Here is a 72,089-nt window from a genome sequence, read left to right as displayed (position 1 = left end):
ATTATTATAACTTTCCGTATTAATTTTTGGAAACATGGTCAACTTAATACTTTTAATGGTGAAAATGTTACTTTTAATGGTCAAATTAATATTTTCTTAATCTACTTTAATTGTTGCCCTATCAAAATATTTCTTAAACGTTAATGGATTGTTGGCAAATCAAAATGGTTCCAATTTTTTTTTAAAACGGTACAGGGACATGGTAGAGATTAATAAATTATGGTTATGATTATTTTATTAAATTGCCCTGTGAAACAGACTATAAATTAGATCTATGGATTAACATAATTTTACATCACAACTCAATTACTATTCTTTCTTTTTTGTTTAGTTTTTTATTGTTTGTTCTTCGATCAAAAATACGATTTTTTTTATAGTTTTTTATAATAAAAAACATTTGTATATTGTTTGTTACATGTCTATGGTTATAGCTTTTTTATGATTTTTTTATTCAATTATGTTTGTCTTCCTCTCTATGATTGTTATTTAATGGAAAATATTTTTTAATTCAAAACTCCTCTCCATTTCATCAGATTTTAGTGGCCCTTCAACTATTTATCTTAAGTGATATAGAGATTTTTTTTTCAGAGTTATGGTTGACATATGAGATGAAGATACACACGATGAATAGTTCTGGAACAAGTTTGATATCAACAATGAGGATGTGACGAAGCCTCAAACTTTGATTTTTTTTTCTTTCTATATTGGATTCATTAGTTTATTCTTAGTTGTTACTTTTGCATTAGATGGTGGTCGAGAAATGAGTGTCTAAATAAATAAATAAAAAAACTTCCTAAATTCAAAAGGAAAAAAAATAATCTGATTTTCGAGGGGAGTTTTTTTTTTTTTTTTTTGTACATGCTCAATTGATTGAATTACAATATTCGAACGCTATCAGACATTAATATTTTTTTTATTTAAGTAAAATGGACTGCATATATGCAAATTATTAATAAGTCGAAATCGCAATTGAATTAAAGGGACTGCACATATGCACACCATAATAAAATCATTAAATAGTGAATCAAAATCATTCAAGACTCAAATATTCATATTAGACAAAAATGGATATTTAATCAATGAATTTAATTCTTATAGCCATTAAGGTTATCAATGCTTCTGATTCTTCCTAATTAACGTGATCAATACTTTTAATTTGATTTTTAATTTATCAACATTTATCGTTTCTCTTGGAAATGGTCATTTTTTTCACCTACGGATTCAACTCCTGATGCACATAAGGACCTATTTAGTAGATGATTTGTAAGTACATTGCTCATTAAGCCTTGAGACATCCTCTCGTCGGAAGCTCAATTAACATAAAGTTTTACTAAAAAAAAGATAAGAAACTAAAAAATAATCAAATAATTTTAGTTTAAGGTATAAATAATATCAACACAGCATATAAAATATTCATATTTGGAAACATTAAAATGTTGTTAACAAAACATTTTACACATCCTCTTAAAAAATCATTATAGGCACATTAGTTTCTATTAATTTTTTTGTTGTTATAATTATGTGTGCATTTAAAAAGGTAGTTAATATTGTAACAAAAAAAATCAGGTCGTTATATTTTTCATTTTAATTTATATGTATTTTTTCCATTTTCCTTTTAGTGACATACATCTTATATATTGACATTGTCAGTTGAGCTGAAAAATTATTGACAAATAATATTTTCATCACACTAAAAGCATATTCCATTGTTTAAAAAAAAATTAAAACACAGTTGTTATAGTACACATGACATCTTTCTTTATCAAACCTACATAAGCAATATTGATATGCCTCTATCTGATCATGAGACATCACCGGAACACATGACATCTTAATATAACATTTAAATCATATGGTATGCAATTTCGATTAACATTTTATTTTGCAATAACCATAAATAGAATTCATATAAAAATGTCTATGTAGGTATTTATTTTTCGAATCATGTCTTTACACATGGATAACTTTATGTTATTGTCTCTCACCTTACATCTAAAAATGAATGAAATTTCTAAATTCGATGAAGAAAATAATATTTGCAATGAGACTACGAATGTTTTGTATCACAATGTTTTGCAAAATTTGTAAACATTAATAATGAAATCAAGTTATTTCTTTATATTATATTATGCTATTGTTATTCTTAAAATTTATTTGTGGTTTATAGCAGTAGCAATTAACCTCTCATTATTGTATTTATGACACTAGAAATGACAATAAATTGGTTTCAATGCAAAGATATATATGACAACAACATGTATTGCATTTAAATAAGGATGTAACTTTCTTTCCTTTCAATTCTTCCCTTTCGAATTTAAAATCTTAACCATTATTTTCTTTATTTTCATTCCCGCATATTTCATCTATTATAGGCCAAAATTTGTGCAATGTTTTACTTTTTTTTTTTGCATATATATATAACACTCATTTATCACCCATTAAATTATTCTCCTAACTTTTTTTGGGTACAAATTATTTCTCAAATTTATCAATCATAAAAATGTCTTATAAAAATATACATTGTCAAAGATGACGCATTAACATCTCTCCCTTGAGTGCGAGACTCTAAGTTTCTATGATTTGATGAGATAGCAAAATAAGGTTAGAGGCACAACATGATAAGAAAGATGATCGGTGGTGGTTTCATGTATGTTTGTTTTTGTTCCTCTCTGTCTTTATGCTATTGTTATTCTTTAAAGGGTTAATTATGTTTTTGGTCCTTATAAATATGTCAATTTTTCGTTTTAGTCCCTCTAAAATCTTCCTTCAACTTTTAGTCCCTATAAAATTTTCAATCACTACTTTTGGTCCCTATTTTTAACTAAATTTTTATATTTTTTAATAAAATTGTGCAGAAATGTATAGAATATTGTAAAAATCACTCCAAAAAAAATTAGAATTTTTTAATAAAACATGAATTAAATATGAATTTTTTACCGTAAAAAATATATAAATTCATATTTAATTCATGTTATGGTAAAAAATTCGATTTTTTTTTGGGAGAGATCTTTATAATATTATACATTTTTGTGAAAAATGTTATTTAAAAATATGAATTCTACATATGAGTTTACTTTAAAAGAGGGACCAAAAGTAGTAATTGAAAATTTTATAGGGACTAAAAGTTGAAGGTAAATTTTAGAGGGACTAAAACGAAAAGTTTGTATATTTATAGGGACCAAAAAAATATTTAACCCTTCTTTAAATAAGAAAATGAAAGAAAATGAAAAAAGTAATTTTAATACGAGAAAAACGATAAGAGAAAAGAGTGAGTTGGTTGTAATTTTATGGGTATGTTCAAAGAGTTGGAGATTGTTGCATAATAATGCTACCAACTTATTAAAAAAAATGCCAGGTCAATTTAAAATGTCTAATAAGCGTGTATTTTGTCAACTCAACACAATATATCTATATTTTTTCTTTGTGAGATCCCACTAAAGACCTAAGGTGATTGAATTTTAAACAATATAGGTTGAATAAAAAAATTGCATGAAAGTTAATGACCTCCAAAATCTGAAATTTAATTTTAAAAAATAAAACAGACGGCATCATAAAACTAACAAAACAAATCATCATCATATTGAGACTTTCAGTGGAGCCTACATATGGAGTAGTTCCATCAGATTAGTTTAAGAGAAACCACAAAAATGAGTTTGACACCACGTCTTCAACCAAAATCTTTAGGCACGGTTATATGAGCCATGTCACTAATTCAACATCTCTTCTTCCATCAACTATAGAATTTTAATTCATATTTGATAAATTAACATCTCTCTCTCTCAAGTGTGTGACTGTCGACATCCGTAATTATGTGACATAGCTAAATAAGGTCAAACAGAGGCATATTATGTGACATAGCTAAATAAGGTCAAACATAGGCATAATATGGTCACAAAAAAGGGTTGGTGATTATATTTCTTTCTTTGATGAGAAGTGAGAAGTCAATTAGAAAAGGAAAGAATATTAAAAAAAAATGAGATTAAGGGAAATGATACTGGTAAAAACAAAAGTTTGTTTTGTCCATGAGGAATCATGCGAGTTGCTGGTAATTTTATGCATTTGTTGAACGAGCTAGATATATTTGGGTAATTGATTTACCAAAATATACTCTCCAAAACATTTAAAAACGTACAATAAACACGTATTTTGTAAACTCAGTATATAAGACATCAGAGTTTTTCTAAGGTTAAATCCCGCTGAATACCGAAGGTGAAGGAAATTGAAATATTAGAGATTGAATAAAAAAATATTGCAAAAAAGCAAACAGTATCCAAAACTTAAATTTAATATAAAAATTGAACAAATGACTTCTAAAAACAAACAAAACAGTTCATCATAATGTCCATTAATATGACCAATGCCTTTAGGATTTGAATGAAGATGTGATGTTAACAAGTATTTTATGCAATGATTTTAACACTTTGTTTTCATTATTTTCATGTGTCTCTTCCCCCCATAATTTTTTTCGTAAAAACAAATATTTTATGTGTTTTAAAAGCATATAAGATTAATCACTTGGTTGTAGATTATGGGGTTGATTTTCTTTTTTATTTGTATCTAATTGTTTATTGTTAATGCTACTTTCTCAGGGTTCCATTGGAGAGCATGTGTCTACGTTCTACGACTTCACGATGTTCAACATCAATAATATAATTTTTAGTCAAGGCAATGTTTTGTATTTGATATAGGATCAATATGTTAGAGTTTAGATACCTTAGGTTAATTTTTAATGAATAGATATGTCGAAAAGATAATCTCAATAAATTGATTTAGCCTTTATCTATATTTATTTTATGAATATTTGTCTTGCACAATGGGTATATTACACATGAAATCTTATTTGATGAATCTGAATTGATGCTTTTAAACACATCTTTGGACATGTTAAACATATAAAGGTTGCATACAATTGGTTCACATCATCTAAGTTGGACAAACCTATTCTAATAAGAAGACATATTAACATCGTCCTGTTTTACTATGACTGTTTTTCGCTTTTCATAGTTTCTTCAATAGAATGAATGTATCAAAAGCTTCAATCAATTTCAAAAATAGCTTCCATTTGCAAGCAATTTCATGCACCATTTCAATAAAAAAAAAAAAAAAATTAATCTTTTGTCTCAATGTCATGTCTTTTTTTTTTCTCTTTCTAAATTTCATGTATTTGGTATTTTTAACAAGGCAAAATGAATTATACGAACACGAAAGTTTCAAGTATTTGTATAATTAATAACTTAATAATTAATATAATTCTCAAATATTAGTTTTTTTTTATTAAGGATAATAATAATAAAGTAATTTAAGAGTAATTAATGTCATTTAAATTAAAATGATGTCATAAAGGTCAAAATGTGTCATGTAATTATTTGGAATGAAAATGTCTTGATTGATGGATCAGACGGAAAAAGAAAAAAATGATGGTGTTAATTTTAACCCCTAATTAAAGGAAACAACTAAACCAAAAAAATATGGAAACAAAAAAATAATGAAGTATATTATAACAAATAAATCGACGACATTTAAAATTCCAATAGTTCATGTTTCTATCTGTATAAAAAAAAATTGAATTATTTGAATCTTTTAACCATTACAATTAATGTTTTATATTTAATTCTTTTAAGAGAATATTTAATTTACAAAAAAGTTTTTGGCAAATTTTCAAAAAAATATTTGTCATTAAATTTTGAAATTTAATATTTATATAATTTAAAATAATTAATTTTATGTGTCATTTGAATTGGGTTGATTCTATAAATATTAGACTTTTTCGTTTAATAGGTCAGACAAAAAAAAAAAACGTTCTTTAAATAAGATCCTTAATTGTAGCCTTAAATTAAAAGAAATAAATTTTTTTAAATTATATTGCAAATAAAAAATGATGTACTGTCAAAATTTAAATAATTGAGGTTACTTAGAAAAAACTATTGAATATTTTATTTTTTTAAATAAACTAAAATAAAAAATATTTTAAGTTTTTTTTATAATTGTTTCACATCCAATTTTTAAAAAGGAATATTTCATGTACTTAGACTTAAATGCATTTTTGGTCCCTTAAGTATTTATTTAGTATCGCTTTGGTCCCATAAGTAATAAAAGGTCCGTATTGGTCCTTTAACTTTATTGAAAGTATCAGTTTGGTCCTTTCTGTTAATTTAATTCAAAAAAATGTTAAATTTTGGTCCCTTATCTTATTTAATTAGTATTAGTTTGGTCCCTTAACTTATTCAATTAGTATTAATTTGGTCGCTAAACTTAACATTTTTTTGAATTAAATTAATAGAAAGGATCAAACCGATACTTTAAATAAAGTTAAGGGACCTAAACGGACCTTTTATTACTTAGAGGACCAAAGCGATACCAAATAAATACTTAAGGGACCAAAAGAGCATTTAAGCCAAAAATTATCGCTAAATTTTCAAAAATAAAATATCATTAAATTTCGAATACTTCAATTTGAATAATTTAATATTTCACTATTTGTGATTTTTTTATGTTATTAAGTATAATCATGATAAAATAAATTAAGAGTCATTAATATGACCATTTAAATTAAAACGTTTCTATTAAATGTTTCATTTATTGGGTCAGATGAAAAAAAATGTTATTTAAATGATATCATTATATTATATCATGTTTTGAATCACTATTTTTGCTATTAATACTAATAATAACATTCATAATCAAGGTTGGCTCGGCTAATAACGATTTGACTCAACCTCAAGGGTGTGGATTCAAACCCCACTATTAGTGTGACGATATCTTTAATAGAGAGTCACTTTGTAAGTGCTCATTGAGTAATGAAACATATCTTGATCTTGATGTGTCCTCTAGAGTCTAACTCATCTAAATTTTTTATAATAAAAATGACATTTTTTTTTAAATTGTAAATTGTAGATTATAATAGTAGTCTTTGAAAAACCTCAATTTATTTTATGAAAAATTAATGGTGTGTTTGTTTCAAGGCAAGATATTACATTCCTTGAAACGACATACCTACCCATGTTTGGTAAAAATTTAGGTTTCCTAAAATATTTTAGAAATTAGTTAATTAAAAAAATAAAAATGGAAATAAAGGTTAATGGTGGTGAGAATTTATGGCAAATTGAGTTTTATTACCATGTGAATTTTAGATTCCCATCCTTTAAGCATGAAAATAACAATAGAAGAAAACATGTGTAAATAACATTCCTCATAATATAATATTCATGGGAACAAATTTTCAAAACTTGAAACAAACGTGGGAATGTTGCATATTTCTAATCTCACGTTCCTAGGAATCATATTACAAACCTTGAAATAAACACACCTTAAGGCCTAAAGTCTCTCTGACATATTTTAAAGGAACTTTTTTTAAAGAAATAATAGTATCAAACACAATTTAAAAGGAGATTTGAATGATATCAAAAATTAAATTTTAGCAATAACTCAGTGATTTTGTAAATTTCAATTATTAGCAAAAGAATGATGGTGAAAAAGTAATTATTCCAATAATGAACTTATTTTCAAGTGATCCTAAACATCCTTTCAATTGATTTGTTATAGAGACTAATATGTTACATGGAGTAATATTTTTATCCCCTTTTCACAATATTTTTGGTCTCATGTACCTTCAGGTGCTGGTTTAGTGCTTCAGGTGATATGATATCATTCAGATGTACACAAGCTGACGTTAATGGAATTTCTATGGCATTGAAATATAATTGACCAATTGCAATAGGTGCAATGCCTTCTCTTCGGCTGCGAAATTAACAATGTCTGATAAATTAAGGTGTTTATCTACTGAGACTTCAATTTTTCTATTATCTGATAGAGCAACTCCAATATTCTCATATTCAATTTAATTTTATTTATAATGTTAGTATCATTCTGATATTTCTCATTTTTCCTAATGTAAGTCGTACTCTTTTAGTGACCATATTATCAACTATCATGTTCTGCTTCATTTTGTTTATACAATCAGCTATATATCCGTCTTTTTTTTTCTTTGTTCTTTGGAGCGCCTATGTCTATGTGCATGCACATGACAATTTTGTAGTCCCTTTTCAAGGTTTTTTTTTGTGTGTTTTTGTTGATGGGTTATTTTATAATATGCTTAGTTAAAAAATGTGATAGATAGTTGGTGTATATGTCGTTGTTTGTTATATATACTTATTTGTTACGCGATTGAATAATTACAAATTCGTGTTGGATGTTAAGATGAATCAAGTGTATGCACGATATCAACTTTGTATATATAAGGGTATCCGCTATAGAAATCATGGAATTTGAAAGAAACTAGATATAAGGGCATCTGGTAGAGACAATTTGTTGGGTAGGGACAAGTAATTGTATATGCAGTGGTAGGTCTCGAGACTCTAATACCCCCAGTTATATGCAGAACAACCAAAAAAAAAAAAAAACAAGACTCATGTCTCCGTTATTAATTTTAGTCATCTTAAAATATTCCGGCATTAAATACTAACATTTCGACGTTACATCCGTTAAATCATTCCTGTTTAACGATGCGAAAATCCAAATAACTATATACACGTTGATATTTGTAATAATATGCAATTGAAAATACGATAACGATGCGTTTTATTGATATATTGTGTATAAAATAATGAATTTGTCGTTTAATTAGATTTTATATAAAAATAATAATAATAGTCGGAATTCTAGCCCGTGCTTGGCACGGGTTTCCAAGCTAGTTATATACATTTGCACTATTTTTTTTTAAAAAGTACACGTGGCAACCTATTAGTGAAAGGCTTATTTAATGTTATTCCTCATGTACACATAAGATATGAAAGAGTTTATAATAGATAAAAAATAACGGAATTGGAATTTGATGAGTTAACCGAAAATGTTGTGTGCAAAAGGTCAAAATTTGAGAGGAGTATTTAATGCACCAATGTTTTCTTTTATGTACACAGTAAATATGAAAAAGTTTATAATAGAAACAACAATCATAATTTGATGAATTAACCTAAAATGTTATCTCTATTTGATAGGAGTATTTAATGCACCATTATTTCAATCAAAAGTTTACATATGAAATTATTGTTTTATTATTGCATCATGTTTGTATTGTTACGTCTTATTTTTTATTTTTAATTGAAACTTAAAAAAATTAGAATAATATGTGATTCACGTCATTTGAACAAATTCCTTCAATAATATATTAACATATGTCGATATTATTTTGTTGAACCAATCATATTGCATCAATTTGATCTTTTACTAAAAAGTGTTGAAACGATTTTTCTTTAATTTTAAATGGTCAACAAATCATAGCCATACTATTATTGAAAATATGTATTTTATTATCTTAAATGCATTGTAAATTAACCGTTATAATTTGACACACGAAGATATTTGATGATCACAATAACCATTTGTTTTAAGGAATATTTATTTGCCTTAACTACTAAGAAAATTCTAAGCCTATAGTGGTATTCCCGTAACCGAAAATAAGGGATGCGTTTACAAAAAAAATAAAAAAATAATTGGAATTCATTAATATGTTTAATTTACGTCAGTTGTAAGAATTCTTCCAATATTACCATGTGTCGATGTCATTTTCTTGAACCAATCATATTGCAATAATTTGATCTTATTTGAGAATCTGTACATTAAAATGTAATTTAAATGCATTTTATTTTGTGTCTTCAAAAAAAAAAATAAGTCAGCACATCAATACATTCAAATAGAAAAAACTCATTTTAATATTTGTCCATAAATAAAATAAAAATCATAATGACTAAACTACCACACAAAATAAGTCTATAAATTAGACATCCAGATCAACACCATTGCACATCACACATTTCTTTCCCACTTTTTTTTCCCTTCTTTTTTTCTTTGTTTTTCGTTGTTTGTTGTTTGTTGCTCTGTACAATCAAATGACACCAAATACGATTATGTTCTCATATATATCCATTTTTAAAGAAAATTGGAATATATAGTTCAATTCGTTTGCCTATAATTTGTGAGAGACATGAACAAGACAAACTTTCTTATTCTTTGGTAATAGAATTTTGATGGATAACAAGTTTAATTTCTGATTTTTCAACACCTTAAGTATTTTATTTAACGTTAATCATATTTATTCTATTATTTTAAACAAAATCATTTTTTTTTAATTCACGTTTTCGAAAACAAATGTATTTGGTATAGGTGTATTTGTCATTTTTTTTAGGGATCGTGTCATTTTTTAACTTCCACTGGAATTTTATGGCTATTGTGTGATATAAACTATGACTATGTGGTTTTTTTTATAATTTCAGTTGGTTGGGATAATGCATAAAATATGCAAGGTCCGGGTTTTAAACCCGAACCACTACCAAAAAAAATACGTGCTCAAATATATAAATAGTTAAATGTTTTTTAATTGTATATTTTCAAAATTATAAGCAATAAAAATATGGTTTCTCATGATAACCCCCATTTTTTTTCATGATGATAAGCATCCTTGATGGAAATTTTAATGATACATTTAATATGTAAATTTGTTTTCACTAAAAATTGTACTTTTTTAAATAACCATATTTTGATTTTTTTAATATGGTTATTTAAAAAATTACAATTTTTAGTGAAAACAAATTTTTTCTTTTCTCAACGGTACTAACTATACAAATAACATAACAAATAAATATAATCAACTTAAAAATAAAAAATTTCTTTGCCATTACTAATTTTCTATATTTTTATTTTCAAAAATACGCATTTTTTTTTTCTTATACCACACTCAATGCTATCTGACATTCAAAACTCATTTCTATTTAAACGCATTCATAATCATAGATAGGGTAATGGTATAATGAATTTAATGTTTTAATTCTTATTCATATTAGCGTAATTTGTACACGGTACTCTTTTTAGGCATATTTTATGGTATTTATTTCTCATTAAACACATTAAATATATACCATATCACTCATGAATTCAATTTGAAATTGAATTTCCCATGAAGTGTCATTTACTCCATGTGGTAATGATTGTTTTGCCACAATTTTGTATGCCATAAAATTTTAGGGTGCTTCTATGGTGTAGTCAAGAAAATGACTTTTTTGAAAAAGTCATTTTATTTAGCCAATAGCATAATTCTTAATGCCATGTCAGCTGATGTCTTTGTGATGGACCACTATAAGACTAAATTTTACTTTATTACAAATAAGTCCTTGAACAAAATATTAATTATTTTTGATTTATAAACTTATTTTATTTAAAATCCCTCAAAAAAATTATTTTATTTAAAATAAAATCATGATCATCCCAAAAACTTATTTTATTCATTTTGTTCATCATCATCCCAAAAACGAAAACATGATCATCAAAAATCGTTCCAAACCCAATTCAAAATCTTGAGTTCTTCATCTCAAATTCGAAATCCAATTCTTCTCTCATGTCCGATTCAAACCTCCAAGCGAATATGAAGAGTAACCCTCGAATCGAACCTAATCTCATTCACTGTGCGTGTCCCCTTTATCCTTGCTCAAATCCGTTCCCAATTTCGTTAAACCTAGTCTCAGGTCAGATCTGCTTCTTCACTTCATCTTTCATCCGGAAAAAGAGACAATCCAAACAAAATGAAAAACAGTCTTGTTTCTTGATTTTCTTTCAACATTTTTGTTTTAATTTCTAGAAAATTGGAACCTTATTATTAATAACTATTATTCAAATTGGATATTATGAATTTGTAATTTTTTGTGGGGAAAATTTACAGGTGAAAATGGCAGCTCAATGTTTTTGAAGCTACATGCTCAATCTGATTGGAAGAAAAAGGTCTATCTTTTGATTCTTGTGTTCCTCTTTTGAATATTCAAGGGTAACAAGAAAAGCAAATATGTTGTACAATGGGCACTTAACAAGTTTGTTCCAGAGGTAATGATTATCTTCAAGCTCATACATGTCCATGCTGGTATAGTTGGCGTTCCCACATCAAGTAATATGATTGTTTATTGTGTTTAACAAATTAAAAAAATTTGTTTTTCTTTTACCATTTAAAAGTTGATAAACACTTTTTTGTTAAATTAATAGGCTTTTTAAGTGTTATGATAACTGCAAAAACTTGCATTTTTATCTTGAATTGATTGGTTAACTAAGTTTGATCACCGTCGAAGACATAGCAATAATCGGCAGAACTCTATGATCAATTGTTGTGTTTTTATGCGTTTATTTATACGTTTACTTTAGAACCAGGTTTACTGGTCTAACATATTCCAGGGCTGTTATGACTTATGATTGGCAGTCTTGCATTCTGTATCAAAGTCAGGGAACTTTTATGTTTCCCTTACTTTTGCTAACATGACTCAACCTCACAAAAACCGATTTTTCAGGTGAGGAGAACTGCGCAAGCCTTATAAACACAACTTAGGTCACATATTTAGTCAATGTGTAACACTCCACACGCCGTAAATGTTCAGATCCAAACATTGGAAGTGTGAAATAGTGTGTGGAATAAGAGCTCAACAATGATAAAACTGTAGAATATGTTTTTGGCCATGTATAAATTCATCACTTATCACTTATCACTTATCAGCATGATATGAATAGTAAACATGGTTAACTATAATATTTTCCATATAACAAAATTAACTTATTATACATAAGTGACTATAGCTGCTTGTTATGATACAGCAGTGGAAGATTTTACAAGATTAATTTTTAGTTATGATAATTCAACATTTTTGGCTACTAATAAAGATTTATTATCACCAATAGTGCTAAGATCAAACTGGATTCTTCCTCAAATAATTTGTGTCATTTTCTTGTTTCTTTCGTTTCCCTGTGTTTTGTAAAATTTGAGTTTTTTTTAGATCTCTGCTGGTTAGTTTTCTGTTTACACTCAATTATTTGATTGTTTTCTATAGATTGATTTTATAGTTGGGTAATTGTAATTTATGCAGTTATCGACATATTTGTTGGCATTTGTGTATCTGCCTGCTTTTCTGCAGTCTGATCAGAGTTAGTGAAAGGTGGTTTCACCTGCAACCTTTACTACTATAGGGCCTTGAAGAAGTTAATAGGTGCTGCTGGTGTGGTTTTCGATTTTCTGCTAATTTTCGCAGGCCAATGTTAGTCTTCTGCTGCCTTGCGGTTGGTTTACTCGGTGTTCCAATTATGTTTGGTTTTGGAAGGGTTGGGGGCTGTTTAGTTCGGCATTCTATCTAAGTTTGGGGAAATCTGCTGTTGGCAGCAGTGCTGGGTTTCTGTCCTGGCAGCAGATAGGGAGTTTGCATGTTACAGGGACTCCTTGTGATAGGGATTTTGATGCAGAGGTATGCTTTCGGTTTTCTATTGTCCGTTGGTATACTTCGGCCTCATTATTTAGAATCGTTTTGGGAGCTTGGGTTGTTGGTGTTCCGTATATTTGCGGCGCCATTTGTATCTGTTTCTTTGTTTTTTCCGTGAGTGTTTTGCGTCTTGCAATTCTCGTCGAGAATAAAATTGTCGTTTAAAAAAAATGCGACAAAATGTAAATATTCTATTTTAGTTCGACTGTCATGTGCGTTGTGCGAATTATGTATGTGATATTTTTGTCTTTAGACTGAAATTAGAACTCAAAATTGAAAAACAAATGACTTTTTAGCATCAATAGATAGTGTGGAACCAAAGGAAATGTACAAACAAATCTGTCATTTTATTTTTTATATAGTTGGAGTTGTTTTTGTCCTTGTCTACGTTTTCACTATTGTTACTTGTTGATAAATATGAGGAACCAGCAAATGATGGTAAATGAGTATGTTTCTCACATAATAGTTAGTTCTATGTGGCTTTTTTCCCTTGCAATATTGAATAGAAAAAGGTTTTTGAGTGTAATGGCTTCCAATTTAATGAATCAATCTCGTAAATCTTGTAATGTTCTTAGCGAACACCTGTCTCACCAAATAACGCATTAGGTACTAAAATAAAAATCCTTCCTTCTTTTTAACCATAGATATCTCTTGTTGAAACTAAACTTTTTATGTGCTTATTAATCCTCTGCAGGAACTGGTATAGCTTTTTATGGTGTTCTCCTATTTTCCAGGATGAAGAGAATTAAGCCAAAGACAACCTAATGTTCAGGTATTCATTATTTGTTCACTACAATTACATAGCCACAAGCACAAGCACAAACTACATTAGGATTATATGTTGTCATAATATATGCTTATATGTTGTCATGATATATGTTGTTAAAACTGTACATGATATATGTTGTCATTGTCTTATTTAGTGTTTTAGTGTAAAAACAAGTGATTTTTACGTCGAAATATAGTGCAAACAATTCAAACAAAAAGTGAATCCAGAATTAGGATTATCCAAACATAGTCTAGATTCTCTATCCATCAACCTATCCAAAAGAAATCACAATTATCCACATAGAAACAAAACATGCAGGCATTGTAAAATTGTCTCGAAGTAGATAGAAACAAAACATGCAGAAATTGTAAACAATTCAAACAAAAAGTTAATCCAAAATTAGGATTATCCAAACATAGTCTAGATTCTCTATCCACCAACCTATCCAAAAGAAATCACAATTATCCATGTAGAAACAAAACATGCAGAAATTGTAAATTTGTCTCGAAGTAGATAGAAACAAAACATGCAGAAATTGTAAAATTGTCTCGAAGTAGGTAGTAACAAAACAAATAAACGCAGCTGGTGACATGACATCATAATTCCTCAGACTTTAACCAAAGCCTTCCTTTTCTTCTCCTGAACCTTCCAATAATTTGCAGCCTTTGGCAATACCTCCATGAACAATATATTGTTACTAGAATTGACCAAATGAAGTGCAAGTTTCATCCTAGTGGCTGTGACAACCTGAAAAAACAGTAAGAATTATAAATTCTTTTATGCTAGTTATAAAGGATAACTTGTGAAATAATTAAGATAGTGACATGGAATAAACTTACATTTATATTCTGATAATCACTTTTGAGTGCACATTCAATCATCCATTTAGCAACCCACACTCCACAGTCATTTCTGTGGAAAATTGTAGTACATTAGTGACTCTGACAACAACCATAGATTAAAAATAGAAATAAACAAAGTATAATGAATGAGAATTACGATCCAATGCGCTGTGTTGGAAGGGATCTAGGTTGAATTATACAGAAGTTTGATATTGAAATGGATGAATCCACACCATGAACAACATAATCATTACTCAACATTTCCTCAATAAAAATACCCTGCAATAAATTACAATTCTTAGTAACATAAGCATAATAATAAGTTATAAAGTAACAAACATGTAGGATACATACCAGCTTCAAAACCTCCCGACGTCTTAAGTAATTTCTTTCAGGACAAGGCAAAGAGTCTAACAACACCATCTTTCTTTCCATAACATCGACGACCATGAGATACCAGTGCACCCCTTGATCGTTAACAGGAATGAAAATCTGAATGAAATAAAAAAATAATTCAGTTGATGCTTTAATTTTGATATGGCAATAATCATAGAAACAGAATAAACAACCTTTGTAACAGAATGATCTTCCTTTGGCATGAAATCCTTTTGAAAGTTTTTCCGCACTTCTTGCGGAGTGTGTCGACAGCCGAGTACGTATTGCTGCATAAGTAACATAAACATAATTGATTTTAATAATAGTACAAATAAATAAAAACATCTAGTAAGATCAGTAGTGGTGATTACCGCAAACGACGTGGGGAGATACCATACTCCTTTGGTTTTGGATAACGAATTCATCACCCAGTTTTGTCGCGAAACAACCAAATTAATAACCTGTATAATGTAATATCAAAATTTTAAGCATATACCATCAGAATACAATGTGATGTTTTAAGTAGTTATAATTGTCATACCCTAATTTTGGACCTAAAAATACTCATTCAAATTTCTTTTCTACCACCAATATTGGTCAAATTACTTTTGTTTTACTCTGAATCTTTACTTTGTTTCATCCGCATATTTTACTGTCTCTGCTTCAAAGTATTTTCAATCATGACTTTGTCTTTGATTTTCTTGCATATAAAACTATCCAAAGTGTCTTTCTTGCATTTTATTTCAAACATTGGCAAAAATCATTTTAGTCCCTGGGGGCATTTTGGTCTTTTCCTGTCCAAATTTCGACAGAGAGGTATTTTAAAATACCTCATTTTTGTAATTGGTTCATTTTAGTCCTTTTGTTGATTTTATTTTTGGTTTCACTTTACGTTTTTTCCAAATTACCAATTTTAGTCTAATTTTATTTTTTATTGCATTTTAGTCCCTGAACAGTTTCTAAAATTGCATTTCAGTCCCAAACTTTTTATAAATTACATTTTTAGTCCTTTTTCTTATTTACAGTCCAGTCCTTCAATTTTTCTTTTTTGCAGAGAGGTCCTTAAGTCACAATTGTCCAATGTCGAGCCAACTATGTCCAAATCCAGGTGTCACCATTTCATTGGGTCTCAAGTACAAGTGGCAGCTTATAAATAGTGCACAGTGTCAGAGAGAGCCACATAATTCACGCCACATCACAAACAGAAGAGAAATTTCTCTCTCCTTTCTGTTAGGATCAAAACTCAGAAACTACCAAGAACACCAAGAACAATCTCAAACCCTAATCTTCCAGAACCATTAAATATACAATTCATCAACAAATTCAGTGAATCTTTCGCAATTCTCAGAGATTCATCACTGAATCTTCATCATCGAATCGGTTTCCTTCGCAATTCTAGGCGCGAATTCATCACTGGAAGTGACGAATTCCAGCACCGATCACGAAGGAATCAGTGAGAAGAGGAGAGAAAGAAGACGAAGAAGATTAAACCGGTGAAGAAGAAGAAGAAAGTGAATCAGTGAAGAAACACCGATTTATTTTCGGTTTCACGCAACAAATCATCAAACAGAAGCGGTTCAAGTTTTTCCTCGAAGATCTTCGTTCGAAATCTCCGATTAAAACCACAGGTAACAAATAAACTTCACCTTTTCTTTCTCAAAAACATCAACAAGACCGAATCAATGTAGATCTATGGAGTTTTAAGAAACGTTGTTCAAAAACTGAAAAACTAAAAAATAACTTTGAAAACCGTAAAGTTTTTCTCCGATCTACATCGATTCCAAGCTTGCATGCAAATTCTGGCATCAAATTCGTGTTTAGAATGAGGAGACGAGTGGATTAGGTTTAGTTTGGTGAGTTTCTGGTAGGTTTGTGATCATGTGTTTGTTTGTACTGTTTTTGATGTGATTTGTTAATTTCTTGTGTTGCAAGTAATGTGTACTTTTTACATTTTGGTTATTGTTGTTGTTTTTACCGTTTATCTCGTATTTCTTTGCTTACTTGTTCTATCATTTTATGCCCTATTCTACTAACCATTTTATTTCTTGTTTCATTCACCTCATAAGCATTCTATCATTTCATCTCCATTTCTTATAGTTTAGGTCTTTTACTATTCATTTCTATGTTGGAGTTGGCATGTAAGGTTTAGATAGTTTTAATTTCTCTTTTAAATTCTTGCAAGACCATAGAATGTAAACTAGGGCCTATGTAATGGACAATGGACTCTAATGATGTACACCGACACAAGCACCAACACGCACACACGTTGTATGTTGATTTACCGTCTTAGATGCATGCTTAGGGAACGCGATACTTAGAAAAATATTCATTTCCCAAAAAATTAGCAAGTTCCATCACTTGAAATTTTTTTCCAATAAACCTTGGAGCCAAAACTCCATTGCATTTTCCCTTTATTTTCTTAAGCAAATTCAAATGAACATAATTCCAACTTAGACTCCTTTCTTTAAAAATTGAACCAACCACTCACCATTTTTTCTCATGCCTTTACGGCCTCTTTCCCTTCTTCAAAACCCATTTTCAAAAACTTAAAATCAATTGAAACTCACAAAAACATTTTTGAGAGAGAACTACATGGAGTTTGATCCCTTAAAAGGGTATGTAGGCAAGAGGCCAAAACCTCTCCAAGTCCAATAAAATAAAAATCCAAACACTCCTCCCCCCATTCTTAACATAAACAACTTTTTTCAATAAATAAGCATTAAAAATAAAGCATAGACATAAAATTAGGAAAACGGTTCCTATAGAGTACTATAGTCGTTTCGGGTGCTTAAAACCTTCCCGTAGCGAAAATGACCCCCGAGCCTAGAGTTTCAAAGGGTTTTTTCTCAATTTTGCCCTTCCCACGAAAAATAGAGATTATCAATGATCGAAAGGTTCAAGCCTAATTAATGACTTGACACCCCAAAATCAAGATAACAGAAATGGTGACTTCACGGGGACACTTTAAGCGGGTCACGCCTAGTTTTCCGTATTTTATGTTTACGCTTTACTTTATTGCTTATATATGTGAATACTTGCTTATCTTCATTTAACGTGTGGGGTGAGAATATCAAAAGTCCTACACCCGGGCTGAGTGAACTTAAGAATAGGAAGAGATATAATCGACAATTCAATCCGAGGGTTGCCTCGTGTATTGGGTTATGCGATCAATCTCACATAGCTGAGGCATTTTGAAGGTGATGTTGTCGGCGTGTGTTGTCATGCTTAGGCACTTTGCTCTCAATTGTTTGACGACGCTATGGACCGTAGTTACCAAACCCATCCTTGGCCTTTTTAGGACGTAGTGCGGTGGCTAAACCGAGTGTTGTCTCGAGTTTTAGTTGTCACGCGATACTACACTCAAACTAGACCTTCTTACGAATAATCATGGAACGGACGCAGCAAAGGATGTATCCTCGAAGGTTTTTAGACAAGTTAAAATTTGTAAACATTGCAGGTATGAAGAAGACTAAGTCCTACAAGTTCAAGGAGGTTGATTTGGTTAGCTTAAGAGAGTTAGCACTCAAGGTTAAGAATCCGACCGGGTTCCGACTCTGATATGGTGGTTTGCTTACTATTCTCCGGACCAATGTCGAAGAGAAGCTGGTGCACACTCTTGTGCAATTCTATGACCCGGATTTCCGTTGCTTCACTTTTCCGGATTTCCAGTTAAGTCCTACTCTCGAGGCTTATTCCGACTTGGTGAGTTTACCTATAGCCGAGGGGACGCCTTTCACCGGTCCCGGGCCTTCTCCTACTCCTTTGGTTATTGCTAAGGATCTCTCCGATGTCTCCAAACATCTTACTACCAAGTCTCATATCCAGGGGTTCACTTCAAAGTATCTACTTGAGAGGGCTAATCTCGAAACCACTTGTCAAGACACTCTCGAAGCTATTCTTGCACTACTTATCTATGGACTCATTCTTTTTCCGAATCTCGACAACTTCGTGGATATGAACGCTATTGAGAATTTCCATTCCAGGAATCCGGTTCCTACCTTGCTAGCTGACACATACCACGCTATCCATGATCGGACACTCAAGGGTCGTGGATACATCCTTTGCTGCGTGCCTCTCCTATATAGGTGGTTTATTTCTCACCTTCCGAGCTCTTTCCATACCAACTCGGAAAATTGGTCTTACTCACAGCGGATTAGGGCTCTCACTCCTAATGAGGTGGTCTGGCTCACTCCCGCTGCTCAGGTTAAGGAAATCATTACTGGTTGTGGAAATTTTCTCAATGCACCTCTTCTTGGTACCTGTGGAGGAATCAACTACAATCCTGAACTTGCTATGAGACAGTTTGGTTTCCCAATGAAGGCAAAGCCCATCAATCTTACTACATCTCCAGAATTCTTCTACTATACGAATGCCCCTACCGGACAAAGGGAGGCCTTCATAGATGCTTGGTCCAAAGTTCGTAGGAAGAGTGTGAAACATTTGGGTGTGAGATCCGGCATTGCCCATGAGGCCTATACTCAGTGGGTGATAAATCGGGCCGAGGAAATTGGTATGCCTTACCCTGCTATGAGATATGTGTCTGCATCTGCTCCATCTATACCTTTACCTTTACCTCCCGCAACTCAGGGGATGTATCAGGAGCATCTAGCCATGGAAAGTCGAGAGAAGCGGATGTGGAAGGCACGATAAAATGAAGCTGAGAATCTGATCGTAACTTTGGATGGTAAGGATGAGCAGAAGACTCATGAGAACTTGATGTTGAAAAAGGAATTGGCTAAAGTCCGGAAGGAACTTGAGGAGAAGGATGACTTGCTCATGCGGGACTCTAAGAGAGCCAGAGGACGACGTGATTTCTATGCTAGATACTGCGGTTCGGATTCAGAGTCTGAGTCCGAGGACCACCCCGCCACTTCCTATGCTTGAGAGTTTTATTTGCCTGTATTGTTAAAATTTCAAAGTCTGCCCCTTGGCTCAGCACTTCAAAGGGATTCATCTTGTAAAACTTCGTATTGCTTTGCTTGTCTAAAAATGTTTACAAAGTTTCTAATTTGTCTAAAACCCTTCGATAACAAAAAAGAGTCGTTTTTACATCTGCATTTGTACATATCATGCATCATATGCATCATTCATCGGTCACAAAAAGCTTCCAAGTGCTCATGGCCTCCTGGTTCTTCTGCCACAGTTTGAAAAGTGGCTCGTGCCCGAAAGACTTATCAAGCTACCAGAGTTCATCAGACTAGATCATACAGAAGGAAGAATAAGGTAGCTATGGAAGAGGAAAATGCTCAGCTCCGTACCGAGTTAGCTTCTCTGAGGGAAGAATTGGCTAAGGCTCATGACACTATGATTGCTCTGCTGGCCGCCCAGGAACAAGCAGCCACATCTATCCCAGCAACTACCGATGTGGTCCCGCCTGCACCTCCTGATGCTCGCTTCGTTATGCTGAGTGGATGTCCTTACGGGCTCCCACCCTTTTTCGCTCCTAATACTGCAGCTGGTACTTCTGGTGCCGTCAATAATGGCCAGATTCCCGTGACGAATCATGTCTCTGTTAATGCTACCTTGCCCCAGGCAACAGCCACTGTCACTAAACCTGTTATGCATATTGTACCTCAGGGCGCTAACGTCAATGCACCTCGCGGGAAGGCTCCCATAACTGGAACTGTGGAGGAGAGGATGGAGGAACTTGCTAAAGAACTCCGTCGTGAAATCAAAGCTAACCGAGGAAACGGTGATCCTGTTAAGACTCATGATCTCTGCTTGGTACCAAAGGTGGACGTCCCTAAAAAGTTCAAAGTCCCGGATTTCGACCGATACAACGGGCTGACTTGTCCTCAAAACCACATTATCAAGTATGTCCGGAAGATGGCTAACTACTCAGACAATGATTCACTCATGATTCACTGCTTCCAGGATAGCTTAATGGAAGACGCTGCAGAATGGTATACCAGCTTGAGCAGAGACGACATTCATACTTTTGACGAATTGGCTGCTGCTTTCAAAAGCCATTATGGGTTTAAGACCAGGTTGAAGCCAAATAGGGAATTTCTTAGATCCCTTTTCCAGAAGAAAGATGAAAGCTTCCGCGAATACGCACAGAGATGGAGGGGGGCAGCTGCCCGTATTACCCCTGCTCTTGATGAAGAGGAGATGACTCAGACATTCCTGAAAACTTTGAAGAAGGATTATGTCGAAAGAATGATCATTACTGCTCCGAGTAACTTCTCTGAGATGGTCACCATGGGAACCCGCTTAGAAGAGGCTGTCAGAGAAGACATTATTGTGTTCGAGAAAGGGGAATCCTCTGCAAGCACATCAAAGAAGTACGGTAATGGTCATCATAAGAAGAAAGAGACAGAAGTAGGGATGGTATCTGCCGGAACCAGTCAATCCATGGCCACTGTTACCCCTATTAATGCTGCTCAGTTACCTCTGCCGTACCAGTATATGCAATACTCTCAGCATCCTTTCTTCCCACCATTCTATCATCAGTACCCTCTACCATCGGGTCACCCATAGGTACCCGTTAATGCCATTGCTCAGCAAATGCAACAACAGCCGCCGGCTCAGCAACAACAGCAGCAACAACAAGCTAGACCTACCTTTCCTCTGATACCAATGTTGTATGCCGAGCTGCTCCCGACTCTGCTTCTTAAAGGGCACTGTACAACCAGACAGGGCAAGCCTCCACCTAACCCTTTGCCTCCCAGGTTCCATTTCGACCTCAAATGTGATTTCCATCAAGGTGCTCTGGGCCATGATGTTGAGGGATGTTACGCTTTGAAGTTCATTGTAAAGAAGCTCATAGACCAGGGAAAGTTAACTTTTGAGAACAATGTCCCTCACGTCCTCGACAATCCTCTTCCGAATCACGCTGCTGTGAACATGATTGAGACCTATGAAGAAGCTCCCAGTCTTGACGTTCGTAACGTTGCGACTCCTCTGGTACCACTACACATCAAGCTATGCCAAGCTTCCTTGTTTGACCATGACCATGCCGTTTGTCCGGAATGCCTCCATAATCCTTTAGGCTGCTACGTTGTTCAGAATGACATCCAGAGCCTGATGGACAACAAATATCTGATTGTTAGTGATGTCTGTATGATTATGCCAGTCTTCCATGATCATCATTCAAATTGTTTGAAGTCTATAGTCTATCTGACATGACATGAGAGATAAATTTATTTGTGAAATTGTCTCCACTCTTTTTACATTCTTCAATGAACTCTTTAACAGGTTACTTGCCAATTATGTTTCAATTTGTAGCAGATGTTATTGGAAGTTTATGCGTCGTTCAAAACCACTTATGTAAAATACATGGTGGTGAATCCGTTGGTAGATTTGAAGGGCATATTACTAAGGTGGGTTGCGTGGGGCTGGGAGCTTTTTCCTGCTACTGTTTTGCTGCAGATTGATAAGTATCTCATCGAGGCTTGTGATAGGTCTGCAAGTGCACGGAAATATCGGTTTTAGTATAAAAGATTGTCGAACCCACAGAGACCAATGTCAAGTATCGTAATTAATTGTTACGTTGTTTATCTAAGGCGATGCAGATTAATTTGGTTGCAAATTGGGAAATTAACTTGTTTTTAATTACTTTTGAATGACGAGAGCCCGGAATATAATTCGTATCGTCCGTTGATGCTTGCTAAATTGTATTTTATTATTGTAACATGACAATATTTTCACGTGTAAATATTGCAAATTTAAAGGCACCGTCGACTTTCGTACGTCCGATACCGTATTTTAAACTCACAAGCGTCAGCTTTCGCATGTACGACCGCAAGTTTAAAATAGCCTTTTTGAAAATTTGAAATTTCTAAATTAATTAAAGAAAACGCTTTCGCTGTATTTCAAAATCAATTCCTAAAAATTCTACCGTCAGATACAGGTTTCACTCTTTCGATATGAAACCGGTATCACTGTATTTCAACTTTCATTGTAAATGTTAATTGTTTAAAGTCAGAATTTTTAGACTTTAAAAATAATTCATGTTACAATTTCTAATCATACAAATTAACAGAGCACCATTGGTACGACATTCATCACATTCCGGACTCTATGGAAATCTACTCAGACATAATTAAATTAAACACTAAATATCCTTCTACTGAGTTCATGCTAAAGAGGAAGCTAATAAATATTGAAAGTACCTAACCTGTTATCAGATGGCAACTAAAAACGAGTAAAAGAGCAGCTGCAATATTCACCACTATAACTGAGTGTAAGTTCAAACAGGTTCTATGCAAACTGCTGAATAAGCATTCCGCTGCAAAACACAAATTACTAACAAGCAATACTATGCAGCAGCTTGCATATGCAGTAGTTAAACAGAAAAAGAATTATAAACAAGAAATAAAAGAGAAACAGGAACAATGGTGAAGAAACGTAAACAGAAGAACTCAGGGACTAAATTGCACAAAATTTAGAAGACAAGTCTGGATGTTATTTCTTCACATAATGAACCGAAATCTGTTTACAAATCTGTGGATATAATTCTTGCTCAAATCGGAATTGTAAAACTTGTGAAAAACTAACTTAAGCTAAAATGGAAAATAAGCTGTTTTCTGAAAATCTAAAGCTAAAACTGAAAGCGTCCCCCCTTTCGCAGGACTCCTCTCCGGGTCTATTTATAGGCCAAGCTTCATTGGAAACGTGCTCTGATCGTGCTTCTGCAGGTGGAGCGAGTGGGAGAGAAATCTGGAAACCGTTTCAGATAATGGGGGAGACTGCTTCTTCCGAACCCGTGACGGACGTCACAGGGTGTGACGATCTGCTCGTCACGGGGTGGTGACGGTCTGGGATGCTGATGACAGCCAGGTCGAGTTGGAGGGTGACGATCAGCACGTCACAGGGTATGACGGCCGTCACCCTGAAGCAGAATTCCTTAAGACTTCTTTCCTTCTTTGTTTTCTCACTGAATTCCGTCATTTTTGCGCATGAAGGCCTTTATTGCTGTGTACCTGAAACATAGCCATACAACCCAGCATAACATAGACAAAACCAGAGAATTTAGGCCTAAACTACACACAAAACGAGCTGAAATGATGTTGTATTTTCCATGTTATCAAACTCCCCTATACTTGAACCATTGCTTGTCCTCAAGCAAATTTTAGCTTGCATTATCAAATAAATTGCAGCAATTCATACAGACAGAATTTAAGAAGAAATAGCATCACAAGTGGTTGCAAGTGGTTTAAGAAATCGGAATGATTGAGTGTTAAAACTCTTGGTACTAAAATCAACTCTAAAGACATTGTAACAACACATACCGCATTAAGCGGGCAAAGGTCTCCCTCCTAACATACAAATTCAGATCATGCCATTGTACCTTAGTCTCTAATCTGGGCTTCATTCATCCTCTTTCATTCTAGACAATCACATTAAGACCCTTTATCTTATCACACACATGGTAGGAAAACCGGTTAGCGTCTTTTTAACACATCTTTCTTTGAATTTGCACATTTTGCGCATAGATGCATTTATAAATAGATAATCAAGGTTAGCTAGTTTGCCCCTTTTTTATCTCAAGGTTAACCATTATTGGTCCCTTTATTAAATTTGCGCTTATATTCATCGACCAACCTACTTAATGTGTGATTTATTTAGATGGTGTCTGACTGGCTAAATGAACTACTTGAGGATTATGAAACAACAGTTAGAGACTATGGCACAATAGGTATCTGAATTTGCATACATAATTGGGAGACCAAGGGTGTGGGGACAATATCAATTTAGTCAAAGTTAGTTTTACCAAATTTATTTAACACCCAATCTCTCTAACTTCGCAAACCAATTACTTCCTATGTGAACTAAGCACTTCTTTAAAACTTTGGAAAAAAAAAAAAAATTTCATTGGTTCAAGAGTGGGAGAATCGAATAATTCATAGCAAATACATAAAGATAGTGACTCGACAGTGCATGCAGTTGACAGTAACCCTTCTTATTACCAAAGGAAAATACTAAAACTAGAAAGCAATTAAATTAACTGAAATAACTAAAGAAAAGAAAATAAGTTTCCTCCCCCACACTTAAACCAGACATTGTCCCCAATGGTCTGATAATAGTATGAAAAGGAAAACATAACCTGCTCAATCGTCCTCGGGGCTGTTTGGAGGCATACCCTGTTGTGTCATCCAAGTGTACATCTGGCGTATCATGTGGCTGTTGACACGCATAAGGTGGTCCCGTTCTGCTTCACGGTCATTCCTCTCTTGTTGGGCTGCACGTAGGTCTGCTACCTCATCACGTAGAGCGTTAAGCTCATATTCAATACTGCTATGGGAAGTAGAGGTACCTGCAAAATAATCAGAGTCGAAATGGGGGGGAGGGGGTGGGTCAGAGTGTGTGTGTGTGTGAGGTGCACCGGACATGTGAGAATGAGGTGCATGTGTGCGCGGGGGAGAAAGCCTAGTTTGACGCTCGATCTCCGCATCGGTATCCTCTCCTTCCTCATCCGGGAAAACATAAATCCAATTTTCCTCATCCCTAACATCGGTAATGGTGGGATTTGGAAGCTTAATACGGTTCTCGACCTCATTACGGATCATTAAACAGAACATCTCACCCTCTCTCTTGACGAGATTTTGTGCGAGGCACGAGCTCAAGTCAATCAACGTGTTGCCCTGCACAGGGGATAACGGTACGATACGCTCACTAAAACCTAACGCATAAGCGATCGAGGTGATGAGGCCACCGAAAGCAATGGGTCCATTACCGGAGGTGGCCATCTTGAACATGTGAGCGAGCATAAAAGCCGCTGAATTAACTTGCTTGCGAGCAAAAACACAATGAATAAAGTAGAGTTCTCTTAAATTGACTACCCCTGTGCTATCCCCTCTCCCAAAAATAGTGTGCGCGAGTACTCTATGAAAATAGCGAATGGCGGGGTTATGGATGCAGGACGCTTTATTGCCTTCTGCAGAAGTGGCCAAAGCGCCCGTAAGTCTCTTCCAAAACTGACCGTACTCAGTAGTCCAAGGTCCTTGAGATGGAACCCCATCAAAGGATTGAAGGGAGGTCTGGAATTGAAGCAAATTTCCTATTTCATTATGACTAAGCAAGAAATCCTGGCCAAACAGTCTAAAACTAGTGCCTCCGAAACCTTTACGAACTCTCTGAGCATAAGTGTACTTAAGAGAACTAAGAAATTCTAGAGTTATCCGCTCATACGTCGGGTGCCGCAGAGTCAAAAAGTGACCCCACCCGATTTGGTTAAACATCCAATTTACGCTATCAAATAATCCTAAAGATCTGAGACAAGTTTCATCAGCATACCTTGTCGCCGTGATTGTGCGTTTGGACAGCTTTTCGAACAATTTTTGTTGCGCTTCATCCTTAAACTCAATTCCCATGTAATCAATGCGCGGATTCCAAGCAGCCATGACCGGAGCAACGCGAAATCGAACCCAACAGACAGAGACTCTGATGCAAACGGAACTGAGGAACTCACCGCATCATTCAGACAAACTTTGCGAAAATCAACAAGAAAATGGGTCAAGTTTTATGTGCTGGATTTGGGATTTTTGTGGTAAGAATTTGATGAGAGGTGAAAGAGTTGGATAATGGATGTTGCATGCAATGGGAAGAAGAGAAAATGAAAGGGGAAAAGAAAGAAAAGGGTATGATTGTGAGAAAAGGAGGGAAGAAAAGAAAATGAAAGGGTGTTAAGTGGGGGGAAGGGTGTGGGACCCACGGGCTGTTCAAATTCTTTACAAGATGACGGGCGTCACGAAGGGTGACGGTCTAATCGTCAAACAGAGTAACGGGCGTCACCGAAAGTGACCAGCAGACCGTTGGAATTCATGACGGTCGTCACAAACGATGACGGTCAACCCGTCGTTGACTTTGGAAAAACGCTAAACCTCATTCAAACGATTGAAACTTATTGAACTAAAAACAAGCTGGAAGAAAAAAAAAAAAAACAATGGGTTGCCTCCCATGCAGCGCTTCGTTTTATGTCGGTAGCTCGACAGTTCAGAGTGGCAACATTCAAGGAGGACACATAACAAGAGTAGCGACATGTCCTACTTTCGCTGCTGGGTGGTAGTGTTTTAATCTTTGGCCATTCACTAGGAATTTACCAGTGGATTCGCTCCAGACCTCAATGGCACCTGATTGATTTACTTTAGTGACTTCAAATGGTCCACTCCATCGAGAGCGAAGCTTTCCAGGAAACAGCCTTAGCCTAGAATTAAACAGCAACACTACCTCACCTTCATTAAATTCACGTCTTATAATGCGTCTGTCATGCCATTTCTTTGTTCGTTCTTTATAGATCAAGGCATTTTCATACGCATCGAGCCGCAACTCCTCTAACTCATGAAGATCCAGCATCCTTTTCTCCCCAGCTTCGCTATGATTCATGTTTAGGGCTTTGATGGCCCAATAAGCTTTATGCTCGAGCTCAACCGGGAGATGGCACGATTTTCCATAAACGAGCTTGAAAGGAGTAGTGCCAATGGGTGTTTTAAAGGCGGTCCGATAAGCCCATAATGCATCGTTGAGCTTCAAGGACCAGTCCTTTCTTGAGACAGAGACAGTTTTCTCTAGGATTTGCTTAATTTCTCGATTAGAGATTTCTGCCTGCCCATTCGTTTGGGGGTGATAGGGAGTAACTGCTCTGTGACGTACCCCATACTTTGTTAGGAGATTCTTAAATATTTTAGAAATAAAATGAGATCCTCCGTCACTGATGACTAGTCTGGGGACACCAAATCTTGGGAATATAATGTTTTTAAACATCTTTACCACTACTTTTGTATCACAGGTAGGAGAGGCAATGGCCTCGATCCATTTTGACACGTAATCTACAGCAATGAGTATGTATTTATTTCCCATAGATGAAGGAAAAGGACCCATAAAGTCAATTCCCCAGACATCGAAAACTTCCACCTCTAGGATAAACTTTTGTGGCATTTCATTCCTGCTAGAGATGTTTCCGGATCGCTGGCACCGGTCACATTCTGAAACGAAAACATGAACATCTCGAAAGATGGTGGGCCAATAAAGCCCAACTTGAAGAATTTTTGCTGCAGTTTTTGATCTACTCGTGTGTCCTCCAATGGGAGAGGAGTGACAATGTGTGATGACACTCTCAATTTCCTCTTCAGGGATACATCGACGGAAAATACCGTCCACTCCTCTTTTGAATAAGAGGGGATCATCCCAGTAGTATTGCTTAAGATCGTGGAAGAATTTCTTCTTTTGTTGATAGGTCATGTCGGGAGGTAGAATTCCAGCAACCAAATAGTTTATGATATCAGCGTACCATGGGGTAGTTGTATTGCTTAGAGCACTTGCTTCTTCTGGTATCTTTTTGATGCCTGAACTCCCCTCTTCTAGAAAATCTATGAGGTGACCGTATCTAGGTGACTCCGCTTTCACAAAAGACACCAATCTTTCATAGGGAAAACAATCATTTATGGGTACCTCCTCCAACTGACCATCCTGAATTCTTGACAAGTGGTCTGCGACTACATTCTCAGTCCCTTTTTTATCGCGGATCTCCATGTCAAATTCTTGCAGTAACAATATCCATCGAATCAGCCTCGGCTTTGCATCCTTTTTGCTAAGCAGGTACCTGATAGCCGCATGGTCTGTGTATATGATTATCTTCGATTCCACTAGATAGGAACGAAATTTATCAATTGCAAAGACGATGGCTAGAAGCTCCTTTTCAGTTGTGGCATAGTTTATTTGAGCTTCATCGAGGGTCCTACTCGCATAGTAGATAACATGGAGTTTCTTATCTTTTCGCTGACCTAAAACAGCGCCTACTGCGTAGTCACTAGCATCACACATGATCTCAAAAGGTTGACTCCAGTCTGGAGGTTGCATTATTGGGGCTGAGATCAATGCGTGTTTTAACTGTTGAAAGGACTTAAGGCATTGTTCATTAAAAATGAACTCAGCGTCCTTCATCAGAAGGCCAGTCAATGGTTTGGTAATTTTCGAGAAGTCTTTGATGAATCGTCGATAAAAACCGGCGTGTCCAAGAAAACTCCTAACTTCTCTTACAGACTTGGGAGGGTGTAAATTCTCAATAACTTCTATTTTTGCTTTGTCAACCTCAATTCCTCTATTGGACACCACATGTCCAAGTACTATGCCTTCCCTGACCATAAAGTGACACTTTTCCCAATTAAGTACTAGATTGACCTTCACACACCTCTCCAGAACTTTCTCAAGATTACCAAGACAGTCTTCAAAACTAGACCCACACACAGAAAAATCGTCCATGAAAACTTCTAGAATATCTTCTAGGAAGTCGGCGAAGATTGCCATCACGCATCTTTGGAATGTGGCGGGTGCATTGCAAAGTCCGAATGGCATTCGCCGATAAGCAAATGTTCCGTAGGGACATGTGAATGTGGTCTTTTCTTGGTCATCCGGGTGGATGGGGATTTGAAAGAATCCCGAATAACCGTCAAGGTAACAGAAATATGAGTGCCTTGCAAGACGCTCGAGCATTTGATCAATAAACGGGAGAGGAAAGTGATCCTTTCTAGTAGCTGTGTTCAACTTTCTGTAGTCGATGCACATCCTCCATCCCGTAACTGTCCGCTTGGCGACTGAATCACCTTTCTCATTTTGAACTACAGTCATCCCGCCTTTCTTTGGCACTACGTGCACTGGACTTACCCACTTGCTATCGGATATAGGATATATGATCCCAGCATCAAGGAGTTTCATAACTTCCTTTTTGACCACTTCGCTCATAATGGGGTTTAGCCTCCTCTGATGCTCTCTAGAGGTTTTAGAGTCTTCTTCGAGCAAAATTCTGTGTGTGCACACAGATGGGCTGATCCCGGTGAGATCATTAATCTTATACCCTATAGCATCAGGATATCTTTTCAAAACATCGAGGAGTTTACCCGTCTCTTCCTTCCCTAACTCTGCGCTAACTATCACGGGGCGATTACGTTCTTTATCTAGGAACTCATATCTGAGGTTCTTAGGAAGTTCCTTTAGCTCGATCTTGGGGTGATCTGGCTCAGGAGATGGGTTAGTGGTTTGGTCGAGGCATTCAAGAATGCGAGAAATTTCGGCCTCCTCATCACTTACTTCTTCCATCTCTTTTACTTCCTCGATCGGATCTTCAATTGTTTCCTCAGATGGTTCATCTTCAGTTGAAAACTCCTTGATACATGCATCTATTATGTCAACAAAACAGCATGTATCGTTTATGGAGGGGCTTTTCATGAATTGAGATAAAATGAACTCAATCTTCTCTTCGCCAACCTCAAATGTGAGTTTTCCTTTCTTTACATCAATGATGGCACCCGCGGTAGCCAGAAAAGGTCTTCCTAAGAGGATGGGAGTAAGAGAGTCTTCGCTAATATCCATGACTACAAAGTCAGTGGGGATATATAGTTGACCGATTCTAAGAGGGACATCTTCAATAATCCCGACTGGATGTTTAATTGATCGGTCAGCTAATTGCAGAGACATTCTAGTTGGTTTCAACTCCCCTAGGTTTAGCTTTTTACAAATGGATAGTGGTATCAGGCTCACACTAGCCCCTAAATCACACAAGGCTCTATCAATGATGTGGCTGCCTATAACGCAAGGAATTGAAAAACTCCCTGGATCTTTTAACTTGGGTGGCATCTTATTTTGAATAATAGCGCTGCACTCCTCAGTAAGTGCTACGGTCTCATTATCATCAATCTTCCTTTTGTTAGTTAGAATTTCCTTCAAGAATTTGGCATACGAAGGCATTTGAGTAATCGCCTCCGAAAATGGAATACTGAGATGAAGAGATTTTAGAAGTTCTACAAACTTCTTAAATTGGCCCTCAGTTTTAGACTTCGCGAGTCTTTGAGGGTAAGGGATTGAAGGTTTATAAGGTGGAGGAGGTACATAAGGTTTTTCTTTTTCTTTTTCTGTTACCTCCTGAGACTTAGATGTCTCTCCGATGTCAACTGGCTCACTCACAGGGTCTTTAGCCTTTCCTTCGTCTCGGCTCCTAACTCTCACAGCAGCAGGTCTGTTGTCTAATTCTGTTCCACTACGTAGTGTTACAGCATTAACATGTCCCTTAGGATTTGGTTGCGGTTGGCCCGGAAATGTTCTGGCTGGGGCAGATGTTGCTGCTTGTTGTTGGGCCACTTGGGATATTTGTGTCTCAAGCATTTTATTATGAGTGGCCATGGAGTCAACTTTGTGCGCCAACTGCTTAATCAATTCATTCGTATGAACGTTTTGATTCATAAACTCCTTGTTTTGCTGAGTTTGAGTTAAAACAAAGTTTTCCATCATGAGCTCCAGGTTAGACTTTTTCGGAGCAACAGGGGCTCCTCTTTGTCCTTGGAAACCGGGGGGTGTTGCAGGTGCAGGACTTGGCGCAAAGGTAGGATTGTTATTTTTGTAAGAGAAATTTGGGTGGTTTCTCAATCCTGGATTGTACGTGTTAGCGTACGAGTTTCCTTGCGCGTAATTCACTTGATCAGTTTCTGCTAACAACAGACAATCGACAGCAACATGTCCTGGGGTTCCACATATTTCACAATTGGGAGTTACGGCAGCAACAGTAGCTGGTGGAGCGATTTTTAGGTTATCCAACTTATGGAACAACGCATCCACTTTGGCGTTCATATGGTCAAGGTTACTGACTTCATGCATACCTCCCTTGGATTGAGATTTCTCTACAGGAGTGCGTTCGCTCCCCCATTGATAATGGTTCTGCGCCATATTCTCAATAAGCTCGTATGCCTCCTTGAAAGGCTTGTCCATTAGGGCTCCGCCAGCTGCGGCATCAATGGTCATCCTCGTATTATAGAGAACGCCATTATAAAATGTGTGAATGATCAACCATTGTTCTAATCCATGGTGGGGACAAGCTCTCATTAATTCTTTGTACCTCTCCCACGCATCAAAAAGCGATTCGCCGTCTGTCTGCCTAAAGCAGGTAATTTGGTTCCTAAGCTGGGCAGTTTTACTAGGAGGGAAATATCTTGCTAGGAACGCCTTTTTCAATTCATTCCATGTCGTAATGGAATTTGACGGCAGAGACTGCAGCCAAGCTCTGGCTCTGTCTCTGAGGGAGAAAGGGAATAAACGCAGGCGAATGGCTTCGGGAGCGACGCCATTGCACTTAAGCGTATCAGCGAATTGCACGAACACGGATAGGTGCAAATTCGGGTCTTCCGTAGAATTACCGGAAAACTGGTTTTGTTGCACGATTTGCAACAGAGAAGGTTTCAACTCTAAGTTGTTAGCCTGAATCGTCGGGTTAACAATACTTGAGTGAGGCTCGTCCTGGGATGGGACGGCAAAGTCCTTAAGAGGACGGTTCGCGTTATGAGCTAGTTCCATTTCAGCGTGAATTCGTTCAACTTGGCGTCTGATATGTAAAAAACGTTCGATTTCGTCGATTGGTCGCTCTAGATTGTCCTCAGAGGATCGAGTACTTGGCATATAATCGACGAATAAAGATAAAAAAAGGAAAATAAATGCCTTAGTCTATACGGTGTAACAACGGTGTTACGATATTGCCTATTTGGTCCCCGGCAGCGGCGCCAAAAACTTGATAGGTCCGCAAGTGCACGGAAATATCGGTTTTAGTATAAAAGATTGTCGAACCCACAGAGACCAATGTCAAGTATCGTAATTAATTGTTACGTTGTTTATCTAAGGCGATGCAGATTAATTTGGTTGCAAATTGGGAAATTAACTTGTTTTTAATTACTTTTGAATGACGAGAGCCCGGAATATAATTCGTATCGTCCGTTGATGCTTGCTAAATTGTATTTTATTATTGTAACATGACAATATTTTCACGTGTAAATATTGCAAATTTAAAGGCACCGTCGACTTTCGTACGTCCGATACCGTATTTTAAACTCACAAGCGTCAGCTTTCGCATGTACGACCGCAAGTTTAAAATAGCCTTTTTGAAAATTTGAAATTTCTAAATTAATTAAAGAAAACGCTTTCGCTGTATTTCAAAATCAATTCCTAAAAATTCTACCGTCAGATACAGGTTTCACTCTTTCGATATGAAACCGGTATCACTGTATTTCAACTTTCATTGTAAATGTTAATTGTTTAAAGTCAGAATTTTTAGACTTTAAAAATAATTCCTGTTACAATTTCTAATCATACAAATTAACAGAGCACCATTGGTACGACATTCATCACATTCCGGACTCTATGGAAATCTACTCAGACATAATTAAATTAAACACTAAATATCCTTCTACTGAGTTCATGCTAAAGAGGAAGCTAATAAATATTGAAAGTACCTAACCTGTTATCAGATGGCAACTAAAAACGAGTAAAAGAGCAGCTGCAATATTCACCACTATAACTGAGTGTAAGTTCAAACAGGTTCTATGCAAACTGCTGAATAAGCATTCCGCTGCAAAACACAAATTACTAACAAGCAATACTATGCAGCAGCTTGCATATGCAGTAGTTAAACAGAAAAAGAATTATAAACAAGAAATAAAAGAGAAACAGGAACAATGGTGAAGAAACGTAAACAGAAGAACTCAGGGACTAAATTGCACAAAATTTAGAAGACAAGTCTGGATGTTATTTCTTCACATAATGAACCGAAATCTGTTTACAAATCTGTGGATATAATTCTTGCTCAAATCGGAATTGTAAAACTTGTGAAAAACTAACTTAAGCTAAAATGGAAAATAAGCTGTTTTCTGAAAATCTAAAGCTAAAACTGAAAGCGTCCCCCCTTTCGCAGGACTCCTCTCCGGGTCTATTTATAGGCCAAGCTTCATTGGAAACGTGCTCTGATCGTGCTTCTGCAGGTGGAGCGAGTGGGAGAGAAATCTGGAAACCGTTTCAGATAATGGGGGAGACTGCTTCTTCCGAACCCGTGACGGACGTCACAGGGTGTGACGATCTGCTCGTCACGGGGTGGTGACGGTCTGGGATGCTGATGACAGCCAGGTCGAGTTGGAGGGTGACGATCAGCACGTCACAGGGTATGACGGCCGTCACCCTGAAGCAGAATTCCTTAAGACTTCTATCCTTCTTTGTTTTCTCACTGAATTCCGTCATTTTTGCGCATGAAGGCCTTTATTGCTATGTACCTGAAACATAGCCATACAACCCAGCATAACATAGACAAAACTAGAGAATTTAGGCCTAAACTACACACAAAACGAGCTGAAATGATGTTGTATTTTCCATGTTATCAGCTTGGTGCGGAAGACTTATTCATGCTGTGCATTTTTTTTGTATAGTCTGCCTGTGGTGTGTTTAAGGGATGGTAGTGAGGCTTTTGTATGCTTGGCAATGTTAGGTGGTTAGTTTATGATAGCTAGCTTCAATTTGGTCATTTGCCACTAAAACAGATTTCAATATTCTCCCCTCATGTATCTCAATCCTTTATATCTAATCCTAGCAAACATGCTTACCCTAATTTCCAAACCCTTAACCTACTTTTTTGGCTCCAAACTATCCAGACCATTAGATCATTGTAATTAGGGGAGGTTAGCACATGAGCCATTGATCAAATCTCATTCCTTGAAAATTGATACACGCGCATAGGAAAACAAAACAGCTGCTGATAACAAAACACAACACACGCGTTTTCTCTTTCCCAAAACAAGCACGCCTTTCTTCTTCTTCCTCTTATCATCGTCACCACCGCCAACCCTCTCCGCCCCATCCATAGGAAACCAAGCATCTCACCATCTCCTCTTCACACTCCACCCAAACAGACTCCTTTGATTCTAACCATGAAAGAAGCAAGTATGAGTAATAGTGAGTGTAGCAGTATGTTTCAATCACATTTAAGTAGGTTTACTTTATATTTATAACTCTGTCATGCTTCCTAAACATTTTAAATTTTACTTTTCATCATTCAAATTGTTTGAAGTCTATAGTCTATCTGACATGACATGAGAGATAAATTTATTTGTGAAATTGTCTCCACTCTTTTTACATTCTTCAATGAACTCTTTAACAAGTTACTTGCCAATTATGTTTCAATTTGTAGCAGATGTTATTGGAAGTTTATGCGTCGTTCAAAACCACTTATGTAAGATACATGGTGGTGAATCCGTTGGTAGATTTGAAGGGCATATTACTAAGGTGGGTTGCGTGGGGCTGGGAGCTTTTTCCTGCTACTGTTTTGCTGCAGATTGATAAGTATCTCATCGAGGCTTGGTGCGTAAGACTTATTCATGCTGTGCATTTTTTTTGTATAGTCTGCCTGTGGTGTGTTTAAGGGATGGTAGTGAGGCTTTTGTATGCTTGGCAATGTTAGGTGGTTAGTTTATGACAGCTAGCTTCAATTTGGTCATTTGCCACTAAAACAGATTTCAATATTCTCCCCTCATGTATCTCAATCCTTTATATCTAATCCTAGCAAACATGCTTACCCTAATTTCCAAACCCTTAACCTACTTTTTTGGCTCCAAACTATCCAGACCGTTAGATCATTTTAATTAGGGGAGGTTAGCACATGAGCCATTGATCAAATCTCATTCCTTGAAAATTGATACACGCGCATAGGAAAACAAAACAGCTGCTGATAACAAAACACAACACACGCGTTTTCTCTTTCCCAAAACAAGCACGCCTTTCTTCTTCTTCCTCTTATCATCGTCACCACCGCCAACCCTCTCCGCCCCATCCATAGGAAACCAAGCATCTCACCATCTCCTCTTCACACTCCACCCAAACAGACTCCTTTGATTCTAACCATGAAAGAAGCAAGTATGAGTAATAGTGAGTGTAGCAGTATGTTTCAATCACATTTAAGTAGGTTTACTTTATATTTATAACTCTGTCATGCTTCCTAAACATTTTAAATTTTACTTTTCATCATTCAAATTGTTTGAAGTCTATAGTCTATCTGACATGACATGAGAGATAAATTTATTTGTGAAATTGTCTCCACTCTTTTTACATTCTTCAATGAACTCTTTAACAAGTTACTTGCCAATTATGTTTCAATTTGTAGCAGATGTTATTGGAAGTTTATGCGTCGTTCAAAACCACTTATGTAAGATACATGGTGGTGAATCCGTTGGTAGATTTGAACGGCATATTACTAAGGTGGGTTGTGTGGGGCTGGGAGCTTTTTCCTGCTACTGTTTTGCTGCAGATTGATAAGTATCTCATCGAGGCTTGGTGCGTAAGACTTATTCATGCTGTGCATTTTTTTTGTATAGTCTGCCTGTGGTGTGTTTAAGGGATGGTAGTGAGGCTTTTGTATGCTTGGCAATGTTAGGTGGTTAGTTTATGATAGCTAGCTTCAATTTGGTCATTTGCCACTAAAACAGATTTCAATATTCTCCCCTCATGTATCTCAATCCTTTATATCTAATCCTAGCAAACATGCTTACCCTAATTTCCAAACCCTTAACCTACTTTTTTGGCTCCAAACTATCCAGACCGTTAGATCATTGTAATTAGGGGAGGTTAGCACATGAGCCATTGATCAAATCTCATTCCTTGAAAATTGATACACGCGCATAGGAAAACAAAACAGCTGCTGATAACAAAACACAACACACGCGTTTTCTCTTTCCCAAAACAAGCACGCCTTTCTTCTTCTTCCTCTTATCATCGTCACCACCGCCAACCCTCTCCGCCCCATCCATAGGAAACCAAGCATCTCACCATCTCCTCTTCACACTCCACCCAAACAGACTCCTTTGATTCTAACCATGAAAGAAGCAAGTATGAGTAATAGTGAGTGTAGCAGTATGTTTCAATCACATTTAAGTAGGTTTACTTTATATTTATAACTCTGTCATGCTTCCAAAACATTTTAAATTTTACTTTTCATCATTCAAATTGTTTGAAGTCTATAGTCTATCTGACATGACATGAGAGATAAATTTATTTGTGAAATTGTCTCCACTCTTTTTACATTCTTCAATGAACTCTTTAACAAGTTACTTGCCAATTATGTTTCAATTTGTAGCAGATGTTATTGGAAGTTTATGCGTCGTTCAAAACCACTTATGTAAAATACATGGTGGTGAATCCGTTGGTAGATTTGAAGGGCATATTACTAAGGTGGGTTGCGTGGGGCTGGGAGCTTTTTCCTGCTACTGTTTTGCTGCAGATTGATAAGTATCTCATCGAGGCTTGGTGCGGAAGACTTATTCATGCTGTGCATTTTTTTTGTATAGTCTGCCTGTGGTGTGTTTAAGGGATGGTAGTGAGGCTTTTGTATGCTTGGCAATGTTAGGTGGTTAGTTTATGATAGCTAGCTTCAATTTGGTCATTTGCCACTAAAACAGATTTCAATATTCTCCCCTCATGTATCTCAATCCTTTATATCTAATCCTAGCAAACATGCTTACCCTAATTTCCAAACCCTTAACCTACTTTTTTGGCTCCAAACTATCCAGACCGTTAGATCATTGTAATTAGGGGAGGTTAGCACATGAGCCATTGATCAAATCTCATTCCTTGAAAATTGATACACGCGCATAGGAAAACAAAACAGCTGCTGATAACAAAACACAACACACGCGTTTTCTCTTTCCCAAAACAAGCACGCCTTTCTTCTTCTTCCTCTTATCATCGTCACCACCGCCAACCCTCTCCGCCCCATCCATAGGAAACCAAGCATCTCACCATCTCCTCTTCACACTCCACCCAAACAGACTCCTTTGATTCTAACCATGAAAGAAGCAAGTATGAGTAATAGTGAGTGTAGCAGTATGTTTCAATCACATTTAAGTAGGTTTACTTTATATTTATAACTCTGTCATGCTTCCAAAACATTTTAAATTTTACTTTTCATCATTCAAATTGTTTGAAGTCTATAGTCTATCTGACATGACATGAGAGATAAATTTATTTGTGAAATTGTCTCCACTCTTTTTACATTCTTCAATGAACTCTTTAACAAGTTACTTGCCAATTATGTTTCAATTTGTAGCAGATGTTATTGGAAGTTTATGCGTCGTTCAAAACCACTTATGTAAAATACATGGTGGTGAATCCGTTGGTAGATTTGAAGGGCATATTACTAAGGTGGGTTGCGTGGGGCTGGGAGCTTTTTCCTGCTACTGTTTTGCTGCAGATTGATAAGTATCTCATCGAGGCTTGGTGCGGAAGACTTATTCATGCTGTGCATTTTTTTTGTATAGTCTGCCTGTGGTGTGTTTAAGGGATGGTAGTGAGGCTTTTGTATGCTTGGCAATGTTAGGTGGTTAGTTTATGATAGCTAGCTTCAATTTGGTCATTTGCCACTAAAACAGATTTCAATATTCTCCCCTCATGTATCTCAATCCTTTATATCTAATCCTAGCAAACATGCTTACCCTAATTTCCAAACCCTTAACCTACTTTTTTGGCTCCAAACTATCCAGACCGTTAGATCATTGTAATTAGGGGAGGTTAGCACATGAGCCATTGATCAAATCTCATTCCTTGAAAATTGATACACGCGCATAGGAAAACAAAACAGCTGCTGATAACAAAACACAACACACGCGTTTTCTCTTTCCCAAAACAAGCACGCCTTTCTTCTTCTTCCTCTTATCATCGTCACCACCGCCAACCCTCTCCGCCCCATCCATAGGAAACCAAGCATCTCACCATCTCCTCTTCACACTCCACCCAAACAGACTCCTTTGATTCTAACCATGAAAGAAGCAAGTATGAGTAATAGTGAGTGTAGCAGTATGTTTCAATCACATTTAAGTAGGTTTACTTTATATTTATAACTCTGTCATGCTTCCAAAACATTTTAAATTTTACTTTTCATCATTCAAATTGTTTGAAGTCTATAGTCTATCTGACATGACATGAGAGATAAATTTATTTGTGAAATTGTCTCCACTCTTTTTACATTCTTCAATGAACTCTTTAACAAGTTACTTGCCAATTATGTTTCAATTTGTAGCAGATGTTATTGGAAGTTTATGCGTCGTTCAAAACCACTTATGTAAAATACATGGTGGTGAATCCGTTGGTAGATTTGAAGGGCATATTACTAAGGTGGGTTGCGTGGGGCTGGGAGCTTTTTCCTGCTACTGTTTTGCTGCAGATTGATAAGTATCTCATCGAGGCTTGGTGCGGAAGACTTATTCATGCTGTGCATTTTTTTTGTATAGTCTGCCTGTGGTGTGTTTAAGGGATGGTAGTGAGGCTTTTGTATGCTTGGCAATGTTAGGTGGTTAGTTTATGATAGCTAGCTTCAATTTGGTCATTTGCCACTAAAACAGATTTCAATATTCTCCCCTCATGTATCTCAATCCTTTATATCTAATCCTAGCAAACATGCTTACCCTAATTTCCAAACCCTTAACCTACTTTTTTGGCTCCAAACTATCCAGACCGTTAGATCATTGTAATTAGGGGAGGTTAGCACATGAGCCATTGATCAAATCTCATTCCTTGAAAATTGATACACGCGCATAGGAAAACAAAACAGCTGCTGATAACAAAACACAACACACGCGTTTTCTCTTTCCCAAAACAAGCACGCCTTTCTTCTTCTTCCTCTTATCATCGTCACCACCGCCAACCCTCTCCGCCCCATCCATAGGAAACCAAGCATCTCACCATCTCCTCTTCACACTCCACCCAAACAGACTCCTTTGATTCTAACCATGAAAGAAGCAAGTATGAGTAATAGTGAGTGTAGCAGTATGTTTCAATCACATTTAAGTAGGTTTACTTTATATTTATAACTCTGTCATGCTTCCAAAACATTTTAAATTTTACTTTTCATCATTCAAATTGTTTGAAGTCTATAGTCTATCTGACATGACATGAGAGATAAATTTATTTGTGAAATTGTCTCCACTCTTTTTACATTCTTCAATGAACTCTTTAACAAGTTACTTGCCAATTATGTTTCAATTTGTAGCAGATGTTATTGGAAGTTTATGCGTCGTTCAAAACCACTTATGTAAAATACATGGTGGTGAATCCGTTGGTAGATTTGAAGGGCATATTACTAAGGTGGGTTGCGTGGGGCTGGGAGCTTTTTCCTGCTACTGTTTTGCTGCAGATTGATAAGTATCTCATCGAGGCTTGGTGCGGAAGACTTATTCATGCTGTGCATTTTTTTTGTATAGTCTGCCTGTGGTGTGTTTAAGGGATGGTAGTGAGGCTTTTGTATGCTTGGCAATGTTAGGTGGTTAGTTTATGATAGCTAGCTTCAATTTGGTCATTTGCCACTAAAACAGATTTCAATATTCTCCCCTCATGTATCTCAATCCTTTATATCTAATCCTAGCAAACATGCTTACCCTAATTTCCAAACCCTTAACCTACTTTTTTGGCTCCAAACTATCCAGACCGTTAGATCATTGTAATTAGGGGAGGTTAGCACATGAGCCATTGATCAAATCTCATTCCTTGAAAATTGATACACGCGCATAGGAAAACAAAACAGCTGCTGATAACAAAACACAACACACGCGTTTTCTCTTTCCCAAAACAAGCACGCCTTTCTTCTTCTTCCTCTTATCATCGTCACCACCGCCAACCCTCTCCGCCCCATCCATAGGAAACCAAGCATCTCACCATCTCCTCTTCACACTCCACCCAAACAGACTCCTTTGATTCTAACCATGAAAGAAGCAAGTATGAGTAATAGTGAGTGTAGCAGTATGTTTCAATCACATTTAAGTAGGTTTACTTTATATTTATAACTCTGTCATGCTTCCAAAACATTTTAAATTTTACTTTTCATCATTCAAATTGTTTGAAGTCTATAGTCTATCTGACATGACATGAGAGATAAATTTATTTGTGAAATTGTCTCCACTCTTTTTACATTCTTCAATGAACTCTTTAACAAGTTACTTGCCAATTATGTTTCAATTTGTAGCAGATGTTATTGGAAGTTTATGCGTCGTTCAAAACCACTTATGTAAAATACATGGTGGTGAATCCGTTGGTAGATTTGAAGGGCATATTACTAAGGTGGGTTGCGTGGGGCTGGGAGCTTTTTCCTGCTACTGTTTTGCTGCAGATTGATAAGTATCTCATCGAGGCTTGGTGCGGAAGACTTATTCATGCTGTGCATTTTTTTTGTATAGTCTGCCTGTGGTGTGTTTAAGGGATGGTAGTGAGGCTTTTGTATGCTTGGCAATGTTAGGTGGTTAGTTTATGATAGATAGCTTCAATTTGGTCATTTGCCACTAAAACAGATTTCAATATTCTCCCCTCATGTATCTCAATCCTTTATATCTAATCCTAGCAAACATGCTTACCCTAATTTCCAAACCCTTAACCTACTTTTTTGGCTCCAAACTATCCAGACCGTTAGATCATTGTAATTAGGGGAGGTTAGCACATGAGCCATTGATCAAATCTCATTCCTTGAAAATTGATACACGCGCATAGGAAAACAAAACAGCTGCTGATAACAAAACACAACACACGCGTTTTCTCTTTCCCAAAACAAGCACGCCTTTCTTCTTCTTCCTCTTATCATCGTCACCACCGCCAACCCTCTCCGCCCCATCCATAGGAAACCAAGCATCTCACCATCTCCTCTTCACACTCCACCCAAACAGACTCCTTTGATTCTAACCATGAAAGAAGCAAGTATGAGTAATAGTGAGTGTAGCAGTATGTTTCAATCACATTTAAGTAGGTTTACTTTATATTTATAACTCTGTCATGCTTCCAAAACATTTTAAATTTTACTTTTCATCATTCAAATTGTTTGAAGTCTATAGTCTATCTGACATGACATGAGAGATAAATTTATTTGTGAAATTGTCTCCACTCTTTTTACATTCTTCAATGAACTCTTTAACAAGTTACTTGCCAATTATGTTTCAATTTGTAGCAGATGTTATTGGAAGTTTATGCGTCGTTCAAAACCACTTATGTAAAATACATGGTGGTGAATCCGTTGGTAGATTTGAAGGGCATATTACTAAGGTGGGTTGCGTGGGGCTGGGAGCTTTTTCCTGCTACTGTTTTGCTGCAGATTGATAAGTATCTCATCGAGGCTTGGTGCGGAAGACTTATTCATGCTGTGCATTTTTTTTGTATAGTCTGCCTGTGGTGTGTTTAAGGGATGGTAGTGAGGCTTTTGTATGCTTGGCAATGTTAGGTGGTTAGTTTATGATAGCTAGCTTCAATTTGGTCATTTGCCACTAAAACAGATTTCAATATTCTCCCCTCATGTATCTCAATCCTTTATATCTAATCCTAGCAAACATGCTTACCCTAATTTCCAAACCCTTAACCTACTTTTTTGGCTCCAAACTATCCAGACCGTTAGATCATTGTAATTAGGGGAGGTTAGCACATGAGCCATTGATCAAATCTCATTCCTTGAAAATTGATACACGCGCATAGGAAAACAAAACAGCTGCTGATAACAAAACACAACACACGCGTTTTCTCTTTCCCAAAACAAGCACGCCTTTCTTCTTCTTCCTCTTATCATCGTCACCACCGCCAACCCTCTCCGCCCCATCCATAGGAAACCAAGCATCTCACCATCTCCTCTTCACACTCCACCCAAACAGACTCCTTTGATTCTAACCATGAAAGAAGCAAGTATGAGTAATAGTGAGTGTAGCAGTATGTTTCAATCACATTTAAGTAGGTTTACTTTATATTTATAACTCTGTCATGCTTCCAAAACATTTTAAATTTTACTTTTCATCATTCAAATTGTTTGAAGTCTATAGTCTATCTGACATGACATGAGAGATAAATTTATTTGTGAAATTGTCTCCACTCTTTTAAATTCTTCAATGAACTCTTTAACAAGTTACTTGCCAATTATGTTTCAATTTGTAGCAGATGTTATTGGAAGTTTATGCGTCGTTCAAAACCACTTATGTAAAATACATGGTGGTGAATCCGTTGGTAGATTTGAAGGGCATATTACTAAGGTGGGTTGGGTGGGGCTGGGAGCTTTTTCCTGCTACTGTTTTGCTGCAGATTGATAAGTATCTCATCGAGGCTTGGTGCGGAAGACTTATTCATGCTGTGCATTTTTTTTGTATAGTCTGCCTGTGGTGTGTTTAAGGGATGGTAGTGAGGCTTTTGTATGCTTGGCAATGTTAGGTGGTTAGTTTATGATAGCTAGCTTCAATTTGGTCATTTGCCACTAAAACAGATTTCAATATTCTCCCCTCATGTATCTCAATCCTTTATATCTAATCCTAGCAAACATGCTTACCCTAATTTCCAAACCCTTAACCTACTTTTTTGGCTCCAAACTATCCAGACCGTTAGATCATTGTAATTAGGGGAGGTTAGCACATGAGCCATTGATCAAATCTCATTCCTTGAAAATTGATACACGCGCATAGGAAAACAAAACAGCTGCTGATAACAAAACACAACACACGCGTTTTCTCTTTCCCAAAACAAGCACGCCTTTCTTCTTCTTCCTCTTATCATCGTCACCACCGCCAACCCTCTCCGCCCCATCCATAGGAAACCAAGCATCTCACCATCTCCTCTTCACACTCCACCCAAACATACTCCTTTGATTCTAACCATGAAAGAAGCAAGTATGAGTAATAGTGAGTGTAGCAGTATGTTTCAATCACATTTAAGTAGGTTTACTTTATATTTATAACTCTGTCATGCTTCCAAAACATTTTAAATTTTACTTTTCATCATTCAAATTGTTTGAAGTCTATAGTCTATCTGACATGACATGAGAGATAAATTTATTTGTGAAATTGTCTCCACTCTTTTTACATTCTTCAATGAACTCTTTAACAAGTTACTTGCCAATTATGTTTCAATTTGTAGCAGATGTTATTGGAAGTTTATGCGTCGTTCAAAACCACTTATGTAAAATACATGGTGGTGAATCCGTTGGTAGATTTGAAGGGCATATTACTAAGGTGGGTTGCGTGGGGCTGGGAGCTTTTTCCTGCTACTGTTTTGCTGCAGATTGATAAGTATCTCATCGAGGCTTGGTGCGGAAGACTTATTCATGCTGTGCATTTTTTTTGTATAGTCTGCCTGTGGTGTGTTTAAGGGATGGTAGTGAGGCTTTTGTATGCTTGGCAATGTTAGGTGGTTAGTTTATGATAGCTAGCTTCAATTTGGTCATTTGCCACTAAAACAGATTTCAATATTCTCCCCTCATGTATCTCAATCCTTTATATCTAATCCTAGCAAACATGCTTACCCTAATTTCCAAACCCTTAACCTACTTTTTTGGCTCCAAACTATCCAGACCGTTAGATCATTGTAATTAGGGGAGGTTAGCACATGAGCCATTGATCAAATCTCATTCCTTGAAAATTGATACACGCGCATAGGAAAACAAAACAGCTGCTGATAACAAAACACAACACACGCGTTTTCTCTTTCCCAAAACAAGCACGCCTTTCTTCTTCTTCCTCTTATCATCGTCACCACCGCCAACCCTCTCCGCCCCATCCATAGGAAACCAAGCATCTCACCATCTCCTCTTCACACTCCACCCAAACAGACTCCTTTGATTCTAACCATGAAAGAAGCAAGTATGAGTAATAGTGAGTGTAGCAGTATGTTTCAATCACATTTAAGTAGGTTTACTTTATATTTATAACTCTGTCATGCTTCCAAAACATTTTAAATTTTACTTTTCATCATTCAAATTGTTTGAAGTCTATAGTCTATCTGACATGACATGAGAGATAAATTTATTTGTGAAATTGTCTCCACTCTTTTTACATTCTTCAATGAACTCTTTAACAAGTTACTTGCCAATTATGTTTCAATTTGTAGCAGATGTTATTGGAAGTTTATGCGTCGTTCAAAACCACTTATGTAAAATACATGGTGGTGAATCCGTTGGTAGATTTGAAGGGCATATTACTAAGGTGGGTTGCGTGGGGCTGGGAGCTTTTTCCTGCTACTGTTTTGCTGCAGATTGATAAGTATCTCATCGAGGCTTGGTGCGGAAGACTTATTCATGCTGTGCATTTTTTTTGTATAGTCTGCCTGTGGTGTGTTTAAGGGATGGTAGTGAGGCTTTTGTATGCTTGGCAATGTTAGGTGGTTAGTTTATGATAGCTAGCTTCAATTTGGTCATTTGCCACTAAAACAGATTTCAATATTCTCCCCTCATGTATCTCAATCCTTTATATCTAATCCTAGCAAACATGCTTACCCTAATTTCCAAACCCTTAACCTACTTTTTTGGCTCCAAACTATCCAGACCGTTAGATCATTGTAATTAGGGGAGGTTAGCACATGAGCCATTGATCAAATCTCATTCCTTGAAAATTGATACACGCGCATAGGAAAACAAAACAGCTGCTGATAACAAAACACAACACACGCGTTTTCTCTTTCCCAAAACAAGCACGCCTTTCTTCTTCTTCCTCTTATCATCGTCACCACCGCCAACCCTCTCCGCGCCATCCATAGGAAACCAAGCATCTCACCATCTCCTCTTCACACTCCACCCAAACAGACTCCTTTGATTCTAACCATGAAAGAAGCAAGTATGAGTAATAGTGAGTGTAGCAGTATGTTTCAATCACATTTAAGTAGGTTTACTTTATATTTATAACTCTGTCATGCTTCCAAAACATTTTAAATTTTACTTTTCATCATTCAAATTGTTTGAAGTCTATAGTCTATCTGACATGACATGAGAGATAAATTTATTTGTGAAATTGTCTCCACTCTTTTTACATTCTTCAATGAACTCTTTAACAAGTTACTTGCCAATTATGTTTCAATTTGTAGCAGATGTTATTGGAAGTTTATGCGTCGTTCAAAACCACTTATGTAAAATACATGGTGGTGAATCCGTTGGTAGATTTGAAGGGCATATTACTAAGGTGGGTTGCGTGGGGCTGGGAGCTTTTTCCTGCTACTGTTTTGCTGCAGATTGATAAGTATCTCATCGAGGCTTGGTGCGGAAGACTTATTCATGCTGTGCATTTTTTTTGTATAGTCTGCCTGTGGTGTGTTTAAGGGATGGTAGTGAGGCTTTTGTATGCTTGGCAATGTTAGGTGGTTAGTTTATGATAGCTAGCTTCAATTTGGTCATTTGCCACTAAAACAGATTTCAATATTCTCCCCTCATGTATCTCAATCCTTTATATCTAATCCTAGCAAACATGCTTACCCTAATTTCCAAACCCTTAACCTACTTTTTTGGCTCCAAACTATCCAGACCGTTAGATCATTGTAATTAGGGGAGGTTAGCACATGAGCCATTGATCAAATCTCATTCCTTGAAAATTGATACACGCGCATAGGAAAACAAAACAGCTGCTGATAACAAAACACAACACACGCGTTTTCTCTTTCCCAAAACAAGCACGCCTTTCTTCTTCTTCCTCTTATCATCGTCACCACCGCCAACCCTCTCCGCCCCATCCATAGGAAACCAAGCATCTCACCATCTCCTCTTCACACTCCACCCAAACAGACTCCTTTGATTCTAACCATGAAAGAAGCAAGTATGAGTAATAGTGAGTGTAGCAGTATGTTTCAATCACATTTAAGTAGGTTTACTTTATATTTATAACTCTGTCATGCTTCCAAAACATTTTAAATTTTACTTTTCATCATTCAAATTGTTTGAAGTCTATAGTCTATCTGACATGACATGAGAGATAAATTTATTTGTGAAATTGTCTCCACTCTTTTTACATTCTTCAATGAACTCTTTAACAAGTTACTTGCCAATTATGTTTCAATTTGTAGCAGATGTTATTGGAAGTTTATGCGTCGTTCAAAACCACTTATGTAAAATACATGGTGGTGAATCCGTTGGTAGATTTGAAGGGCATATTACTAAGGTGGGTTGCGTGGGGCTGGGAGCTTTTTCCTGCTACTGTTTTGCTGCAGATTGATAAGTATCTCATCGAGGCTTGGTGCGGAAGACTTATTCATGCTGTGCATTTTTTTTGTATAGTCTGCCTGTGGTGTGTTTAAGGGATGGTAGTGAGGCTTTTGTATGCTTGGCAATGTTAGGTGGTTAGTTTATGATAGCTAGCTTCAATTTGGTCATTTGCCACTAAAACAGATTTCAATATTCTCCCCTCATGTATCTCAATCCTTTATATCTAATCCTAGCAAACATGCTTACCCTAATTTCCAAACCCTTAACCTACTTTTTTGGCTCCAAACTATCCAGACCGTTAGATCATTGTAATTAGGGGAGGTTAGCACATGAGCCATTGATCAAATCTCATTCCTTGAAAATTGATACACGCGCATAGGAAAACAAAACAGCTGCTGATAACAAAACACAACACACGCGTTTTCTCTTTCCCAAAACAAGCACGCCTTTCTTCTTCTTCCTCTTATCATCGTCACCACCGCCAACCCTCTCCGCCCCATCCATAGGAAACCAAGCATCTCACCATCTCCTCTTCACACTCCACCCAAACAGACTCCTTTGATTCTAACCATGAAAGAAGCAAGTATGAGTAATAGTGAGTGTAGCAGTATGTTTCAATCACATTTAAGTAGGTTTACTTTATATTTATAACTCTGTCATGCTTCCAAAACATTTTAAATTTTACTTTTCATCATTCAAATTGTTTGAAGTCTATAGTCTATCTGACATGACATGAGAGATAAATTTATTTGTGAAATTGTCTCCACTCTTTTTACATTCTTCAATGAACTCTTTAACAAGTTACTTGCCAATTATGTTTCAATTTGTAGCAGATGTTATTGGAAGTTTATGCGTCGTTCAAAACCACTTATGTAAAATACATGGTGGTGAATCCGTTGGTAGATTTGAAGGGCATATTACTAAGGTGGGTTGCGTGGGGCTGGGAGCTTTTTCCTGCTACTGTTTTGCTGCAGATTGATAAGTATCTCATCGAGGCTTGGTGCGGAAGACTTATTCATGCTGTGCATTTTTTTTGTATAGTCTGCCTGTGGTGTGTTTAAGGGATGGTAGTGAGGCTTTTGTATGCTTGGCAATGTTAGGTGGTTAGTTTATGATAGCTAGCTTCAATTTGGTCATTTGCCACTAAAACAGATTTCAATATTCTCCCCTCATGTATCTCAATCCTTTATATCTAATCCTAGCAAACATGCTTACCCTAATTTCCAAACCCTTAACCTACTTTTTTGGCTCCAAACTATCCAGACCGTTAGATCATTGTAATTAGGGAGGTTAGCACATGAGCCATTGATCAAATCTCATTCCTTGAAAATTGATACACGCGCATAGGAAAACAAAACAGCTGCTGATAACAAAACACAACACACGCGTTTTCTCTTTCCCAAAACAAGCACGCCTTTCTTCTTCTTCCTCTTATCATCGTCACCACCGCCAACCCTCTCCGCCCCATCCATAGGAAACCAAGCATCTCACCATCTCCTCTTCACACTCCACCCAAACAGACTCCTTTGATTCTAACCATGAAAGAAGCAAGTATGAGTAATAGTGAGTGTAGCAGTATGTTTCAATCACATTTAAGTAGGTTTACTTTATATTTATAACTCTGTCATGCTTCCAAAACATTTTAAATTTTACTTTTCATCATTCAAATTGTTTGAAGTCTATAGTCTATCTGACATGACATGAGAGATAAATTTATTTGTGAAATTGTCTCCACTCTTTTTACATTCTTCAATGAACTCTTTAACAAGTTACTTGCCAATTATGTTTCAATTTGTAGCAGATGTTATTGGAAGTTTATGCGTCGTTCAAAACCACTTATGTAAAATACATGGTGGTGAATCCGTTGGTAGATTTGAAGGGCATATTACTAAGGTGGGTTGCGTGGGGCTGGGAGCTTTTTCCTGCTACTGTTTTGCTGCAGATTGATAAGTATCTCATCGAGGCTTGGTGCGGAAGACTTATTCATGCTGTGCATTTTTTTTGTATAGTCTGCCTGTGGTGTGTTTAAGGGATGGTAGTGAGGCTTTTGTATGCTTGGCAATGTTAGGTGGTTAGTTTATGATAGCTAGCTTCAATTTGGTCATTTGCCACTAAAACAGATTTCAATATTCTCCCCTCATGTATCTCAATCCTTTATATCTAATCCTAGCAAACATGCTTACCCTAATTTCCAAACCCTTAACCTACTTTTTTGGCTCCAAACTATCCAGACCGTTAGATCATTGTAATTAGGGGAGGTTAGCACATGAGCCATTGATCAAATCTCATTCCTTGAAAATTGATACACGCGCATAGGAAAACAAAACAGCTGCTGATAACAAAACACAACACACGCGTTTTCTCTTTCCCAAAACAAGCACGCCTTTCTTCTTCTTCCTCTTATCATCGTCACCACCGCCAACCCTCTCCGCCCCATCCATAGGAAACCAAGCATCTCACCATCTCCTCTTCACACTCCACCCAAACAGACTCCTTTGATTCTAACCATGAAAGAAGCAAGTATGAGTAATAGTGAGTGTAGCAGTATGTTTCAATCACATTTAAGTAGGTTTACTTTATATTTATAACTTTGTCATGCTTCCAAAACATTTTAAATTTTACTTTTCATCATTCAAATTGTTTGAAGTCTATAGTCTATCTGACATGACATGAGAGATAAATTTATTTGTGAAATTGTCTCCACTCTTTTTACATTCTTCAATGAACTCTTTAACAAGTTACTTGCCAATTATGTTTCAATTTGTAGCAGATGTTATTGGAAGTTTATGCGTCGTTCAAAACCACTTATGTAAAATACATGGTGGTGAATCCGTTGGTAGATTTGAAGGGCATATTACTAAGGTGGGTTGCGTGGGGCTGGGAGCTTTTTCCTGCTACTGTTTTGCTGCAGATTGATAAGTATCTCATCGAGGCTTGGTGCGGAAGACTTATTCATGCTGTGCATTTTTTTTGTATAGTCTGCCTGTGGTGTGTTTAAGGGATGGTAGTGAGGCTTTTGTATGCTTGGCAATGTTAGGTGGTTAGTTTATGATAGCTAGCTTCAATTTGGTCATTTGCCACTAAAACAGATTTCAATATTCTCCCCTCATGTATCTCAATCCTTTATATCTAATCCTAGCAAACATGCTTACCCTAATTTCCAAACCCTTAACCTACTTTTTTGGCTCCAAACTATCCAGACCGTTAGATCATTGTAATTAGGGGAGGTTAGCACATGAGCCATTGATCAAATCTCATTCCTTGAAAATTGATACACGCGCATAGGAAAACAAAACAGCTGCTGATAACAAAACACAACACACGCGTTTTCTCTTTCCCAAAACAAGCACGCCTTTCTTCTTCTTCCTCTTATCATCGTCACCACCGCCAACCCTCTCCGCCCCATCCATAGGAAACCAAGCATCTCACCATCTCCTCTTCACACTCCACCCAAACAGACTCCTTTGATTCTAACCATGAAAGAAGCAAGTATGAGTAATAGTGAGTGTAGCAGTATGTTTCAATCACATTTAAGTAGGTTTACTTTATATTTATAACTCTGTCATGCTTCCAAAACATTTTAAATTTTACTTTTCATCATTCAAATTGTTTGAAGTCTATAGTCTATCTGACATGACATGAGAGATAAATTTATTTGTGAAATTGTCTCCACTCTTTTTACATTCTTCAATGAACTCTTTAACAAGTTACTTGCCAATTATGTTTCAATTTGTAGCAGATGTTATTGGAAGTTTATGCGTCGTTCAAAACCACTTATGTAAAATACATGGTGGTGAATCCGTTGGTAGATTTGAAGGGCATATTACTAAGGTGGGTTGCGTGGGGCTGGGAGCTTTTTCCTGCTACTGTTTTGCTGCAGATTGATAAGTATCTCATCGAGGCTTGGTGCGGAAGACTTATTCATGCTGTGCATTTTTTTTGTATAGTCTGCCTGTGGTGTGTTTAAGGGATGGTAGTGAGGCTTTTGTATGCTTGGCAATGTTAGGTGGTTAGTTTATGATAGCTAGCTTCAATTTGGTCATTTGCCACTAAAACAGATTTCAATATTCTCCCCTCATGTATCTCAATCCTTTATATCTAATCCTAGCAAACATGCTTACCCTAATTTCCAAACCCTTAACCTACTTTTTTGGCTCCAAACTATCCAGACCGTTAGATCATTGTAATTAGGGAGGTTAGCACATGAGCCATTGATCAAATCTCATTCCTTGAAAATTGATACACGCGCATAGGAAAACAAAACAGCTGCTGATAACAAAACACAACACACGCGTTTTCTCTTTCCCAAAACAAGCACGCCTTTCTTCTTCTTCCTCTTATCATCGTCACCACCGCCAACCCTCTCCGCCCCATCCATAGGAAACCAAGCATCTCACCATCTCCTCTTCACACTCCACCCAAACAGACTCCTTTGATTCTAACCATGAAAGAAGCAAGTATGAGTAATAGTGAGTGTAGCAGTATGTTTCAATCACATTTAAGTAGGTTTACTTTATATTTATAACTCTGTCATGCTTCCAAAACATTTTAAATTTTACTTTTCATCATTCAAATTGTTTGACATGACATGAGAGATAAATTTATTTGTGAAATTGTCTCCACTCTTTTTACATTCTTCAATGAACTCTTTAACAAGTTACTTGCCAATTATGTTTCAATTTGTAGCAGATGTTATTGGAAGGTTTTGCGTCGTTCAAAACCACTTATGTAAAATACATGGTGGTGAATCCGTTGGTAGATTTGAAGGGCATATTACTAAGGTGGGTTGCGTGGGGCTGGGAGCTTTTTCCTGCTACTGTTTTGCTGCAGATTGATAAGTATCTCATTGAGGCTTGGTGCGGAAGACTTATTCATGCTGTGCATTTTTTTTGTATAGTCTGCCTGTGGTGTGTTTAAGGGATGGTAGTGAGGCTTTTGTATGCTTGGCAATGTTAGGTGGTTAGTTTATGATAGCTAGCTTCAATTTGGTCATTTGCCACTAAAACAGATTTCAATATTCTCCCCTCATGTATCTCAATCCTTTATATCTAATCCTAGCAAACATGCTTACCCTAATTTCCAAACCCTTAACCTACTTTTTTGGCTCCAAACTATCCAGACCGTTAGATCATTGTAATTAGGGGAGGTTAGCACATGAGCCATTGATCAAATCTCATTCCTTGAAAATTGATACACGCGCATAGGAAAACAAAACAGCTGCTGATAACAAAACACAACACACGCGTTTTCTCTTTCCCAAAACAAGCACGCCTTTCTTCTTCTTCCTCTTATCATCGTCACCACCGCCAACCCTCTCCGCCCCATCCATAGGAAACCAAGCATCTCACCATCTCCTCTTCACACTCCACCCAAACAGACTCCTTTGATTCTAACCATGAAAGAAGCAAGTATGAGTAATAGTGAGTGTAGCAGTATGTTTCAATCACATTTAAGTAGGTTTACTTTATATTTATAACTCTGTCATGCTTCCAAAACATTTTAAATTTTACTTTTCATCATTCAAATTGTTTGAAGTCTATAGTCTATCTGACATGACATGAGAGATAAATTTATTTGTGAAATTGTCTCCACTCTTTTTACATTCTTCAATGAACTCTTTAACAAGTTACTTGCCAATTATGTTTCAATTTGTAGCAGATGTTATTGGAAGTTTATGCGTCGTTCAAAACCACTTATGTAAAATACATGGTGGTGAATCCGTTGGTAGATTTGAAGGGCATATTACTAAGGTGGGTTGCGTGGGGCTGGGAGCTTTTTCCTGCTACTGTTTTGCTGCAGATTGATAAGTATCTCATCGAGGCTTGGTGCGGAAGACTTATTCATGCTGTGCATTTTTTTGTATAGTCTGCCTGTGGTGTGTTTAAGGGATGGTAGTGAGGCTTTTGTATGCTTGGCAATGTTAGGTGGTTAGTTTATGATAGCTAGCTTCAATTTGGTCATTTGCCACTAAAACAGATTTCAATATTCTCCCCTCATGTATCTCAATCCTTTATATCTAATCCTAGCAAACATGCTTACCCTAATTTCCAAACCCTTAACCTACTTTTTTGGCTCCAAACTATCCAGACCGTTAGATCATTGTAATTAGGGGAGGTTAGCACATGAGCCATTGATCAAATCTCATTCCTTGAAAATTGATACATGCGCATAGGAAAACAAAACAGCTGCTGATAACAAAACACAACACACGCGTTTTCTCTTTCCCAAAACAAGCACGCCTTTCTTCTTCTTCCTCTTATCATCGTCACCACCGCCAACCCTCTCCGCCCCATCCATAGGAAACCAAGCATCTCACCATCTCCTCTTCACACTCCACCCAAACAGACTCCTTTGATTCTAACCATGAAAGAAGCAAGTATGAGTAATAGTGAGTGTAGCAGTATGTTTCAATCACATTTAAGTAGGTTTACTTTATATTTATAACTCTGTCATGCTTCCAAAACATTTTAAATTTTACTTTTCATCATTCAAATTGTTTGAAGTCTATAGTCTATCTGACATGACATGAGAGATAAATTTATTTGTGAAATTGTCTCCACTCTTTTTACATTCTTCAATGAACTCTTTAACAAGTTACTTGCCAATTATGTTTCAATTTGTAGCAGATGTTATTGGAAGTTTATGCGTCGTTCAAAACCACTTATGTAAAATACATGGTGGTGAATCCGTTGGTAGATTTGAAGGGCATATTACTAAGGTGGGTTGCGTGGGGCTGGGAGCTTTTTCCTGCTACTGTTTTGCTGCAGATTGATAAGTATCTCATCGAGGCTTGGTGCGGAAGACTTATTCATGCTGTGCATTTTTTTTGTATAGTCTGCCTGTGGTGCGTTTAAGGGATGGTAGTGAGGCTTTTGTATGCTTGGCAATGTTAGGTGGTTAGTTTATGATAGCTAGCTTCAATTTGGTCATTTGCCACTAAAACAGATTTCAATATTCTCCCCTCATGTATCTCAATCCTTTATATCTAATCCTAGCAAACATGCTTACCCTAATTTCCAAACCCTTAACCTACTTTTTTGGCTCCAAACTATCCAGACCGTTAGATCATTGTAATTAGGGGAGGTTAGCACATGAGCCATTGATCAAATCTCATTCCTTGAAAATTGATACACGCGCATAGGAAAACAAAACAGCTGCTGATAACAAAACACAACACACGCGTTTTCTCTTTCCCAAAACAAGCACGCCTTTCTTCTTCTTCCTCTTATCATCGTCACCACCGCCAACCCTCTCCGCCCCATCCATAGGAAACCAAGCATCTCACCATCTCCTCTTCACACTCCACCCAAACAGACTCCTTTGATTCTAACCATGAAAGAAGCAAGTATGAGTAATAGTGAGTGTAGCAGTATGTTTCAATCACATTTAAGTAGGTTTACTTTATATTTATAACTCTGTCATGCTTCCAAAACATTTTAAATTTTACTTTTCATCATTCAAATTGTTTGAAGTCTATAGTCTATCTGACATGACATGAGAGATAAATTTATTTGTGAAATTGTCTCCACTCTTTTTACATTCTTCAATGAACTCTTTAACAAGTTACTTGCCAATTATGTTTCAATTTGTAGCAGATGTTATTGGAAGTTTTTGCGTCGTTCAAAACCACTTATGTAAAATACATGGTGGTGAATCCGTTGGTAGATTTGAAGGGCATATTACTAAGGTGGGTTGCGTGGGGCTGGGAGCTTTTTCCTACTACTGTTTTGCTGCAGATTGATAAGTATCTCATCGAGGCTTGGTGCGGAAGACTTATTCATGCTGTGCATTTTTTTTGTATAGTCTGCCTGTGGTGTGTTTAAGGGATGGTAGTGAGGCTTTTGTATGCTTGGCAATGTTAAGTGGTTAGTTTATGATAGCTAGCTTCAATTTGGTCATTTGCCACTAAAACAGATTTCAATATTCTCCCCTCATGTATCTCAATCCTTTATATCTAATCCTAGCAAACATGCTTACCCTAATTTCCAAACCCTTAACCTACTTTTTTGGCTCCAAACTATCCAGACCGTTAGATCATTGTAATTAGGGGAGGTTAGCACATGAGCCATTGATCAAATCTCATTCCTTGAAAATTGATACACGCGCATAGGAAAACAAAACAGCTGCTGATAACAAAACACAACACACGCGTTTTCTCTTTCCCAAAACAAGCACGCCTTTCTTCTTCTTCCTCTTATCATCGTCACCACCGCCAACCCTCTCCGCCCCATCCATAGGAAACCAAGCATCTCACCATCTCCTCTTCACACTCCACCCAAACAGACTCCTTTGATTCTAACCATGAAAGAAGCAAGTATGAGTAATAGTGAGTGTAGCAGTATGTTTCAATCACATTTAAGTAGGTTTACTTTATATTTATAACTCTGTCATGCTTCCAAAACATTTTAAATTTTACTTTTCATCATTCAAATTGTTTGAAGTCTATAGTCTATCTGACATGACATGAGAGATAAATTTATTTGTGAAATTGTCTCCACTCTTTTTACATTCTTCAATGAACTCTTTAACAAGTTACTTGCCAATTATGTTTCAATTTGTAGCAGATGTTATTGGAAGTTTATGCGTCGTTCAAAACCACTTATGTAAAATACATGGTGGTGAATCCGTTGGTAGATTTGAAGGGCATATTACTAAGGTGGGTTGCGTGGGGCTGGGAGCTTTTTCCTGCTACTGTTTTGCTGCAGATTGATAAGTATCTCATCGAGGCTTGGTGCGGAAGACTTATTCATGCTGTGCATTTTTTTTGTATAGTCTGCCTGTGGTGTGTTTAAGGGATGGTAGTGAGGCTTTTGTATGCTTGGCAATGTTAGGTGGTTAGTTTATGATAGCTAGCTTCAATTTGGTCATTTGCCACTAAAACAGATTTCAATATTCTCCCCTCATGTATCTCAATCCTTTATATCTAATCCTAGCAAACATGCTTACCCTAATTTCCAAACCCTTAACCTACTTTTTTGGCTCCAAACTATCCAGACCGTTAGATCATTGTAATTAGGGGAGGTTAGCACATGAGCCATTGATCAAATCTCATTCCTTGAAAATTGATACACGCGCATAGGAAAACAAAACAGCTGCTGATAACAAAACACAACACACGCGTTTTCTCTTTCCCAAAACAAGCACGCCTTTCTTCTTCTTCCTCTTATCATCGTCACCACCGCCAACCCTCTCCGCCCCATCCATAGGAAACCAAGCATCTCACCATCTCCTCTTCACACTCCACCCAAACAGACTCCTTTGATTCTAACCATGAAAGAAGCAAGTATGAGTAATAGTGAGTGTAGCAGTATGTTTCAATCACATTTAAGTAGGTTTACTTTATATTTATAACTCTGTCATGCTTCCAAAACATTTTAAATTTTACTTTTCATCATTCAAATTGTTTGAAGTCTATAGTCTATCTGACATGACATGAGAGATAAATTTATTTGTGAAATTGTCTCCACTCTTTTTACATTCTTCAATGAACTCTTTAACAAGTTACTTGCCAATTATGTTTCAATTTGTAGCAGATGTTATTGGAAGTTTATGCGTCGTTCAAAACCACTTATGTAAAATACATGGTGGTGAATCCGTTGGTAGATTTGAAGGGCATATTACTAAGGTGGGTTGCGTGGGGCTGGGAGCTTTTTCCTGCTACTGTTTTGCTGCAGATTGATAAGTATCTCATCGAGGCTTGGTGCGGAAGACTTATTCATGCTGTGCATTTTTTTTGTATAGTCTGCCTGTGGTGTGTTTAAGGGATGGTAGTGAGGCTTTTGTATGCTTGGCAATGTTAGGTGGTTAGTTTATGATAGCTAGCTTCAATTTGGTCATTTGCCACTAAAACAGATTTCAATATTCTCCCCTCATGTATCTCAATCCTTTATATCTAATCCTAGCAAACATGCTTACCCTAATTTCCAAACCCTTAACCTACTTTTTTGGCTCCAAACTATCCAGACCGTTAGATCATTGTAATTAGGGGAGGTTAGCACATGAGCCATTGATCAAATCTCATTCCTTGAAAATTGATACACGCGCATAGGAAAACAAAACAGCTGCTGATAACAAAACACAACACACGCGTTTTCTCTTTCCCAAAACAAGCACGCCTTTCTTCTTCTTCCTCTTATCATCGTCACCACCGCCAACCCTCTCCGCCCCATCCATAGGAAACCAAGCATCTCACCATCTCCTCTTCACACTCCACCCAAACAGACTCCTTTGATTCTAACCATGAAAGAAGCAAGTATGAGTAATAGTGAGTGTAGCAGTATGTTTCAATCACATTTAAGTAGGTTTACTTTATATTTATAACTCTGTCATGCTTCCAAAACATTTTAAATTTTACTTTTCATCATTCAAATTGTTTGAAGTCTATAGTCTATCTGACATGACATGAGAGATAAATTTATTTGTGAAATTGTCTCCACTCTTTTTACATTCTTCAATGAACTCTTTAACAAGTTACTTGCCAATTATGTTTCAATTTGTAGCAGATGTTATTGGAAGTTTATGCGTCGTTCAAAACCACTTATGTAAAATACATGGTGGTGAATCCGTTGGTAGATTTGAAGGGCATATTACTAAGGTGGGTTGCGTGGGCTGGGAGCTTTTTCCTGCTACTGTTTTGCTGCAGATTGATAAGTATCTCATCGAGGCTTGGTGCGGAAGACTTATTCATGCTGTGCATTTTTTTGTATAGTCTGCCTGTGGTGTGTTTAAGGGATGGTAGTGAGGCTTTTGTATGCTTGGCAATGTTAGGTGGTTAGTTTATGATAGCTAGCTTCAATTTGGTCATTTGCCACTAAAACAGATTTCAATATTCTCCCCTCATGTATCTCAATCCTTTATATCTAATCGTAGCAAACATGCTTACCCTAATTTCCAAACCCTTAACCTACTTTTTTGGCTCCAAACTATCCAGACCGTTAGATCATTGTAATTAGGGGAGGTTAGCACATGAGCCATTGATCAAATCTCATTCCTTGAAAATTGATACACGCGCATAGGAAAACAAAACAGCTGCTGATAACAAAACACAACACACGCGTTTTCTCTTTCCCAAAACAAGCACGCCTTTCTTCTTCTTCCTCTTATCATCGTCACCACCGCCAACCCTCTCCGCCCCATCCATAGGAAACCAAGCATCTCACCATCTCCTCTTCACACTCCACCCAAACAGACTCCTTTGATTCTAACCATGAAAGAAGCAAGTATGAGTAATAGTGAGTGTAGCAGTATGTTTCAATCACATTTAAGTAGGTTTACTTTATATTTATAACTCTGTCATGCTTCCAAAACATTTTAAATTTTACTTTTCATCATTCAAATTGTTTGACATGACATGAGAGATAAATTTATTTGTGAAATTGTCTCCACTCTTTTTACATTCTTCAATGAACTCTTTAACAAGTTACTTGCCAATTATGTTTCAATTTGTAGCAGATGTTATTGGAAGTTTTTGCGTCGTTCAAAACCACTTATGTAAAATACATGGTGGTGAATCCGTTGGTAGATTTGAAGGGCATATTACTAAGGTGGGTTGCGTGGGGCTGGGAGCTTTTTCCTGCTACTGTTTTGCTGCAGATTGATAAGTATCTCATCGAGGCTTGGTGCGGAAGACTTATTCATGCTGTGCATTTTTTTTGTATAGTCTGCCTGTGGTGTGTTTAAGGGATGGTAGTGAGGCTTTTGTATGCTTGGCAATGTTAGGTGGTTAGTTTATGATAGCTAGCTTCAATTTGGTCATTTGCCACTAAAACAGATTTCAATATTCTCCCCTCATGTATCTCAATCCTTTATATCTAATCCTAGCAAACATGCTTACCCTAATTTCCAAACCCTTAACCTACTTTTTTGGCTCCAAACTATCCAGACCGTTAGATCATTGTAATTAGGGGAGGTTAGCACATGAGCCATTGATCAAATCTCATTCCTTGAAAATTGATACACGCGCATAGGAAAACAAAACAGCTGCTGATAACAAAACACAACACACGCGTTTTCTCTTTCCCAAAACAAGCACGCCTTTCTTCTTCTTCCTCTTATCATCGTCACCACCGCCAACCCTCTCCGCCCCATCCATAGGAAACCAAGCATCTCACCATCTCCTCTTCACACTCCACCCAAACAGACTCCTTTGATTCTAACCATGAAAGAAGCAAGTATGAGTAATAGTGAGTGTAGCAGTATGTTTCAATCACATTTAAGTAGGTTTACTTTATATTTATAACTCTGTCATGCTTCCAAAACATTTTAAATTTTACTTTTCATCATTCAAATTGTTTGACATGACATGAGAGATAAATTTATTTGTGAAATTGTCTCCACTCTTTTTACATTCTTCAATGAACTCTTTAACAAGTTACTTGCCAATTATGTTTCAATTTGTAGCAGATGTTATTGGAAGTTTTTGCGTCGTTCAAAACCACTTATGTAAAATACATGGTGGTGAATCCGTTGGTAGATTTGAAGGGCATATTACTAAGGTGGGTTGCGTGGGGCTGGGAGCTTTTTCCTGCTACTGTTTTGCTGCAGATTGATAAGTATCTCATCGAGGCTTGGTGCGGAAGACTTATTCATGCTGTGCATTTTTTTGTATAGTCTGCCTGTGGTGTGTTTAAGGGATGGTAGTGAGGCTTTTGTATGCTTGGCAATGTTAGGTGGTTAGTTTATGATAGCTAGCTTCAATTTGGTCATTTGCCACTAAAACAGATTTCAATATTCTCCCCTCATGTATCTCAATCCTTTATATCTAATCCTAGCAAACATGCTTACCCTAATTTCCAAACCCTTAACCTACTTTTTTGGCTCCAAACTATCCAGACCGTTAGATCATTGTAATTAGGGGAGGTTAGCACATGAGCCATTGATCAAATCTCATTCCTTGAAAATTGATACACGCGCATAGGAAAACAAAACAGCTGCTGATAACAAAACACAACACACGCGTTTTCTCTTTCCCAAAACAAGCACGCCTTTCTTCTTCTTCCTCTTATCATCGTCACCACCGCCAACCCTCTCCGCCCCATCCATAGGAAACCAAGCATCTCACCATCTCCTCTTCACACTCCACCCAAACAGACTCCTTTGATTCTAACCATGAAAGAAGCAAGTATGAGTAATAGTGAGTGTAGCAGTATGTTTCAATCACATTTAAGTAGGTTTACTTTATATTTATAACTCTGTCATGCTTCCAAAACATTTTAAATTTTACTTTTCATCATTCAAATTGTTTGAAGTCTATAGTCTATCTGACATGACATGAGAGATAAATTTATTTGTGAAATTGTCTCCACTCTTTTTACATTCTTCAATGAACTCTTTAACAAGTTACTTGCCAATTATGTTTCAATTTGTAGCAGATGTTATTGGAAGTTTTTGCGTCGTTCAAAACCACTTATGTAAAATACATGGTGGTGAATCCGTTGGTAGATTTGAAGGGCATATTACTAAGGTGGGTTGCGTGGGGCTGGGAGCTTTTTCCTGCTACTGTTTTGCTGCAGATTGATAAGTATCTCATCGAGGCTTGGTGCGGAAGACTTATTCATGCTGTGCATTTTTTTTGTATAGTCTGCCTGTGGTGTGTTTAAGGGATGGTAGTGAGGCTTTTGTATGCTTGGCAATGTTAGGTGGTTAGTTTATGATAGCTAGCTTCAATTTGGTCATTTGCCACTAAAACAGATTTCAATATTCTCCCCTCATGTATCTCAATCCTTTATATCTAATCCTAGCAAACATGCTTACCCTAATTTCCAAACCCTTAACCTACTTTTTTGGCTCCAAACTATCCAGACCGTTAGATCATTGTAATTAGGGGAGGTTAGCACATGAGCCATTGATCAAATCTCATTCCTTGAAAATTGATACACGCGCATAGGAAAACAAAACAGCTGCTGATAACAAAACACAACACACGCGTTTTCTCTTTCCCAAAACAAGCACGCCTTTCTTCTTCTTCCTCTTATCATCGTCACCACCGCCAACCCTCTCCGCCCCATCCATAGGAAACCAAGCATCTCACCATCTCCTCTTCACACTCCACCCAAACAGACTCCTTTGATTCTAACCATGAAAGAAGCAAGTATGAGTAATAGTGAGTGTAGCAGTATGTTTCAATCACATTTAAGTAGGTTTACTTTATATTTATAACTCTGTCATGCTTCCAAAACATTTTAAATTTTACTTTTCATCATTCAAATTGTTTGACATGACATGAGAGATAAATTTATTTGTGAAATTGTCTCCACTCTTTTTACATTCTTCAATGAACTCTTTAACAAGTTACTTGCCAATTATGTTTCAATTTGTAGCAGATGTTATTGGAAGTTTTTGCGTCGTTCAAAACCACTTATGTAAAATACATGGTGGTGAATCCGTTGGTAGATTTGAAGGGCATATTACTAAGGTGGGTTGCGTGGGGCTGGGAGCTTTTTCCTGCTACTGTTTTGCTGCAGATTGATAAGTATCTCATCGAGGCTTGGTGCGGAAGACTTATTCATGCTGTGCATTTTTTTTGTATAGTCTGCCTGTGGTGTGTTTAAGGGATGGTAGTGAGGCTTTTGTATGCTTGGCAATGTTAGGTGGTTAGTTTATGATAGCTAGCTTCAATTTGGTCATTTGCCACTAAAACAGATTTCAATATTCTCCCCTCATGTATCTCAATCCTTTATATCTAATCGTAGCAAACATGCTTACCCTAATTTCCAAACCCTTAACCTACTTTTTTGGCTCCAAACTATCCAGACCGTTAGATCATTGTAATTAGGGGAGGTTAGCACATGAGCCATTGATCAAATCTCATTCCTTGAAAATTGATACACGCGCATAGGAAAACAAAACAGCTGCTGATAACAAAACACAACACACGCGTTTTCTCTTTCCCAAAACAAGCACGCCTTTCTTCTTCTTCCTCTTATCATCGTCACCACCGCCAACCCTCTCTGCCCCATCCATAGGAAACCAAGCATCTCACCATCTCCTCTTCACACTCCACCCAAACAGACTCCTTTGATTCTAACCATGAAAGAAGCAAGTATGAGTAATAGTGAGTGTAGCAGTATGTTTCAATCACATTTAAGTAGGTTTACTTTATATTTATAACTCTGTCATGCTTCCAAAACATTTTAAATTTTACTTTTCATCATTCAAATTGTTTGACATGACATGAGAGATAAATTTATTTGTGAAATTGTCTCCACTCTTTTTACATTCTTCAATGAACTCTTTAACAAGTTACTTGCCAATTATGTTTCAATTTGTAGCAGATGTTATTGGAAGTTTTTGCGTCGTTCAAAACCACTTATGTAAAATACATGGTGGTGAATCCGTTGGTAGATTTGAAGGGCATATTACTAAGGTGGGTTGCGTGGGGCTGGGAGCTTTTTCCTGCTACTGTTTTGCTGCAGATTGATAAGTATCTCATCGAGGCTTGGTGCGGAAGACTTATTCATGCTGTGCATTTTTTTTGTATAGTCTGCCTGTGGTGTGTTTAAGGGATGGTAGTGAGGCTTTTGTATGCTTGGCAATGTTAGGTGGTTAGTTTATGATAGCTAGCTTCAATTTGGTCATTTGCCACTAAAACAGATTTCAATATTCTCCCCTCATGTATCTCAATCCTTTATATATAATCCTAGCAAACATGCTTACCCTAATTTCCAAACCCTTAACCTACTTTTTGGCTCCAAACTATCCAGACCGTTAGATCATTGTAATTAGGGGAGGTTAGCACATGAGCCATTGATCAAATCTCATTCCTTGAAAATTGATACACGCGCATAGGAAAACAAAACAGCTGCTGATAACAAAACACAACACACGCGTTTTCTCTTTCCCAAAACAAGCACGCCTTTCTTCTTCTTCCTCTTATCATCGTCACCACCGCCAACCCTCTCCGCCCCATCCATAGGAAACCAAGCATCTCACCATCTCCTCTTCACACTCCACCCAAACAGACTCCTTTGATTCTAACCATGAAAGAAGCAAGTATGAGTAATAGTGAGTGTAGCAGTATGTTTCAATCACATTTAAGTAGGTTTACTTTATATTTATAACTCTGTCATGCTTCCAAAACATTTTAAATTTTACTTTTCATCATTCAAATTGTTTGAAGTCTATAGTCTATCTGACATGACATGAGAGATAAATTTATTTGTGAAATTGTCTCCACTCTTTTTACATTCTTCAATGAACTCTTTAACAAGTTACTTGCCAATTATGTTTCAATTTGTAGCAGATGTTATTGGAAGTTTTTGCGTCGTTCAAAACCACTTATGTAAAATACATGGTGGTGAATCCGTTGGTAGATTTGAAGGGCATATTACTAAGGTGGGTTGTGTGGGGCTGGGAGCTTTTTCCTGCTACTGTTTTGCTGCAGATTGATAAGTATCTCATCGAGGCTTGGTGCGGAAGACTTATTCATGCTGTGCATTTTTTTTGTATAGTCTGCCTGTGGTGTGTTTAAGGGATGGTAGTGAGGCTTTTGTATGCTTGGCAATGTTAGGTGGTTAGTTTATGATAGCTAGCTTCAATTTGGTCATTTGCCACTAAAACAGATTTCAATATTCTCCCCTCATGTATCTCAATCCTTTATATCTAATCCTAGCAAACATGCTTACCCTAATTTCCAAACCCTTAACCTACTTTTTTGGCTCCAAACTATCCAGACCGTTAGATCATTGTAATTAGGGGAGGTTAGCACATGAGCCATTGATCAAATCTCATTCCTTGAAAATTGATACACGCGCATAGGAAAACAAAACAGCTGCTGATAACAAAACACAACACACGCGTTTTCTCTTTCCCAAAACAAGCACGCCTTTCTTCTTCTTCCTCTTATCATCGTCACCACCGCCAACCCTCTCCGCCCCATCCATAGGAAACCAAGCATCTCACCATCTCCTCTTCACACTCCACCCAAACAGACTCCTTTGATTCTAACCATGAAAGAAGCAAGTATGAGTAATAGTGAGTGTAGCAGTATGTTTCAATCACATTTAAGTAGGTTTACTTTATATTTATAACTCTGTCATGCTTCCAAAACATTTTAAATTTTACTTTTCATCATTCAAATTGTTTGAAGTCTATAGTCTATCTGACATGACATGAGAGATAAATTTATTTGTGAAATTGTCTCCACTCTTTTTACATTCTTCAATGAACTCTTTAACAAGTTACTTGCCAATTATGTTTCAATTTGTAGCAGATGTTATTGGAAGTTTTTGCGTCGTTCAAAACCACTTATGTAAAATACATGGTGGTGAATCCGTTGGTAGATTTGAAGGGCATATTACTAAGGTGGGTTGCGTGGGGCTGGGAGCTTTTTCCTGCTACTGTTTTGCTGCAGATTGATAAGTATCTCATCGAGGCTTGGTGCGGAAGACTTATTCATGCTGTGCATTTTTTTTGTATAGTCTGCCTGTGGTGTGTTTAAGGGATGGTAGTGAGGCTTTTGTATGCTTGGCAATGTTAGGTGGTTAGTTTATGATAGCTAGCTTCAATTTGGTCATTTGCCACTAAAACAGATTTCAATATTCTCCCCTCATGTATCTCAATCCTTTATATCTAATCCTAGCAAACATGCTTACCCTAATTTCCAAACCCTTAACCTACTTTTTTGGCTCCAAACTATCCAGACCGTTAGATCATTGTAATTAGGGGAGGTTAGCACATGAGCCATTGATCAAATCTCATTCCTTGAAAATTGATACACGCGCATAGGAAAACAAAACAGCTGCTGATAACAAAACACAACACACGCGTTTTCTCTTTCCCAAAACAAGCACGCCTTTCTTCTTCTTCCTCTTATCATCGTCACCACCGCCAACCCTCTCCGCCCCATCCATAGGAAACCAAGCATCTCACCATCTCCTCTTCACACTCCACCCAAACAGACTCCTTTGATTCTAACCATGAAAGAAGCAAGTATGAGTAATAGTGAGTGTAGCAGTATGTTTCAATCACATTTAAGTAGGTTTACTTTATATTTATAACTCTGTCATGCTTCCAAAACATTTTAAATTTTACTTTTCATCATTCAAATTGTTTGAAGTCTATAGTCTATCTGACATGACATGAGAGATAAATTTATTTGTGAAATTGTCTCCACTCTTTTTACATTCTTCAATGAACTCTTTAACAAGTTACTTGCCAATTATGTTTCAATTTGTAGCAGATGTTATTGGAAGTTTATGCGTCGTTCAAAACCACTTATGTAAAATACATGGTGGTGAATCCGTTGGTAGATTTGAAGGGCATATTACTAAGGTGGGTTGCGTGGGGCTGGGAGCTTTTTCCTGCTACTGTTTTGCTGCAGATTGATAAGTATCTCATCGAGGCTTGGTGCGGAAGACTTATTCATGCTGTGCATTTTTTTTGTATAGTCTGCCTGTGGTGTGTTTAAGGGATGGTAGTGAGGCTTTTGTATGCTTGGCAATGTTAGGTGGTTAGTTTATGATAGCTAGCTTCAATTTGGTCATTTGCCACTAAAACAGATTTCAATATTCTCCCCTCATGTATCTCAATCCTAAAAACTTCTTCAGCTGGCAGAAGGAACTCTTCTATTTCTCCTTTATTTCAATTCTCTTATTGATGCGCTCTTTCTTCTCTCTGCCTTCTCTCCCTCGCCGCCTTCTTTGTATTTCTCTGTCGTGTCATTCCGTGTGTAAGTGAAAAGTGCTTCTTTCTTCATCTGTACCCAGCCACAAATTTCTGGGAGGCAAGGGAAAATCATAAGAAGGAGAGAATAATCAGATGTTTGGTTGTTCTTTGTGTGCAAGATCGATGAGAGTGACACCGAGCCACCGACGTTCTTTGAGTGAGACAAGCCTGAAAGATTACGAATTTGTGGTTTTGAAATTAACTCACAATTTCGGAGCTTCAATATCGAATCATGTTTGGTAGTCAATGAGACGCTTTATGCTATTTTACATAACAAATACTTCACATGAAACTCTGGAGAAAAAAGATTTAGTTTTTTTTTGAAACTTTGTGCAGATCTTTTTTTTTTTTAGTTTTGTTTAGTTTTTTCTTTCCATTTTGATTTGTTTGTTCATGTTTAGATTACGGTTTGCACCTCACAAACTTCATATTGTTGTGTTCAAAATAATTTTTATTTCCACAATGAATTAACGTAGCCAAAGACTATCATTATTGATTTCAAATTGGGAATTTTGACTCTAGCAGCCTGCGGTGACGGTTTTTGCGGTGGTGATTGCTTACAGATGCTCGAGTCCTAATATGGAGTGAGTTGTTTCCTTTTTCTTTTACGAACTTATTTATATTTAATCATCTTTTTAAGTTTTTAGCTTTAATTACTTCTACTTTTGCATGTTTGATTGAATGCCTCTTTGAATTTCACTTTCAACACTCATGTCCTTTTTTTGTTACAACCGTGTGTTTTAGAATTTAGATATAGGAATTTAAATTGTCTCTATTCCTGTTACATTCTTCAATGCCAAAATATGTGTTTTAGTAATGGTTTCCTCATACTGACAACAGACTATGCAACCCCATACTTGAAATTGCCTTGAACCGTTCTTTAAGAATTTGATGCATTTTAGTTTGCATATTTTGTAAGGTGTTTGCTATACGAACGAACCTGTTGAAACTATGACATAAAATATTGAATTTGACATCTCCAATGTAAGTGATATTGCCTTATTGTGAGAATTTTATGATTTTAGTGCATGATCCTTCATTTTTATTTTAACAAATAATATCACCAAACTTGCATTCTTCATCAGTTATTTGTTGTATAATTTATTATATTATGAATCACTTACTTTTATGACACAAAAGAAGTACTTGGAGACAAGTATAATCAAACATAGATTGTTGATTGCTTATCTTCAAATGTTCTTAAAATGAAAATCAATGGGTGCCAAAGTTAACATGCTTCTTTTGGTTTTTGTACTCAGTGTTATCTAATCTACTCATGATAACTAGACCTTAAATTTGAAAATCTGTCTATATGGATATGTGTATAAGTATTGTGTGGAGATATGGATTCATTTAGGTCCAACCCTCCTTGCTTATCATTTAGACTGTCACTGTATGAAGATGTTGATTGCTCATCTATTGCTTCTTTTTTTCCTTTCAATGTTTACTTTGTTAGTTCATGTGAAATTAACTACAACCAAACAGAACTTACATGTGAGATCGGTTTCAAGCTCTAGGAATCTATCTTTCATACTATGTATTTTTTCATGGAAAGCTATATCTTGCCACAATTTTCATTCATACTATTAATGGTGTAGGATCACAAGATATACCACATTGGAAAATGCATATTATTGATTAGTAGTATTAAGTATCTTTAGTTTTATCTACAAAACCATATAAGCTCATTTAGTAGTTTTTTTTTTATTGCTGAGAAAATATCAGTTATAAGTTAACAAGATCCATTTTGCAAAGCCTGATCAGTGCATATACAGGACTAAGTAAAAGTTGTCAAAAGCTATATACACATTGAAAGGCCACACAATTAATCAAGCATTGTTGTGGCTAATATTTTGCAAAATGCATTATGAGCAAAACGCATTATGAGTCAATGAATTAAATGTGTTGTTGTTCTTATGTGAGTCTATTGTTCGATATCTTGCTGGTATCAAACCAATTTTCTGGGCCTGAATATGTTTGGAGTAAAACATGGGAACACCTCAGTGATGGTGTCCTTTATCGGCAACGAATGATATTACGTGTACAAGGTAATGATTTTTTTTCATATTCTTCCAACTTTTTTTTAAATTTATCAACATATACTTGATAGTTTTTACATATAGTCACATCATGTTGAATGTCTATGTATTTTTGCATCATGTTACTATGTATTGGGAGTAATTAATGGTAAATGAATAAGTTGCATATTATAAAATAAAGGTTGGTTTATCTAGCACGTGAATTTAGGATGTTTGTGAAAGTTCCAGTAGGATGCATATGCCACGCAAACTTCCAGTGGGGTAGAAGTTTAATCTGTTTAACCAACTAATCGAAGCACATGAGTTTAATGTAATTTACTGCTTAAAACAAAATAACCAGTATAAAATATTCAATCGCAATCCATGCGAGATCTGTTAATGTAATTTATACCTACCATTCAGTAAGCTTTATAACAATGCCTTCATTGACTGCTGATTATATTAATGTAATTATGTGATGCATTGGTTGCTGCAGATTTAGTGTTAGATGAAGATCAGTTGAAGAGTTATGCACTTGAGTGAAGACATGAATGAAGATTATCCTACAATGCCTAGGAGTGATGTTTCATTGATCAACGAGTCCCATAATAGGTTGATATTTGATGAAATGAACTATAATTGTAGATTACATCTCATGCTATATAGGTACTTACATGTGGGAAGAAAATATCCATGCTACCACACGTTATGTGCAAGTGATTGTTGCTTATAAAGAATGTTACTGCTGATTAGCTAAGAATGTTATTAATTGCAGGTGAAACATCAATTGCAGAATGGTAGTGACAACAGGTTATGGTACATTAAGAAATAAGAAACGCGTTAGTTTACTCACTGAGACTTTGGTTAATTTAACATATGTATCAATCAGTGGCATAAGAAAACTTATAGGAGTAACTAGCATTTATATAATATATATTTTTTATCACCACCAGGAGGTTTGTTCAATAGGGAGATCGTCCTTTTTTGAAGTAAATAATGGCTATACAAGCCTGATCCTGTTTTTGCTATATTTTGGAGCTGATGGAACAGGATTGGAACAAAAGTTTAATATGATGTACATTGATGGCTGCGATCATATTTTATTTTTACATCCATTTTAAATTATGTAATAATAACAACATTAAATTAACCATTTCGAAGTACATTACAGCGTATAGAGTGTATCACACACATTTCGCTAATGATATTTGACATCCAAATATGAATAGCAATCAATGTCTTTAGCTATTTATGGCTCGTGCGGCGGCACGGGTAGACGATCTAGTTAGTTAAATACTAGTAACAAACCCGTGCTGACGCACGGGTACAATAAATGTTTGTTATTTGTAAAAGATCATTAAATTTTAATAAGAATTTTGATATAATTGAATTTTATGTAAATGTAAAGTAAATGTCAAATTATTTGTGTATTATATGTTTGATGGTAGAATAAAGTAAAATTGCATTGATTAGGTAATTTAAACTTTTTTAAATTAGTAGAATACACTTAAAATCAATTAAAAATATAGAAAAGACAATTGAGATGCAATGTTAATGCATTGGTACTGAATTAGATGATTATGAATTTTTTTTAGAAAAGTCATCAATTAAAATGTCGAATTATTATTCATTAGTTTTAATAAGGATGATTATGAAAATTTGATAGACTTTGATTTTTATATATTGTTAGCAGAATTAGATGTTAGTAGATTTGTATCAGTGACGACTTCACCCTTGTATGATAATAGTTTAACAATGACAACTTGTTTCGTGTATAATAAATCTTTTAAAGCTAACACATGAAATTAAGAAGATAATGAGTTTTAATAAAGACGATTATGAAATTTTGGTGGACTTTGATTTTTATTATTGTTAGTAGAAGTAGATATTAGTAGATTTGTATTAGTGATGACTTCGCCCGTCTATAAAAGAAATTATTAGTAGAAGTAGATGTTAGTTGATTTGTATTATTGACGACTTCGCCCGTGTATAATAATAATTTTTAAGGTTAACATTGACAACTTGTTTCATGTATAATAAATATTTTATAATATATATCAGTGATGACATGTCACATGGTTAATAATTATCTTGAAATTTATATTAACGAAAACTTGTCTCTTTTGTTATAATTATTTTAAATTTGTACCTAATGATAACATATATCACGTATAAGGGATAAAAAAATGTATCACGTATAATGATGATTTTTTAAATTTTTAAGTCATTTTTTCACTTATATTATGATTAAAAAATGGAGTATGCATCTAATTCTACTAACAATATATATAAAAATTGAAGTCCATCAAAATAAATAAATTAATTACATAGTTCTTAGCGGAAATTAGTTACACTTGTGATGATCGTTGTCCGTAATTAGATTTTTTTTTTTTAAATAAATTAAACTTTGAAAAATGACAATTATGCACATGAAATTAAGAAGATAATGAGTTTTAATAAGGATTATTATGAAATTTTGATGGACTTTGATTTTTATATATTGTTATTGTTGTTAGTATAAGTAGATGTTAGTAGATTTGTATCAGTGATGACTTCGCCCGTGTATAAAAATAATTATTAGTAGAAGTAGATGTTAGTAGATTTGTATTAGTAACGACTTCACCCGTGTATAATAATAATTTTTAAAGTTAACAGTGACAACTTGTTTCGTGTATAATAAATCTTTTAAAGTTAACACATGAAATTAAGAAGATAGTGAATTTTAATATGGACGGTTATGAAATTTTGAAGGACTTCGATTATATATATATATATATATATATATATATATATATATATATATATATATATATATTGTTAATAGAAGTAGATGTTAGTAAATTTGTATCGGTTCCCCCTATAAAAGTAAATATTAGTGACGACTTCGCCCATGTATAATAATAATTTTTAAAGTTACCAATGACAACTTGTTTCGTGTATAATAAATATTTTACAATATAATCCCTCAAAAAAATATTTTATAATATATATAAGTGATGACATGTCACATGGTTAATAATTATTTTGAAATTTATATGAGCGACAACTTGTTTATTATGTTCTAATTTTTTTTTTTTAAAACTAATTACAGATAATGGTCATGTATAACTAATTTCCCCTGATAACTGTAGACTAATTTATTTATTTTGTTGGACTTCGTTTTTTAGATATTGTTAGAAGAAGTAGATGTTAGTAGATTTGTATCAGTGACAATTTCGTCATAATAATAATTATTAAAGTTTTTTTAAGTTAACAATAACAACTTGTTTCATGTATAATAAATATATATATATATATATATATATATATATATATATATATGGGGTTTGCTAGAACACACCCACTAGTTTTTATGTGGGAGTGTTTTAGCAAAGCTACACCTTAAGGTGTATTTAACCACTTTTTAGTTATCCACTTGCTAAAATACTCATTCTAAAAAATAAGTGGGTGTATTCTAGCAAATGCCTATAGGATTTGCTAGAACACACTCACTTGCTTTTTTTAGAAGGTGTGTTATAGCAACATACATCTTAAGGTGTATTTATTAACTTTTTAGTTATAACTCGCTAAAACACTCCCACATAAAAATTAGTGGGTGTGTTCTAGCAAATCCTTATATATATATATATATATCAGTGATGACATGTCACATGGTTAATAATCATCTTAAAATTCATATCGGCTACAACTTGTCTCTTTGTGTTATAATTATTTTGAATTTGCACTCAATGATAACAAATGCCGTGTATAATTCTATTATTTTTTTAAGTTAGTTTTTCACTTACGTTATGGTTTAATAATATATATCAATGTATCTCTTGTCTTGTGTATAATAATTATTTTATAATATATCAGTGATGACAAATCATATGTTCAATACTTATGTCCTCGTGAGCTTAACTCAGTTGATTTGGATAATGCATAATATATGTAAGGTCCGGGGTTCAAACCCCGACCACTACCAAAATATGTTCAATACTTATTTTAAATTTTTTAAAAATTTTGCGCAGTGACAACTTGTCTCATTTACAACAATTATTTTAAAATTCTGAAGTGATGATGAGTTGACCCTTGTATAATATATTTTGTCACTCTTTTTTTAAAACCTGTCTTTTAAACTATTTATACCTCGTCTATTACTGCCTCACTTTAAATCTATATCCATCACTCTTTTTCTAATACTACTCTCTTTGATATGTTGTACGTATCAAACGATCAATGTTTTACCGTTATTTTTATGTAACAATGAAATTTATTTACCTTATGTCTTTATGAATATAAAAAAAATAAATTTTAATATTCATTAATTAATGTAACAACACGTCTTTAGATCTTGTAAAAAAACACGTTGTTATATAAATATATGCGCGCGCATGTGTATGTAAAATAACATTTATTAAATTATATTTTTAGAGGTTAAATAAACTACTACTATTTTTTATTATCTGA

At 35.9% G+C, this 72,089-nt stretch overlaps 1 protein-coding gene, 5 long non-coding RNA genes and 1 other non-coding gene across 11 annotated transcripts; 6 read left to right on the top strand and 1 right to left on the bottom strand.

The window, feature by feature from the left end:
- Positions 1 to 11,337: 11,337 nt before the first annotated feature.
- On the top strand, positions 11,338 to 13,579 carry LOC11445051 (uncharacterized). The gene is made up of 3 exons (XR_003011257.2): positions 11,338 to 11,580; positions 11,708 to 11,865; positions 12,891 to 13,579. It is a non-coding gene; the product is annotated as an uncharacterized lncRNA (long non-coding RNA).
- Positions 13,580 to 27,215: 13,636 nt separating this feature from the next.
- Positions 27,216 to 32,543, bottom strand: LOC120579902 (uncharacterized). Its single transcript, XM_039832651.1, has 4 exons — positions 30,857 to 32,543; positions 28,618 to 29,989; positions 28,319 to 28,521; positions 27,216 to 27,841 (listed from the first exon to the last, which is right to left on the bottom strand). The coding sequence occupies exons 1-4, from the start codon at positions 32,541 to 32,543 to the stop codon at positions 27,216 to 27,218; spliced, it is 3,888 nt and encodes a 1,295-aa protein (XP_039688585.1).
- LOC120580385 (small nucleolar RNA R71) lies at positions 32,050 to 32,155 on the top strand. The gene has a single exon (XR_005646109.1). It is a non-coding gene; the product is annotated as a small nucleolar RNA R71 (small nucleolar RNA).
- Positions 32,544 to 43,641: 11,098 nt separating the features above from the next.
- On the top strand, positions 43,642 to 48,145 carry LOC120580208 (uncharacterized). Its single transcript, XR_005645910.1, has 2 exons — positions 43,642 to 43,711; positions 43,917 to 48,145. It is a non-coding gene; the product is annotated as an uncharacterized lncRNA (long non-coding RNA).
- An 81-nt stretch (positions 48,146 to 48,226) lies between these two features.
- Positions 48,227 to 51,051, top strand: LOC120580209 (uncharacterized). Of its 3 annotated transcripts, none has more exons than XR_005645913.1 (2): positions 48,227 to 49,479; positions 49,730 to 51,051. It is a non-coding gene; the product is annotated as an uncharacterized lncRNA (long non-coding RNA). The 3 variants fall into 3 exon arrangements; XR_005645912.1 differs by having other exon boundaries at positions 48,227 to 49,491; XR_005645911.1 differs by having other exon boundaries at positions 48,227 to 49,524.
- Positions 51,052 to 51,813: 762 nt separating this feature from the next.
- On the top strand, positions 51,814 to 53,938 carry LOC120580210 (uncharacterized). Of its 2 annotated transcripts, none has more exons than XR_005645915.1 (2): positions 51,814 to 53,347; positions 53,586 to 53,938. It is a non-coding gene; the product is annotated as an uncharacterized lncRNA (long non-coding RNA). The 2 variants fall into 2 exon arrangements; XR_005645914.1 differs by having other exon boundaries at positions 51,814 to 53,380.
- A 13,438-nt stretch (positions 53,939 to 67,376) lies between these two features.
- Positions 67,377 to 68,634, top strand: LOC120580207 (uncharacterized). 2 transcript variants are annotated; one of them, XR_005645909.1, is made up of 3 exons: positions 67,377 to 67,670; positions 68,137 to 68,306; positions 68,416 to 68,634. It is a non-coding gene; the product is annotated as an uncharacterized lncRNA (long non-coding RNA). The 2 variants fall into 2 exon arrangements; XR_005645908.1 differs by having other exon boundaries at positions 68,137 to 68,634.
- Positions 68,635 to 72,089: the final 3,455 nt, after the last annotated feature.

The sequence above is a fragment of the Medicago truncatula genome, chromosome 4 (genome assembly GCF_003473485.1).
Source record: "Medicago truncatula cultivar Jemalong A17 chromosome 4, MtrunA17r5.0-ANR, whole genome shotgun sequence".
Classification (NCBI taxonomy): Eukaryota; Viridiplantae; Streptophyta; class Magnoliopsida; order Fabales; family Fabaceae; genus Medicago; species Medicago truncatula.
The sequence above is the reverse complement of the archived record's forward strand: the minus strand, read 5'-3'. Positions and strand labels throughout refer to the sequence as shown.

Bases quoted from the DNA above. Each gene is read 5' to 3' on its own strand.
- LOC120579902 (XM_039832651.1), bottom strand. From the start codon at position 32,543: ATGGAACTAGCTCATAACGCGAACCGTCCTCTTAAGGACTTTGCCGTC. The intron at 29,990-30,856 runs GCGCTATTATTC...TGCTCGAAGAAG, and splicing joins AGCACTTACTGAGGAGTGCA to ACTCTAAAACCTCTAGAGAG. The intron at 27,842-28,318 runs GTGTCATCACAC...GTCACAGAGCAG, and splicing joins CCCTGAAGAGGAAATTGAGA to TTACTCCCTATCACCCCCAA.